Raw genomic sequence first — 72,089 nt, forward strand, 5'->3', positions numbered from 1 at the left:
GAATGTAAATGAAATGCTACTAAGAAAGGAGCAGCCGAAAAATAAAGATACTAAACTAAATGGTACAGCAGTTTTACTTTAAACCCATTCTTTACTGCTAATACAATAACAGAAGCATCCAAGAGTAATTTGGGCCATTAACTCTTTGCAATGTGATATCAACTCTTCACTGAAACCAGGTATTTCTGTAGGCAATGATGGTCAAGTAACATCAAATACTGAAGGAACACCAAAGCATAGGGTAACTACATTATCAATTGTGACTTTCTAAATATATTCTCAAGATACTGACACTGCTTTATGCTATACAAGTTGCTTTTTTCAAAAGTAACAGAAAATTTGACATAAGGAGGCCTTAGTCACCAACAGATTTTTGGTTGAAAACAAAAGAAGCGTTACTCCGTTGTTGAAAAAAATAAACGTAAAGCACAATCAAGATATTGAATGCATCACTCTGCAGGCTATCACTGTTCATCAACTCATTAATGGAAGCAGGACAGGCTATTAAACAATTCTGATATCAGTTCTTAAGACATAAAAAAAGGGGAAGCACATAAGCAGCTCAAGGGATGTAAAGTTCCATTCCTCTGACAATATAAAATAAAAGATTATATTTTGTAACAGATCTAAGAAATTATTTATTGTTTCAGCAGAGGATCCTGGGGTTGTTGGGGCAGGGTGGGGGTTGGGAGATTGTTTTGCTCCTTCCTCTCAGACATACTGTGCATGTATGACAGAGTAGAAACAGCCAGGAAGAAAAAGAAAAACCAAGGCACATCCCCAAAACACTATAGTTTCTACAAAGAGGAAATTTACAATCCTTTACTCATTCCAGTCAAACTTCCAAGGCATTGCAGATGTACTGCTTCATGTGGCTTACTTCAAAATAAAATAATCTTGAATTGTGAATCATTTAGTGCTACTTACTTGTGCAACCTATAAGATGTCTGGCACTTGAAACTGCCCACGACTATAATAATCAATTGGAGGATGCAGCCAATCACATTTCCCCCATGACAGTTTCCAAGGTAACCAACAAAGATACTGACATGGGCTGCATGCAGTGCAAAAATGCACAAAAACACTGCTACATTGCCCTTTCTTTCAATACTTTGGATTATATATTATAAAATGCTAAAAATCCCCTAAATTAGTATTGACAAAGCCAGTAGCAAAAAGGCCAAAGCAGAATTAAAAGACAGTGATGATGAAATTCTGTCTGCAGTGATTCAGGAAGACTACAGAGACTTCTTGAAGCTCTGCTTTTCATCAGCTACATCAGCTACCAGTTTCCCTGGTCAGCCACAGAAAATGAGAACTGCAGCTCATTAACACGATTAGGATACCTTCTCTGTTTTGTTCCTGTAGATACTTTGCTTAATTGATATTTGTTTGTGAACTTCCTTCATTATGAGATAGTATGACACACTGCTTTTTATACAGATTTATGCTAGAGCTTTTAGTTCTCAGCCCCCAAGAAAACCCCTCCAGACAAAAAAAGATCAATAGTACTTCTATATAAAGGAGTCATCAAACTACTCATTAGAAAAACCTCTCCTCCCACCTTTCATTTCTTACCACATCCTGTCAATCAAAGTAGAATATGCAGGGAGGGGAAATGTTGGGATTTTTGTTTGGTTTTGCCCTGCCTTCATGCTCACACCAGAATTTCAGGCCCTAGTTTCTTTTAATTAAAATATCTGAAAAAAATCATGATCTGGGCAAAATGAATTTTGGAGCCAAATTGAGCTTCTGTTACTTAAAGGCTTAAAATTGGGATTTAGGAACACATGGATTCTGTGAAAATAGAACCAAGCATTGGGACTTTTTCAACAGCTATTATTAAGGATAAATAGCTTACACTTGATAATTGGCTCTGGTACATGAATATTTTACTGAGAAGCACCTTGGTACAGCTTCTCTAATCCTGAAGCTTTCCTGATCAGTTTGTCAGTCACATTTCTCCAGAATAGACATCACTTTCCCCAGAATCAAATACAATCCTGAGGCTTGGTTTTTCTTGTGAATTCATCAAAACCCAAATCTTTGATCTCCAGAAAAACACATTCTGCATCAGGAAAAAGATGCTTTTCCTCAACCAAGAAAGCCCCAAAAACCAAACCAACCAACCCCACACCAAAATGAACAAAAAAACAAGCCAGAAAATCCCTGCCAGTCCACACACAAACACACACAACAGACTTCAGTCACTGGAATTAATTCCTCTCTACTCTCTGATTATTATGAAGGCAAATACTTCATGAAGGTATTCAATTGTTTTTTGTTTTATAAAGTGTAGAATGACACAAGCTGTTTGATGATGTTTGTGTAACTGATTCCTCAAGTTCACAGATTGGTCTGAGTAGTTTGAAATGTATTAGAAATTCAAATGATTTGAGTAATTTTAGCCAAACTGGTTAGATTATTAAATTTAAAAACTGTGCAATAATTGCTAAATAATTTTAAATGCAATATTACTTTTTGATTGCTGAAAAATTTAACACTAGCACTCTCTAATATAACCAAATATATAGGCATTAGTGTAGCTCTGAAGCTGGCAATCAAGTCTTAATTTTAATTACATGCATTTCCTTTTAAATCTTGCTGTAAGATAAAATGGTTTCAGAACATAACCCTAATTCATTTATGTTGTACAACCTTTTTTAAAAAAGGGGCCCAGTGAAATCAACTTCCTATGTTGTTTAATAAACAGCTTTGTAAATAAAAGGAAGGCCAAAGTTTGAAAGCAATGTGTAGGCAATGAGACTGCAATAATCTTTGTTTGCACATGCAGACAGGATAACAACATCCTCAGCCATCTGTCGGCAGAAATACCAGCTTTTATTCTTCAGCTCTGAAAATAGAGTTTTTAAACTGTACCCTGAAACTTCACAGAATACAATAAAAAGTAAGATTTATTTTTATTGTCCCCACACTATGTAGTAGCAAACAATAACATTTCTTGGATATATAAAGATGCAATGCTCCTAGCTTGTCCATTGGTACATTTCCCCATCCATTCTGACTGCACTGGGTGGGAGAAACAATGTGTTTATTAAAAATTTGTATGAGAACAGATTGACCCAAATGTCTGTTACAAAAATAGATTATATTAGTTAAAATGAAGTGTGTTTCTTCCATGAAATCAGCAGCAGCCTTATGAAAATTTCAGCTCTTATATATTCATTCTGATGCGGGATAAGTCAAATTCTTTTTCAATTCTGAAAAATAAACACATTAGAAATACTTTGCTTTGTACTGTGAGCACAGAATATAATTCTCCTAGAAATACTGTTCTTGCAATCAGTTTCAAAGCTGAGTTTTATTCATCACTTTTGGTAGACTACCAAAATGAATCAGTTTCAGACAGTCCTTCAAAGTCATTCATAATTAAAATTAGCAGATAGACATTTGCCATGATCAATGGTTATCTCTGGTAGAGCAGTCTAGAGCTCCTTATGTCTGGTCAAATCATCCCCAGAATGAAAGCACAGCAGCTTATTCTTGTAGATTTAGGATGTTGTATAGTTGCACTGTAGATTTCAAAGACTAGGACAAATCTCTTGCCCTAAAAACCACTACAGTGCTTGAATTTTATCCTGTAAGTTAGAAGGAAGCCAGGAACCCCTGCATATCAGATACCAGAGCATTTAAGTGTATGAAGACATTAAACCTGCAATGTGTTGCAATCTGTCCTATCAAAGAAGTCCAACTTGCTGGATTTCACCATATTTTTCATTACCATTTTTTATCTAGGTTTTTATCTAAGTGCATCTCTGTCAGGGCACATAGGAGAGACCAATGTCTACTTTAGTCTGAATAAGTTACTGCTATTTCACTTTTGTCCAGAGTTTTCTAATAGTTAGCTAACACTAGAGCTCTAAGATGTTGGTTAGATAACATTTATTATAGGGTTGGGTGTCAATTTATTAATAATGATCTCCAGAATGTTTCACAGTCCCACAGAATCATTTGCAAATTGTCAATCAATTCATGTTAAAAAAGAAATACAGCAGAGAAAGAAACAACAAAAATAAACCAGGAACCTCTTTGCGGCCTAAGCATCCAAGAGCAGCTGATGAGTTAATAAGGTCACTTACTATCACTATATATCATCCATAAGCTATTGCTCTCAGTAGACCCTCTTTCACACATGGTTTGTAATTGCTAAAACATTTGCAAGTCTATGTGCAAATTATCAATACATTATTATTTCTTCTGGCAAAGTATTTTACAAGCCATAATTATTTAACCACCTTCTGGTTTATACATGTGTATGCAGGAGAAATGTTACTGGCCTATTTAAAAACCACTAAGTGCTGTGTTTTATGTGTTCACCCTTTACATTTTCCAGTTAATTTACCTACATCACCAGAGTTACCTCTTACTTCTTTCATTTCCTGAATAGATTATCCCAAAACCTTTTGGGAAGCATCCAATTATTTATCAGACATAGTCACCTGCTGTCAAATTTATGTCCTACCTTTGCACTAATAAACAGGATTTTCTTACTGAAATGCAGGTACCAACTAGCCATGGATATTGTTCTGTATTTTATATGAAGTTATATCTTTAAACATCCTTAATGATTATTAGTAAGGAAAGCTCCCCAGCCTGAAAGCTTAAAGTATTAATGTTAGGGCTCTAAGTTTCTGGGTTTTATATGAATTGGTTCATTACAAGAATAGGTGTTTAAAAAATGAATAAGTAGTATTGGCCCGAGACCATACCAGCACCCCTACCAACCTTATCTACATTTTTAATAGTGAAGATTGTATTTATTATGAATCCAGGCATATACAGTACACAGGTTTAGCGTTATAGGAAGCACCTTGAACACTGTTCCATGCATTCTGTTAAATAATATTAATGAAAACAAATGGTGGCATCAATTAAGGCTAGAAAGAAAAACACTGTCCACTCTCCCCATCTGTGTTGTGGCATGCCATCATAACAGATGACTATATATGAAGATGTGCTTCCCATTGTGTTTGTTACATGAGTAATCTGTTAAATAAATCCATAAAATTATTTGGATACTTGTTTTAGAATAAAAACATTGCAGTGGGGGCTTTACTCATCCCTAGTCCCTACTACTGTGTAAGCTTAAAAGTAGAAAAGCTTAATATATATTGAAAAGAAAAAGAACACACCAAACACAAATGTATGTCTCCCATTCTGTAGGAGTTTGTTATTTAGCAGATTCTGTTCCTACAAGGAAATAGCTATACTTACTTAGATTTATGATTATTTAATTTTAGAAAATATTAGAATTGGTATTCAGCCAGTAATATTTAATAGTCCAATTTCTGAAAGAAAAAAAAATACTAGAGAAAAAGGAAATCTGATGAAAGCACTGTAGTTGTGGTAACATTTCTTACAAAATTAATTATGTTAGTGAAAAGTAATATGCACAGATGTTTCTACCAGGCCATACTGACTAAATGTCACAAATAATTTTAATATCCCATTGAACAACCATTTCCAAGGTTGAAATTCATGTTAATTTGAGGACTAGCCTTAAAAACATGATTTTCTTCCAGTAGCAGAAAACAGAAGTCTGCCTATAGCTTTAACAGATTTCCAACTGTCTTTGGGCCAGATATTTAAAGTGCCTAAAGATGTAGAAGATATGTATGGGATTTATAGAAGTGACTAAGTGAAATTCAGTGGGAAGTAGATACTGCTGTATAAATTGCCTTTAAATAATTCTGTTAAACATCTGACTGTATCGTCAAAGCACCTAAATAGATCTTTAGTAAATGCTTCTTGTCGTCTTCAGCTTTGCTGGACAACATGCTTAGCTGTTAAAGATATTTTTTTTGCTCAGCAATCACACCAACTCTGAGATGTTAAGAAGCAATGGGTTATTTAGAAATATTATTCAAAGTAACTAAAAAGTAGAGTCTTGCAACCCAGAAGTCATATTCCATTGAAGCCTCTCAAATTCAAAACCAGAATACTGCCAAATTTTTCTACATAGCCTTCATTTTACAAAATGAAGTCTTTATTTAGTTTCACTGCTTTAAAAATAAAATGCCTTTCCAATGATTTGGTTACACTTATTTTGTCTTCACTTTTTTGGGTGGTCATGTTATACCAAATGATGTCCCCAGGGGGGAGAAATAAATAAGAAGAAGAGGTGGAAGTATCATAAACACACATCTGAGAGAGCAATTTACTTCTGGATTTCTTTATTCAGATTCAATTTACAAACCAACAGGAAAGTTATTTTGTTATCATTGGACCTGGGTTATTCGAGAGAAGAATATTTGTCATTGGGATCTGTCCTGGGAGAGGATGGGACACATATGAGAAAGGCTTCTGCATCCCTGCCTCCCTCCCTGCTTTGGGGGCCAGATTCTCATCCCTCCCCTCTTTACTCACTGCAAAATCTTCTTCAGATCATAAAGTGACACTTAAAATAGGAAAAAAGTCAGGCTGTGTGCTCCTACCAGACAGATTTAATGCAACAGAAGAAAGAATTTTTCAGCTGTATCTTCCACCTTGTGCTCCATGACTGAGCTGAGACCAATTATATGGGACTTTCTAGCTCCAAGCATGGAAATCCTCAGAACTGGGACAAAACCAGCGAAACAGCATCCTCCTGTACATGGTCACTCAGAGCAACACTTCATACTCAAATGGTGTAAAGAAAATAATCAAGTGTGTTTACCCAGAAGGACTTGAAAGATAGGTGAAAGACATGAGCTGTGATTAACAAGCGAACTAATATTTAGTCACCTGTCCAAGTCTTGATAAAAGAGATCATATTTGCTATCAGGAGTTGAAATTAAAAGTGAAAGGCAGCAAAAAACTGTTGAGAACTCAGTACAGTGGATTCTTAAGTGACTTCTTAAAAAAAAAATTTAAAAGATGTTTTGGTTTTATAAAGGAAGCTTATTAAAATTCATACCAGCTGAGTACTGTATTTCTCATGTATGGCTTTCCCTTCCAAGGGTTTTCTTATTCCTACTTGAATGGAGAGAAGAAATTTCTAATGCTCTCTGAAAATCCAAGAGAAAATGTTAACTATTCAAAGTTGGGTTCTGGTCCTACACATTCCCCAGAAAAGCCTCACTTAGATTCCACTTGTCTTTCTCCATAGATGCTCCTGGTAGCCATGAATGTAATTTCTCCTTCCAAATAAGTTGCTGCCCATCATCTGACAAAAGAATCATTTTATGGATCTAAGGACATGTTTGCAGGTTTTGCCCACTGCCAGGGAGTGGTGATTCTACTACAGCTTATAAACACAAATGTGATGAAGTTTTGCTATTACTGCTGAACTTCTGCTGTCAAGTTTTTCCATGATCAGGAAAAAGATATGTGCTTTAAAAATTGAAGTAATTAGAATGTTTTAAATAAAAGATGTTAAAACAATATCTTGTTCTCCAGAGTACTGAAAGTCTCCACATATTCACATCGTTTATCTAGTGATACAAGCAGTGGTTATTCATCTTAAAATACCTTGTAATGATATAATTGTGCTAGAATTTAGTAAATCTCTGCATAATGCTCATCTTGAGTGTATTAATGAGCTTCATTAGTCACTTGACACTTTGAGCATCTTACAGACATGCTCTTTTCTGGTCATACCACAGAGAAAATGACTCTTCTCGTTGCATCTGGACACTTTTGAGCTACCACAACCTACAGAAGGGAAGGATGGCAATGCATCAACAGCCCAGTTGATTGGTACAATAATTGGAATTGTAGTATGGTAGTTCTGAAACACTGACTTTTTACTTTTTTTTATTTTTAACATTTAAAGTCATAAATAAAATGGCAGGAAAACTGTGTATGAAACCTCTGTAGCTTAATTTACTTGAATTATAAAAAGTGAAAAAACAAACCAGTAGGGGAAGCCTTACCTTATTTTTACTAAGCACCAAATTTAGAGATTTTGAAATTATCAGGAGAATCAAATTGACATCTTGAGAAAAATATGATAGAGTTGAGAATTCCAATTCAATTATTGTAGGGGTAGTTTTTCCTTGAATTATGTTTTAGTTTTCAGTTTGAACATTTCACAGCAGAAGACAATTTTGTTAATTCTGGTGATTCTATTACTGAGTTCCAAAATAAAACAAATACTAACATCCAATGCTTGCTCACTTACCTGAGTCAGTTCCCTCATAGTGGGATAATTGTTCTTTTAGAAATGTGGGGAAGAAAGATTTGTAAGGAGAATTTGCTTAACTTGCAAAGGCTCCTGAATTCTAAGTCTTCTCACATAATGGAGGTCTTCTTTAAATAAAGAGAAGTTATTCTGAATTATCAGGTCTCCTGCCCCATTAACACAGTTTTAGAATTTAAAAATCTCTCTCATTTACCTCAAGAATGAATTTTCAGCACCTAAACTGTATTTTCTGACAAAACTGTCAAATTCATCACTTGCAAGAACTAAAAAAAACTCCATAATCTTGGGGTATTGAAGCTGAGAAAAATCAATTAACTTAAAAACACACAGGTATGTTCACCTGTATTGAACATAACACCTGTGAGTGTGCTGAAAGTAATAACTATCCTTACAGGGAATGATGTACATGTTACAGATGTAATTGCACACATCAAACATTAAAAACATACCAAAAAGGCCAAACATTTTTATTGTAGTCCACCTGAAAACTTCTTTTTAGTTTTAATCATAGTCTCATGCACCATCAGAGCTATTCCAAAAGATCTGATTTTCTTCCTCCATTATCTCTGGCATTATTCAGGAAATTTAGGTATTGTATGCCCTAATAATCATCCAAATAACTGACAAAACTAGGTCAAAACAAGAACACGTTAACCTACCCCCCCAATTCTTTTGGTAAAGTTGTACTGAAAAAGACAAGGAGGTACCTGAAAGGATTGTAAGTTAAATCATTATCATGTATCTCTACTGTAGATCAACTTATGATTTTACCCAACTGCACTTAAGCTTAGTCTTGAATGTTTCATTAAATTGGATTATTTATTTGTGCTATGGTTCTGGAAAAAAAAATTAAAGACTCATTGGAAAAAAAATGTAATAATGGAGAATAGACAATAAGGTTCAGTAGAAGACAAAATATGAGAAAAACTAAACTTTTTTTAGAGTATTAAAACATTGCTAGCAAGGTAATCACAAAATTGAGACTTTTCTTGCTGCATGAAATGACGATATTTAGGAATTATGCAAAGATTCAGATTTAGGTAGGGCAGGTTTTGCAGAGTTGGAGAAAATTACTACACTTGCCTGTAGTATACACATATAAATTAATACAATCTGCATTTCAGTTGGTTATGTAACATCCAACTTAGCTGATTGTTAAAATAAACTGAAAAACTCAGCAGAAGGCAATGAAAGACCAATATAATTTTCTTCATATCTTATATATTTTTATATCATTGTTACTGACTTTGGATCAAAATTAACAAATTCTGATATAATAAATGCACATCCAAACTTGATTTTGATCATCATTCAGCATAGTTCAGATAGAAGAAAGCACATAAATAGTAGCCTGATCTTCATCTTGAAGTAAGCAACAAAATTTTCAGACTGCTAATATTAAAAAAAAATAAAAAATCAGAATTGGTCCTCCTAATGAAAGTTACATAACCATGTTCAGATAAAGGAAAAATAAGCTGGGAAGTTCAAACAAGAGCTGAGTAAATGGCTGGATGGATTCACATGCAGCTGTGTACTTAGCTTTTTCTCACATAAAATATTCTATCAAAATATGTCATGGAGTAAAGGCTGGGCACAAAGATATTCTTCTTGAATTGTTCTCTACACTCAGTCAAACTGGGATTCTCATGTACCACAAAAAAGCCAACTTAGCACCAGCAGCTTTTCTGACAGGAATTTCTAGTGCCTCCAGAACAGCTGATCACCAATAATCATGCAAATCTCGACCTATGAGATAAAGATGTCAAACCTCACTTTCTTCTGCACCTACAAAATAGGAATTCATCAGATTGTGGATAATGAAACAAAAGAACACAACCAAAATTTGCAAATGAAAGTATACAGTGGACATAAAAAGTAAATTAACTTTGATAAGGGTATGGAAAATAATAAACATTTTATTAGGACAATTTTTAAGCACTAATGCCTCCAATTTAGGGAATTTATGAGTGAAATTCTACAATATTTGCTGCTGTAGTCATAACCAAACTGCTAAACCTTTAGACCCCTATTGCAATAAAGTTTATGTGAAATATTTAATAAGTGCACATTTATACTAATACAATTAATTAATGCTTTGAATCAAAACCAATTAATAAAAATCAGTGGTCATTAAGAGTTAAAATTAATAGATTTCATTTTGAATGTTACTCACCATAAGATTGTGCATATAAATTATAGGACAAAGGAAGCTGAAAATAGGATTTTTTTTCAATAATTTGAATTAAACCAATACAGTCTTTATGCAAATTATCTTAATTGGCTCTAGCAAACATTTGATCTTGTGCATAACATGAAAGCTTAGCTGTTTGATAAGGCAGTGTCAAAGGCTGGGTAACCACCCATCAGTGCAGCCATCGTGCAGTGCTACCTCCAGCAGATGGAGACAGGAAAACAAACGAGATGGATGCAGCAAGCAAGTGCTGGTCAACTTCTGAGAGCTGACATTGTGCTGTTAGGGACCCACATTTGTCAGAGACACAGAAAAACCCATGTTTTCTTTTATTACTGCTGTTTCCAAGAATGCTTTCTACCCATCAGGTACTTGGGGTACATTTAGTAAGAATATTTTTGAAACTGCACTGTGGCCTAACTGAAATGATTATACCCCACTCTTCCTTCTCCTTTCCCATTTCCCTCTGTAATTTCACATTCTCTGCTAAACTCTGTCACACAGACTGTTATTATTTCCTGTTTTTCACTGAGTCAAATGCTGACTGCGTTGTGTTTTTTATATTTCTTCTTCCTTAAGTCTACCATTAAGAATGCACTGGATTAAATTTAATGTAGAATATATATATATATATATATAATATAAACATAATCCAGAATTCCTGGTTTTGATGAACATCACGAAGGCATGGTAGTGAACTGCTCTTTGCAGAGAACAACCCAGGTCCTATATATTTCCTAGACAAAACACAATATTACCATTTCATCAGTTGAGAAATTATACACAACAGTTTTCATCCACTGATCACCAGTTTCACACATAGATCTCAAGGCATTTAAAATAGAACCAGTATCCTTCTTCCCATCCAGCCAAGCACTCAGACTTCAGAAAGCTGAATTTATGTTAAGAATTTAAGGCCACTGTGACCTAACACTGTGAGATAAACAGCATCTATATCTAATTTTCTACAACTATAGCATTTGCATAGGGAAACCATGTTAAAAATTCAATTAGGAATACCATTTATGTTGCAAAGAAACGGCTGACATGTCAAAATTAAAATAAGCATTTAATTTTTTTTTTGAAATGCAGTAAATATTTTTGTGAGAAATGGAGAAAATGCAGCTATGCAAGTTGGGGATAATAAATTGTAAGGATACATTACAGAAAAGGAAAAAAAAAAAAAGAAATCAGTATCTTCACAGAAGCCAGCATGCAAAAAGGAGGACACTGATCCAGAAATAATTATACTGGGAAATAGGATAAAGAAGATAAAAATAGCTGTCATTAAACTGTTATTTTTCTTCCAGTTGTCCTATAATATAATGGCTTTTGTCCACTGCCTAAACTGTTTTGTCTCTTATATATTACATGTATTAGCACATATATGAAAAGATGCCACAGCTGAATAAGACTCTATGATTACATGGTTCTATATAAAAATATTACCTACTATATACCAGAACTAATAAACACAATACTGCAAAGATAGTGGAGGAAATAGAAACCATTTAGGTGAAGAAAATATGTATTTTCAGATGGATTTAGTTTTAAATTGATGGGCTTTTTCACTATTATCAAGTTTGAATGAGGCTATGGAAAGCAAAATTATCAATGGTGAAGCAGGAGATGAATGTACTGGGAACAGAGGGGCACAATCCCATGAAACCATAGGTTTGATAGCAGGCATTGTAATAAATCTGATGAACTGCAGCCTTGTTTGATTGGAAAATCCACTGTCCATGCCTATGCTGTAACCACTCCCTGTGCAAACGAATACTGTACAGTCTCAGATAAAAGCACATGGGGTTTTTGGTTGTTGTTAATAGTCATAACCATTATATTGGTCTTGCTGTGAGAGGCACAACACAACTGCTGACTTGAACTGTCTTTGCTCAAGGTCCTGAAGCACAACCCAACTCTTTCAGGTGCTCTGTGCCCAAGGTCTAGTGCTTCTCTGCACAGAGCAGTTCACTCCCATGCCTTCGTGATGTTCATCAAAACCAGGAATTCTGGATTATATTTCTCCTCCCTTAAGTCTGTCAATAAGAATGCACTGGATTAAATTTCATGCTCCAAATCAGATTTCCCAAGCTTGGTCTGCATTTCTTTATTTGCAAGGGTCTTGATGATGATCGTCAAAGTTATGGTGCTGTGAAAGATTAACTAGCCAAATATCTTGGAAAATGTAGCCTGTCTTTGTAAATCTCCTGAGGTATTTTACAGTCAATTTTTTTGCTTACTTATCTGTAAATATTTTAGACTATCAAATGGATGCGCTAAAATATTAATTTCTCATAATGCTAAAATTTCTGCTCAATCTTACGTTGCAAATAAACCACCATATATTTATATGCAAGGTTCTACATTTGTTTTCTAACAGAAGTCGTTAGGCCTCTTAGAGAACACAACAGTTTTAGTGACTTTGCTGTGTACATTTGTAAAAATTGTCCTTAAATGCCTGTTACAAACTGGTTCAAACACAGAAGAGAGAGGAAAATGAAGTTTCTGTGAATGAAACAGATCAGACCCAGAAAGGTTTGAAAAATATCCAAAAAACGTGATTAAAACCAAGCAGGGTTAGATGCTGATGCCGAAAAATATTGATATATTTTATTTAATAGTAAAAGAGGCAAAGAGATAGAAAAAGAGTTGTGAGGGGGGACAGGGAGAGTGACAGGGGTTAGGTAGGAGTGTTTCACCCTTCCAGGGGTCCCAACAACCTCTTGTGCTTTGCCTCCATCTGGTCTGGGTGGTGAGAGCTCCCCTCCACCCATCACCACCTCCATGAAAGAAGGTGTAGAATCCAATGTATTTGTACATGTTTGGGCCAGGTGGGAATGCCCAGGTGCCTCCCTTGCAGGGGCCAGTTTGACACTGTCCCTTGCAACACTGAGCATCTGTTGCATCATCTCTGGTGCAGGGTCTGGGACCCCTTTGGGGGGGCCTTTGATGGGCCATGACACCCCCTGTGCTGTCCTTCACAAGGATGCTAGGACTGAGTAAAGTAAAAAGTCCATTCAATACTATTATTATTAATATGCAGGTTGGGTGAGTACTAAGGTAGAAAGAGAGAAAAATGTGCTAACTCGACAGGGAAAATGTGTGACAAATGTAATTTGTATTGGTTTTAATGCAAAATTTATTGTTGTTGTATTTCCTGGCATTAAAACAAGAAATTTCAGAATAAAATATTTTTGTAATATTTTTTTACTAATACAGAGCACTATATGGACATCTTTCTGCTTTCTATAACACAAACATCTAATCTTTTCTAATAACTTCAGGCAACTGTTGGGAATGAACCCAATTAAGAGACACTTAAGTGGCTTATCTCTATCCAATCAGTCAACAAGAGGGAAAGACTCAGATGTCAGATGGGGTATTGCATGCAAGCATTTCAAATACTCTCCAATATGGAAAGTAAAAGAAATTTCAATACTGTGAAATCAAGGAAAATAAAAAAAAAACCCTAAGGATTATCAAATAATACACAAGTAACACTTTCAGAAAGCTTGCTCCTTTCTCCTCGTTTTTTCTCCCCTGAGATGATAAAGAAGCAGGGGCAAGCCCAACAGTAATAATTACAGGAAAATTATTTGCCACAATTAAACATTTTCTTTTCAAATATTTATCTTAACAGATCTTGTAGAAATGGTGCTCTACAGTATGCAATATTTAAAAGCTGGTCTAACTTGTGACTGCCAAACAACTTACAAGAGGCTCTTGCTTTCTGTTTGAGTACCCAGCTAATGGCACATTCCTGAATGCACAGAAATACAAGCACATGACTTTGGAACTTATGCACTTAAATTATGTATTTAAATTATATAACAGTTTTTGAGAGAATATATAAAACAGAGACAAATATAGATGAAATAATTTTGCTCAAGTGCTTAGGTGAGTATCTACAGGGAAGTGGTATAAATACAATCTCTGATCACAGTCAAGGAGTGTGAGCTGGAAGGGATGGTAGTGGTTATCAACATACTCCACAGTCACTCCAGAGTGAAATATTAATATATTTAGTATAATAAATTATATATTTAAGGCATTCTGGACCTAACACGTTAATTTTGTTCAGAGCCCCTACAATAGATTAACACTTCTACATTACTTTGTTAGTTAACATACAACCCAAAAATCAGTGAACTGTGAGATTCCAAGAGACACGGATTCTCTAGACACTTAGACGTCATCCAGGCAATGCAGGAGTTTAAGTGACTCTGAGTAAGAGACCAACAAGCTGCACACACACCCCCTTTTTTTTAAGTCTTGTGTAAAAGCACACAAACAAAACCCACTGAAGATTAAATCAGAAGTTAATTTTTTAGCTTCCTTTGGGTTTAAAATTAGTTAAAGGGTTGCAATCATATTTTTGGAAGAAAAATAATGTAGAAAAATATCCATATCTCAGGAGTAAGTCTATGAGAAAGTTACCTTTACCCAAAACTTATGTGAAAACAAATTAAATTTAACCCTAAATATCTGCAATAAAACAAACCTCATTAGTTTTGCCAACTATTTTGGCAAAGTCTTATTAAACACACATCTGAAAGTTGGTTTGTTCCTTTTGGCTAATTTCTAAATGTGGGTTCCTAAAGATGTGCTCAAGGAAAGAATACTAACCAGCACATTACAATCACTTAAATAATTTGTCTAATTTATGTATCTTGTGCAGCTATGCAAATATTTATCCAGACAGCTTTATCTTGATATCAAAGATATTGAATGTGTCTATGCTCTCTCTGTACACTCTTGCCAGTCCACTACCTACATGGCTGAATAGAAACCCATTTAACTACTACCACACAACCAAGACAAAAACAGCATAGATTTACTGGGCTTTTTCACACCCATTTGAACTCAGCATTGTCTCCAGGCAATGTAAAAAAGGACTGACTTCCAAAAAAGCAAAAATCTTGAGACTTAAGAATCTGTGTTCACTGATTCTTCAAATATGAAGGCTATCAGGCTAGAAACCATCTCTCTCTCATCAAAGAGTTCCCACTCCGTGATGAGAAAGCATTGTAGCCATTATTAAAATGATGTAATCCCAGGCATTACTATTAACACTGCTGAATTCACTAAGCCTCACACCAAGTCAGGTGCAGGGAGCCTGCAGCTCCCAGGACCTCCCACCCCAGGTGCTGTTGCTAAAGAAGGATTTCCTTCTCACTTGGAGCTTGTACCTTACACCTGTTCCAGAAACTTATCCAAACAATCAGAGAATCAATGTGTTCTGGGTTGACAGTGACATAAGGAGAACTTGTTTCTGCTAGATTAGGACTTGGACATTTGCCAATACAGTCAGGACAGCAAAGTTTATGCAAGATCCAGAAGAACAGACAATATGGAGTAGAACCTGTTTCTCCCCTACTGTAAACGTCTATCCTCAGATATTCTGACAAATTAATATTAAGCCTCATTCTTTAGTTGTGAACGGCTCTGTAAAGATTTTTTAAATTGAAATAATAATGGTTGGTTACTACTGAGTACAATTCACATAACCTAGTGAATGAGGTTTTTGCTTTCTGCAAACTGTTGGTTTAACCCAGCCCTATAGAGACAGGACAACTGAGAGGTGCTTTAAAAGATTTTATTCCATTATCAGTCTCATAGAAGGATGAGACATTTAAGATGTGACATTCAATGCCATCACATCAGAAGCCAACTTATTTCCTGGTTACAACACCTTATAAATGTTTTTCAACCTATTAGTGTTTGCCACATAATGCTGCTAATACTTCTAACACCTATTCTTTAACACCTATTATTTTACCCCACTTGGTCTTGCTACAATGCATCTTTCACAGTTCAGATTCTCCAAAGTATCTGGTCTGCTTGCAAGGCCATCGTTTGAAACTTGTTTCCAGATCAATCTCTCTCATCTTCTCTATTCCATGGCCTAGCTAGGTCACCACACATTATCTCAGACTTTACATACAAATACACAAAACTATACAAGCTTTCAGTCAGACCCTGAGAATCCTCTACAATTCCATTTCTCACGGAGAACATCCTCTTTTAGAACAACTCTGTCTTTGAAATACTTCTGAAACACCATAAGAAAACTGGTAATTTTTTCTACAGAAATGATCTGGAGAGCCAACAAAGCTTCAAAGGTTCACTGATGGAATGATCACTCTACCATCCACTCTGCTGTTGGTGATATTGCATAAAAAACAGGTGACTGAGTCACACAGAGGCACATGATGACACAGGCTGTTAGGTAGTATTGCTGTCACTCCCTGATTCCTTCCCTGTGCAGCTCAGAATAGGAATCAGTTGCTGCCGTCTTGTCTGTTTGTATTGAGACATGATTTGAATGGCACGTGGCAAAAGTGCGAGCAAATGAAACTTTATCGCCAGGGGCAGATATAGAAATGTCCACAAAAGCCCAGCCCCCACAGGGTGAATACTGTTTTATAAGTTTGGTAAATTAGCATAATTGACAAAAATTACCAATTAGGAGCACCAGTGGTGACGCAATTCCCCCCAGTTAAAGCCCCTTTTACATCACCCCCCTCAAATAGGACTGAACTTTGTTGATGAAAATGTGTCTAAAAGAGCTGTTTTTCAACATTGGTTTCTAAGGAAAACCAAGGTAGTTCTATCTTGGAGAGCTAAGGGCAAAGAAAAGCACTTGGAAAACTAGTTATGAATGCAATAACAGGCTACAGAGCTTCAAATACATGTGTAAAGATTATAGAGAATATATAAAAGAAAAAAAACCAAAAATCATTAGGCATCATTTCAAGTGCTGGGGCAAAGGAGGATTACAGAGTTTATTCCTATGTGGTTCCTACCAGGTTTGTTTTGTGTACAGCAAAGAAGGAACCTAAGTCCTTCAGTTTGGTTTAGGTTGTTTGTAGATGCCTCAATATGCATCTAGAGAGAGCCCTCAGCTTTCACAGAATGATTCATGGATACCTCACATTTCCCAGAAATATTTAATTCCTATGATGACAGAAATCCTAAGAAAAACAAGTAACCACACAATACTTGTATCGATTTGTACACACAATGTCAGCCAGTTCCATCTGTACTTTGAAATGCCATTTATATATCTGCACGGTAGGTGGAATGAGTACTAACAACTGAACAGCAGTCTGTCCCATATCCTTCAAAAATGCTTAATGAAAAATTTGTTTCATTTTCTGCCCAGCAGATCTGCCAAAAGCAAGCTTCTTTCCATTACTGAAGTGTTTATGCTAGACTGCACATTGAATAATGTCTAAGAATCAGCCTGAGATTTGAAATATTATGGTTTCTATCTGTTTGGACCTTTGACTTCTCTGGTCACAAAAGCAAACTCAGGTTCAGTCTCCTATGCATACAGGCTCAAATGTTTAAGCATTTAATATGAAAAATAAGAATGTACATCTGTATATATGCAGAGGCATAAATTTCTATGTATCAATTAGAAAATTTTTCAGTGTGGTTGAGCTTTGTACAGGACAAGTAAGACAGAATCATCTTTTCCTCAGTGTGTTCCCTCAGCTCTGAGAGCTGCTCTCTCCTGTTCCAGCTCCTGGCGTTACAAGGTACCAAAAATGCAATTTGTGAGCAGATGACTCATCCACACTTGGAATTATCTGTGGCAGGGTGGGGTGAGTGACACAGGTAACAATATGCACATACATTCTCCCTGAAGGTTTTGGAAGGCAGAGGAAACATTTGAAAGGGTAAACAGAGCAAGCACTGTCCTTTGACAGCAAGATGAGCATGAAGGAATAGCAATCTGGCCAGCATTCCATTTACACACAACTGTACAATGTTAAAACTATCTTCCTTATATCTCTGCTGTATATTCCCTGTAAAAGTAATTAATTCTCTGGGAAATAAAGCTAATAAAAAGAAAAGCCAACAAAACCTTGAAATACAAGCTTTTTTCACAAAGTAAAGACAGCTTTAAAATAAAGTTTCCTTATGACCCTTGAGTTAATTTATAATCACATCCACAGCATAAAATCTTATTTCTTCTTATGCAGTCTATAGATGCTGAACAAAAATAAATGGGAGACACATTTCTCTGTCAAGGGCTGAACAGATAGCAGGTATCAGATTAACTGCAAATATGAGAGAATCAATTGCAATCTTGTAAGCCTTTGTGCCAAATTTGTCATCTTTTAAGTTCCTAGTTGCCACAGAAACTTCAGTCAGACTATTTTCATTTCAAAACACCTCAATATCAAGAAGAAAACAAGCACATTTCTCAAGAAGTTCTCAGCTGTTGAAAAAGATCTAGTTTTCAGCAATTGTACTTCCAAATGAATCAGAAATTTCATTTTTCATTTCAGTGCTAATGACACCCTACAGGGTGATAAAATTAGCACCTGGAAAGTGTAATCTTGCCACCACACTTCTCAATTTGCCATTCACTTTTTTCCAAGTCTGTTGTTCAGTTTCCAACAGTTTACATTTTCTAAACAAATTTCCAAATTGTTAGTTTAATTAAAAGCCCAAAGCACATGTTGCTGACAAGCTTTTTATAACATTTTCATTATTCTCATGAAAGCTTTGTCTACCAAGAAACATCTCTTCCTGTCTCCATGACTATTCCTTTTTAAAGTGAGCTCAGTTCACTTATAAAATTCGAATTTCCAACTGATTTTCTCAAGACTGGTTTGATAACCAGAATTTGTTGGTTTGATCTTCTCTGATAGAGAAATTTGTACAACTGATAGACCTGGAGCTCTGGCATTATGCACAACCCACCTATGTGGATTATGTCACATTGCTGCCCATGACAAAAGGGAAAGTGACTCAGTGATAGAGGTATCCTGTATTTTTAATTACATCAATGAATTGTCTTCATTTTGTAGCATCACAGCCTCTCTTAAACACAAAACTTGAGCACAGAACCCCAGTGTCGGTTTTAATCTAGTTTTTTTCCTGAATAAACACATGATTTTTCTAGTTTTATGCAATTTTTTCCATTTCTTGATAATTAATATATTTTCTTAGAAGCTGGTAATGAAAATGAGCTTTATGCAATAAAAATATTATGAAAACAACTAATTTGTTTTGGTGTATTTATTTGTCCCTCTGTATTACCATGGAAAGAAAATGGACCCAGTTAATTTGTTTATAGCGTAGCTAAATGACATAGGTGTTACATCATTCCCTGGTTTTTTTTTTGAGAAGTAATAAAGTCACAGAAAAAGCTGGAGCAGCAGGAACTTTTTTTCCTTTAGGGCTGACTACATTAACACACTTGCTGAAGGAAGGGACAGTAATGATCCAGTCAGTACTTACCAGGACAAAATTAGTAATGATATAACTGCAGTGGTTTAAAAGTAAAGAGCTCCAGTTCCAAAGAAAGTCCTGGTAATACCTTGGTTTAAAGTCTGAGTGAAATCCGTGTGTGTAACCCTCCAAAACAGCTAAGTATTAAAAAAAAAAAAAAAAGAAAGAAAAAAGAAAAAACCACCCCCGCCAAAAAAAACCCGAAACAAACAAGCCAAAAAACCCCAACTAACCAAAAAACCAAAACAACCCAACAAAAACCCCAAACAAAATAAGAAAAACAAACAAACAAATCTAGAAATCTGAACCGTATCCAACTTTTAGTGTTCAATGTCCAGATCTGAACGTTTAGGTACTGGAGATCTCTGTACAATTCTGAAGAACTGATCAACAGGAAAACTGTTGAGAAAGGTTAAAACTCCCAGTAAATTGTAAACTGTAGGGTTCCCCCCCTCCCCGCCAAAGTTCTAATGATGTAGAAGCTGCATAATAATCTCCATGTGAACCATAAACATAATAAAAGCTGAGGCCATTTCTAACATAATCTCTATCAGCAAGATGCCAGAGCTTTTCCAGATTTCCTAACGGGTCCCTGCTAATTCCATGCCAAAACTAGCAGTGGATTTCTTCCTTTTAATCTCCCCTAATGCCTTATTCGATTATTGTCACTGCTCTCCGACCGCGCATCGTCCCTTCAAACCCTAATTCCCCCCCTGGAACAGTCAGATGAGGCTGAACGGCGGTGGCGAATCCAAGGGACACGCACGGCCGCGGACACCCCGCACGTCCCCACCCCGGGCAGAGGCCGGCCCAGGGCCGCGGGGCCGGGCCTGAGCCAGCCGGGCTCTCCCAGAACCTCACCCGGCCGAGCCCCGGGGCACAGGGGAAGGATGAGCACCGACACCGGCTCCAGCTGACGGGTCTGAGGGCTCCTGAGCGTCCCCGCACACACCTGCGGCATGGCTCTGCTGCTCGCCTGGACGTGTGTCGCTGTGAGGTGAGTGAGACCCCGGCACCACGCCGACCCCCGAGGGCTGTCCGCAGCCCGGAGGAGCGGGCGAGGGGCTCTTCCCTCCCCGCGCTGGCCGGGGCCTCGCCAGGCGCGACTTCGGCCTCGGCACTGAGGGGGCCTCGCCTCTCCCCGCAGCCTGGGGACGGCGCTGGGGGACCAAGGCGACGGGGCGGACCTCTATTCGGAAAACATCACTCGGATCCTCGACAAGTTGTTGGACGGCTACGACAACAGGCTCCGACCGGGATTTGGAGGTATCGGGGAAGCCCCGTCCCCTCGGGGAGCCGGCGGGTGGGGAAGGGCGAACGGCGGCGCTTCGGCTGCCCCGGGCAGGAGCGGCTCGTCCCGCATCCGTGACAGGAGGGAGGCGGTGGAGCCCCAAAAGCTGCGGCAAAGCAGCAAAGCTGTCCCTGCCCCGCAGCCCCCGGGTCTTGCCCTCGAACAGGGCAGCCCCGCTCCTCTCCCAGCCCCTCTCCGTGTCCCGCAGGCGCCGTGACAGAAGTCAAGACCGACATCTACGTGACCAGTTTCGGGCCGGTGTCCGACGTGGAGATGGTAAGGGACCCGCTCGCCGCCCCTGCTCTGTTTTCCTGGGATTCATTACGCTGGCATCTGAGTTGACCGTCATTAAAGCAGATTACGAGGCTTAATCTCTTTGACAATCTCTAGGGCCCAGCAGAGCAGTTTGGCCAGAGCTGCATACAGCTATTTCCCGGCCGCGCCAGCCGGGGCTAGACACACACAGCCTCAAGGGAGGGCCAGGGCCATAGGAGATGCCTCTTTAACCTTACGAAGAAGATGTTGAGCAGCCGTGTCCCAGCACAGCTTTGCGGAACGCTGCCTTGTAGGAGGCAGCCGAGTGAGCAGCGGCAGGGAATTGGTGCCATCGCTGACCCAGCTGCCTCGGCTCATGCTGGGTGACCCCAAACTCAGGCAGCCGCAGACTTGGGTGAACTCTGGCAACTACAGCAGTAACCCCCAGGAATATATGAAGTCACGGAAGTGAGGATGGCATTGCGGCTCCCTTTCTAGATATTGACTCGGGCTGCTATTTTTGCCCTTGTGCACGCCTCTAACACCAGCTCACCTCAGCCTGAAGTTCAGTTTCCAGGCTGAGAACTGGGGCTCCAAGTACTACCAAAGCTTTCCCCTGCTCTTAGTCAGTCAGTCTAAGAGAGATGGCATAACCTTGCATTCTTACAAAATTTGCCCTGACAGGTTTAGCTGTTGCCTAAGCAACTTCTGCAGAGGGCCCTTTTATAAAAACTTGTGAAAATATTACTAAGAATTATTGGAAAAAAGTCCCATCAATTAATATTAACTTGACACCATAATCCTACTGTGTTGTGACTCAGATCAGTCCTTTGTGAATATCCAAAGGAAGCTGCAGAAGAGTCACTGAGCATGTCTTTTTGTTTCTGGCAATTAAACACTGATAGTTTGGTCTTGCACTTTGAAAGCTAGGCATTTATATTTCCTTAGACCTCAGTCACTTTGAATTAAATTATTACCTATAAGAGTACAATGAGGGTTGTTTATTTCCTTATTCATGTCAAATTTTCTGTTCACTGATTCATTTGTAACTATTCTTTAATGGATGACTTATTTTAGTAACTACTTAATGATAATAGGATTGAGTGTTTAAGCATTAAATGAAATGCTACTGACGTGTGTTGGTTGTGTCATGGAGTTATTGTCCCCACAGCCACTTGGGACTGCAGACCCTTATGCAGAAGTCAACCCTATTTATTTTCCATAGGAATACACAATGGATGTCTTCTTTCGTCAGACGTGGACTGATGAGAGGTTGAAGTTTAGTGGGCCAACTGAAATTTTGAGACTGAACAATTTAATGGTCAGTAAAATTTGGACACCAGACACATTTTTTAGAAATGGAAAAAAATCAATTGCTCACAATATGACAACTCCTAACAAACTTTTCAGAATTATGCAGAATGGAACTATTCTTTACACAATGAGGTGAGAGCTTTTTCTTCTGCTTTTGGTTGACCTGTATTTTTGATTCTATCAGCATTTTCCTATATACCATATTTTTTCATTATCTACAACTATGTATTCTAGACTAACCATTAATGCTGATTGTCCTATGCGGTTGGTGAACTTCCCAATGGATGGACATGCTTGTCCACTGAAATTTGGAAGCTGTAAGTTTTTCTGTCTCTTTCAGTTTGTTCAAGTAACACATTTGGTCAGAAGTTCAGAAGAACCTAAGATATCAGTGACATAGCTGAAATTTTAAGTTGTATTTTTATACTAGAATTCTACTTCTTTCTCTGAGACTCAGACCATTCATATGGACAGGGATTTATTCACTGAAGGGTGACTGTTGAAGCATGTTTTATTGTTTATTACTTTTACACTTCTGGTAGTCAAAGTTGGTCCTTCAAAAAATCATAAAACCTCTGCTACATTAACTGTATTACTTGTAATTTTGAAAATATGTAGTCTGTGGTAATCAATTTTGAAAATATTTAGTTGAGCTGTGGGTATCAATGGTTATGGTTTATCGCAAATTAAGAAGCGAAAGCTATTTCCTCTCAGGTCCCACCTCAGCCATTCTCTTATTGTTGTTTTTTTTAAAAGATTTTTTCATTAATGAGGTTATGAACTTAGTAGAGTAGGATGCATGTTGCTGTGGGCATTTGAACTATAAACGGGATTATTCTACTTATTTTTTCAATTGCTTATAAAATAAATAAGTAGTAATGGTAATTTTCCCCTCTGTTACTCAGATGCTTATCCAAAAAGTGAAATAATTTATACTTGGAAAAAAGGACCATTGCATTCAGTAGAAGTACCACAGGAGTCTTCCAGTCTTCTCCAGTATGACCTCATAGGACAAACTGTATCTAGTGAAACAATTAAATCTAACACAGGTAAGATGGAGCCATGTGGAAACTACTGGTGTTGTGGAACATCTTGATAATAAATTACAGGGTATTTTTTTGTCATATAGAATGAAATTAATTATCTTTTGCCATTTTAAAAAGTAAAACCCTTGGACAGACTCTAACATTGTCTCTTTTCAATACAGTCTCATCAAACACAGAATTTTTCATGAGATTAAAAATTACTACTGCCACTCCACCCCAGTAAAAACATTACATAAAATGAATATTATTCTGCTTTGTTTCCATAAGGTCACTTTACCTTTTTTTAAGCAGCTTATTTTTATTATGCACTAGGAGGTCTGTGATTTCATCAGAACATATTATGTTTGGTTTAAGCCAATAACGTTCACTCACATGTTGCCAAAATAATGCTGACATACTTGTCTCTTGACAGGTGAATATGTAATCATGACAGTTTATTTCCACTTGCAAAGGAAGATGGGCTACTTCATGATACAGATATACACTCCTTGCATTATGACAGTCATTCTTTCTCAGGTGTCTTTCTGGATTAACAAGGAGTCTGTTCCAGCCAGGACAGTTTTTGGTATGCTGCATTAAGGTTTTTGAACAGCTCAGCATCACATCTATCATAATTCATTCATTCATTCATTCATTCATTCATTCATTCATTCATTCATTCATTCATTCCTTTATTCTTTTCATTACTTGTTTGTTTTAGGTGAATATTCACTCCAGCTGCTCTATTTCCATCTGCAAAGGAAAATAGGCTACTATCTCATTCAGACATACATTCCATGCATCATGACTGTGGTCTTGTCTCAGGTTGTGTTTTGGATCAACAAAGAATCTGTTCCAGCAAGAACCGTGGCTGGTATTTGTGTTTTCCTTTTTGTCATTCATTTCATTCACTGTATTGAATTCATTGTATCAATCGGATACTGTAATCCAGGGAGGATTACGAAAGGCAGCTAGTAGGTTTCAATAAGCAAAAGTAAATACTGAAGTGGAACCAGATGATAGTTAATTTGCCTGTGAGGGTCAAAATTCTTGACTCAGAATTTCTGGTTAGCCAGACTTGTTTATTGTGATTTTCAATATATTTTTGTGTGCAGGAAGGGACAATTTCAAAGTAAATATCAACCTCTTCATTTTTTAAATCGGATTCTTTTCCTGTGGATTATTGTCTTGTGAAATCAATATGAGTCAAAGCTTTAAAAGTTAAAAAAATCACATGGGATGGAGTTATCTGATGTAAGGTACCTCCTCATCTAACACTAATTTTGGAGTGCTCTCTTCTCCTTGGCTACAAAGAAATCTAAACAACTAACAAGAGCTTTAAATGGATAAAAATCAGTGAGATGAATAATATCCCTAGCACAGGCTGAAGTTATGAGAAAGATGTATCCATACTGCATGGCAGGGCCTTTTTTTTCTTTCCAGTGATTTGAATTAACACTCTCAAAGCTTTGAGTCTCCTGGTTCATACATATATATGAGGTTTATATTCCAGATATGATGCTACCTGATTTGGCCTCATGTTGCATCTCTGGACTGTAGAGTTGCATCCTCTACATTTTGAGAAAACATATTTGCAACACAGTGGGCATGGAAGGTAACTGTACATGCTTGAAGAGATGTGCAAGTAGGTCTGTAGCTGATTTGGTCATATATAAACACCCCAAACACTGGAATAACAGCTCTTAGGAGTTGTACTGAAGAGTAACATGGACCTGAGAAAGCATTTTATGGAAAGAGTAAAATAAACACCTTTCTGTATTGTGGAAAATAGTGAAGTTAGCATTTTAAAAGAATATTTCAATCCTTATTCCATTTGTATTTCTGACAGGGCAGTCTGAATTTCTAGTCCTGACTCATTCAAAATCCTATGGATTCTGAATACCTTAATCTAAGGAAAAGGGCAAATTCCTTGTGACTAAAAAAGACTTCAGGTCTTTTTCAGTGAAAAATAAAAGTTTTAAAATGGAGAAGGTTTAAATTGCATCATGTTGCAAATACTTGAATTATAATTTTCTGCTGTTACATTTAAGTCCCAAAACTGAGTTTGAGAGAAGAGGAATTAATAGTAGAAAAATAACAATGTGCCTAAACCAGTATTCAGCACAAAATAATTTAAGGACTTTGTTTACCTCCAAAATGGATGCCAGTTATCAGATTTCAGTGTTTGCACTATTTTACATATTCTTCAAAATTTACCAAGAAGTGTTCAAAGTGTAAAGACAAGGGTAAACAATCAGCAGTTACACAGTTTACCAACTGTAATTTGGTATTCAGTTTGATGAAGTAGCTTTCCACAGTGTAGAGCATTTCATCAATATTCACTCCACACTGAGAGAATTTTTATCTGTATCTGTAATAGAATAGGATATCTATTCCTAATTTAAATTCCTGCTGCAGTAAGTTTTTATTCAGACACAGAATATATCAATTTTATTACTAACTAGCACATGGACTGATTCTAATCCAATCACACATCATTTCAAAAAAAGTTCATTCTGGACCTTTGAAATTGAAATACATCTCAGTATAGTTGTATTCATATTATGAGTCTGGCAGATTTGGGAGAAGTAGAGATCCTACGTCTTTCTATACCATCTCCTATTTGTATTTCATTAAAACATGTTAAATAATGACATTGGGATGTAGTTAACCTATGACAGCTGGCAAGTCACATCATGTGAAAGAGTTGCAGAGAAACTGAAAATAATGTCACCCTCTCTGGATGCTGCAATATGCTATGACACTGCATCCTTTCCTCTGAGCACCACTCATAGCATATTGCTTCATCAACTCAACATGACCATTAAAATATGACATTACTTCTTTTACTTCACCACCTACCCTTTCCCAATAGCAGAAAATAGGAGAAGAGAATATTCTCCACCTTGCTGTCTTTAAATACCAGCAGTTTTTGCATTCTAGCAGGCATAACTCTATAAGTAAATATGAGTCACAGAGGCTTGTATGTAAATGATTGAGTTCTTGCATTTTTTGCATGTATCAGGCAGCAGCAGGAAGTCGGTATATTTCCTACATTATTAATGCTGTACACTTCAACATAGAAAGAATAAATTCATGAATTCATGTGAAGAACACCATGGGGTCCATGAGCTACATGACCAGATTTACTCTGTGAAAATAGATAAGCAGCTCTAGAGAAGTAGCTTTTCTGTCCTTCCCTATTTGTAACTACAGGCGCTTTCAAATCAAGATACACTTAGTGAATCTTAAAAAATGTATCCAGTGATTAAAGACAACAGCTCAGGGGACCACAGCATTATTACTTGAAATGTTTGGATTGTGCTCTGACTGTTTTCAATGTAGAATTTGGCTGATTTAGTGAGCATTCTGTAAGCCATGATCTGCCTTATCCAACAGCAGGGGAAAGGAGAAAGGATGACTGTTGGGGACTGACAGTATGGGAATCCAGGTTTCTTGCAAACATTCCACTTATGAGCCCCACAAGGAAAATCTTCATATTTTTGAGCCTGGATTTTGTTACAGCCATGTTTATCACAATTCTAAGAAGCAGCACCACATAGAATGTTGTTACCCTGCCTTTCAGTCTGCTCAATGCATTAAAGAAGTTTTTGCAGACCTTTTAGATGCTGAATCCAATATACATGAGTTATTTCAGGATACAAAATGCTTTGAGTTTTGTTGGTTAGCTGGGATGTTGGATGACAGCTAAAATCAAAAAGGGTGTTGTGCTTTGGTTTTTTTTCATATATTTGAATTTAAGAGTAGCAGGGCTGAAGCAAAGTTTTAATGCCTCCTATTTCCTCTTCTTGTTTTCAAGGAATCACTACAGTTCTCACAATGACCACTTTAAGCATCAGTGCTCGCCATTCTCTGCCCAAGGTGTCCTATGCCACCGCCATGGATTGGTTCATAGCTGTGTGCTTTGCCTTTGTCTTCTCTGCACTTATTGAGTTTGCAGCTGTCAACTACTTCACCAATCTCCAGACTCAGAGAGCGATGAGGAAGGCAGCCAGGGCAGCAGCACTGGCAGCAGCACTATCAGCAGCAACTGTACCGGCAGAGGACGAGATTGTCTCGGTAATTGCTTGCTTTTCTGATAATAAGCATCATATAGGAACAGGCAGATGAAATAGTGAATGCAAAACAATATTAAAGTGATCTTAACCTGAAACAGATTATGTAACCAGATTGTGTCTGTTTATCAAAGACATTGTTCTGATTGAAGAAAATGAAAATACTTCATTTATTTTTACTGTTTATTTAAATTTGCAATATGATTTTCTGGAGAGGTGTTTATTTGGCAAGATATTTAAGGAAAGCCATTCAACTGTTGTCCTTGGTACTTCTCTTGAGCAATGCTATAGGCAGTGTGGTAAGGCAGCTGTGGTTCCCAGTAAGTCTGCAGAATTTGTGGGACAGTGTACAATGGAATGAACATGTGCATTGGCCAGATGATTATGGAATCACTGTAGTACAAGGGTACAGACCATACATGAGTCATCTGGAAGATGGGTAATTAGCCTTTACATAAACTTGGCATCTGTTACCTTTATGAAATCTGTGTTGGTGTAAGCTTGAGAAAAAAAAAGCCATAAATGAAGGATAGGTTTTAGTACACGTGAAAGACAGGAATTCATTCCAGTATCAAAAAAACTGTCAGAATTGCTTGCAAATTTTGCTCTGTAAATCTCATGCTAAATCATGAATGCTGTCTGACAACATATGTTAATGTATATATATCACTATGGCCTTCCTGTTTCAAAATCAGTTTTACTATCACCATGATTTCCACTTTTAGAGAAATAACTGGATTTGAATGACATTTTGGAAAACCTCTGAATCTATAATTGTGTAAGAAAGTCAATCTAAGAGATGCCCATATCAAGGCAACATCTTACCCACCATATAGTAATTTTTTCCACATTTGGTGATAAATAGCAGTTAAAGTTACAACATTTAAGTACTTTCAAACTATTAAAATCATAATTGATAAGTTTTTCTGACTCTTTTGGAAGACAAGCTATCAGAAAAACCCCCAAAAAGTTCACCTGGTTTTATATAGCATGAAGAAAATATTGATAGCTACTAGATCTTGAAGAGGAACAATGGCTTGGACCTGTACTTCACACACCTCCTTATTGAGTTAATCATAGGGTTTACTAGAAAGAAAAAAACAAAACAATTACTACTTTTGTTTTTATGAAGTCCCTGCTGAGCACTAGGAAAACAGTTAGACTGACTCTGCATGTCCTGCTGGTGCATTCACAGCCACTGCTGTCATCTTCTTCACATTCCCAGTCTCAGGAAAGCAACTGTTCCAAAAAATAATCTTCTGCTTCTGCCCAGATAAGCTAAGAACTTGTTCCTGAAGATAGGGCTCCTCCAGATATACATGGTCTACAAATCACAGCAGAACAAGCTGAGCACCAAATATAATATTTCTGTTGAACAAATGAATAAAAAAAGATAAAGAAGTTAAAAGACTCAAATTTCTTATCAAGGTCTTCAGCCATAAATAAACAAAGAGCAAAACTGAAGACACTTCCTCCTGTTTTGTAAATATTAGCTTGTTAGCATTTCCAAGTAAAAACCAGAAAAAAAAAAAAAAAGGCATCAAGGAATAAAATACATATCTAGGAAGCCCCCTGCAACAATCTGCTCAAGAAAATTACTGACATCTAGCTTACAGCATACAGATTTAGAAGAATGTTAAATCCCAAAACGTTCAGGTCCTAAAGTAAACTCGGTCTCTAAAACATCCCTCAACATCCACAAAATTCTACAGACCTGATCTTGCTCAAAGCAAGACAATCATTTTCAAGCTCTGTATGTTCACCACTTCTTTTCTCCCAGGAGAACTGCAGTAACAGAAAGATCAAACTCAGTGAGATCTTAAAAATGAAGGGTACTTAAAATTGAAGGCAAGATGATGTAGTAAAAAAGGCTTCTAGAAGAATTAGCTATTGGATTTAAAGGTTCCCTTCTGGAAGGGCATTCTGGGAAAAAGGGGTGATTATAGGATAACAGATTTTAAGAAGCTTTTCTTTTTTCATTCCTTTTTCCTTTTTTTTCCTTTGGTAGAGATAAGGAGGAAGGAGCTTTTGTACGTTGTCACATCAATAGATATAATGCAGTCAGTGATATAATTTCATATGAAGCAGACCTGAGATGTCTAATTTAAATTAGACAAATCACACACAGGCTGATTGCATGAATGTATGACCATTTCCTCAGGACTGTCATTCTCACTGAGCCTTCTATAGCTACATTACTGGACCTACAGCAGTTATTTTTAAGTAAGGCACACAGTGTACTCAATTTCTCTCTTAGTGTAGGTTTAGGAAGTCCTTCCTGAATTCCCAGTTTACTCTTTGTTTCCCTGTATTCCCCAACTTGTTCCAGTTGTTTGCCTCTAAATCCTTTCAACTCTTTTCCTTCTGGATTTTTTTTTTTATTGCTAACAGTGCCCAATTCTTATTTTTTACCTCTATGATAATTTATCTTGCTCTCCTGTTCTTTTTGTCTCTTCTCCTCATTTTCTCTGCCTCTCTTCTAAAACTTCCAAGTCACTAGAAATAAAAGCTTAAGAGAATCCATACCTTACACATTATTTTTAGAAGTCTACTTTATTTGATTTTAAAAACATTTTTTCTTCTCCATACCCTGTACTTTGGTGCCTTTTCTAATCTATAGATTTTTTTTTCTTTTTAATTTATTTTAACTCTTTTAGTTAGCATAGTAAAATTTTCCATCTATTTTGTGGTTGTAATATTTTTATGTGTGATTTTTCAGTGCATAAAAGTTGTGATAATTTTAGGTATATGTATATATATAGGTGTATACATATACCTATATATAAGGTAGTAAACTGTGTCAAAAATGCTGTCTTTTGCATTTTTAGAAGTCAGCTGATATTTTTACATGAGGGCTTAAAGGTTTACTTGGTTTCAGATAGTCCGTTCATAAAACGAAAAGTCAAATGCACTTTGGAATTTTTATGGCTGTACAAATGCCAGTGGAACTCTGCTACCAGCAGTGACACTGAGAATAACACACAGACTACGTGTTTTTAATGATCTATTATTTTAACTTGCCTGAAGAGAGAATTAAGGATATCATGATGGGAATAACCTTAGGATGTCTGAACCAGTACTTTTTGTATGACAAGTAGACCCAGTACCGTATGAGAGAAGCCCAGGGAGTTTGGCATAAACGGGTTAGGTATAAACAAAAATAGAAAAGAGTTCCAAAACCAGTTAGAAACTTTTCCTGTGTAATTAAGGGCCTAAAATCAAGATGAACGTATCTACAGAATATATTCTTTCTTTTTTTTTTAGTTCTAGATTAAATGTTTCTTGAAAAAAAAAACAAATTTAAAATATTATCAAGCAACCTTCTTTCCTCTTCAATTTAGTTAATTTTATTTAAAATTTTGCTTTATTCAAATAAACTAAATTCTCTTAAGCAGGTTTTTATAATATAGCCAAAAACACTGTATTCTCAGAAAATAAATATGTCAGAAGATTAAATTCTGCTCTACTGTAGAATGAAAGTAGGAGAAAATGCTGCAGCCACTGAACTGTAGTGGATTCAGTAAGAGAGATGAGGCTGGGACCATGTGCTCAGCAGAGAGATGGGAGATCAGCAGGCCTGGGCTGACTCCAGGAAAGCCTCTCTGTTTACCTCAGGTAACTGAGGGCAGGATTTGGCTTGCTCTCTTCATCAGCTGCAGGCAATCCCTGTGTGAAGTACAAAACTATGGGTGTTCCACTGCAGAACACGATGGCAACAAGCTGAGTATTCATCTGGACTCTGACATAAACCTGTTCTTACTCCTGTGGTGACCAAGCTGGTTTTAGCATGTCAAAACCAAACACCTTATACATACACATATACAACCATAATGGCATTTAGCTTTTAAATGCATTTCAAATGTGTATTTTCTACATCAGTTGCATTGTTTCCTCTTGATGGCTTTCTTTTCCTAGGAAGATCCAAGTCCTGGAAGTTGCAGGGGAAGGGAATTGCTGATAGTGTGTGGAGCACAACATTTGCAGTAATGCTGTGTGGGATGGTCAGGGAGTAACCCTGTGGATCAAAAGACATCCTTTCCATGTGAGAGGCTACATGTAAAAGAAGAGTTTACTGCCCAATAACAGCTTGATTATGGTTATGTTCTAAAAGACCTCATGTTTTAACAGAAATCAGCACAGAGCAGTGAAATACCACTGGGAGAGCTTCCTTCTCCCTCCAGTCTTGTTTCAAAACAAAAAGGATTCTTATTCACTTTTACAACCCTGGCCAGCTGCAGAGCAGCCATATGACACTGGTATAGAGGATTTAGTTTCCTATAATTATGTTGGAATGTATTGAATATATTTAATGAGTATCCTGGCATAACGGAGTACTTGTATCTGGATCATCAGCCACCCTTTAGGTATCATCCTAGAAACAGCTACATGCTTTAAAGTCTTTACTGAGAACATTGAGGCCTAATCCCAGTACTTTTTTTGCAGGAGGGTAGTGAGAACAAAATAAGGTAAATTTAATTATAGGGAAAAAACATATGGACAGACACTGACAGATTTAAGAGCCAAATGTGGCTTTGAAAACTTAAATCTGTTTAATGTAAAAATGTATTTTGACAGCAGAGAGGCTCTTTGCCAATTATATGTTCTTTCTGGCATGCTACAAATAACAAACATTAGGAAGAAACTCTGCCATAGCACATTCCCATTGAAGAGAGAATGACCAGGGTTCCAGTCTCTGCTCTCCTTACTGCATATCTGGTTTATATGACAGCAATTTTAATACAATGGGCATTGAGTAGTTTTCAGTTACGCTTCCTGACTATATAGATCTTTAGATTTTTCCATGCAAAATAAAACAGCTCTGAAGTAATAAGGTAACAGCCTCTTTCCCCTTATTCACCTTCACCTGGTGTTTAGGCTTTATTCTGAGAGAAGTAAATTTCAGTTCCTGGAGGTTAAGAAAGAATTTGAACATGATTTTACCATGCTCCAAGTGAGTAATTTAACCTAAGTGATTTAACCCTTTTACTAGGGTAGAAAATTATGAAAAAAAGTCTTCATGTTTTTCCTCAGTGTTTCTAGCAAAGGTAACTTAAAATTTCTAAAGAGATGCCTAAAACTAGGCCTATTAATAACTTCTAAACTATATTCAGCTTTTGATTATGCAGGACACTGTTTATAAACAATACACGTTATTTGTAATAGCCATTTTTTTAAATCAGATCCCACAGATGAGACATTCAAAGAAGTTTTCAAATTAGGGTTTATAATGAATCTCTGCCATAGAGGGATACTGAAACTGCACAGAGCTGTATTGTATGAGGTTCCTTAGTACATGGCCAAAAGATGATACACACTGTAATGAATTTGCCTGCTGGAAAGTGCTGCATATGGATTATTCAGTAGCTGGGGAGAGTTTTCACAGATCACCCTGGTGGATGTAGGGGCTAAACCATGTTTAACACCCCCATTTTGGAGATAAGTCACTATCATGTGCTGTTATGTCTGTGATGGTTGAAATTACTCAAACTGTATCTACTAATGAGCAGAAGCAAAAAACGTTACATATTCAATTAGGCATTCTGTCTTTTACAGATGCTGAGTTCTGGTTCTAGGTTGGTTTGTGTGTGTGTTTTAGGAAAGTTCAGTGTCATTAAACAAAAAAAACTATGAAGAAAAGAAGAAACAACACATTATTTTTACCTAAACTTTTAGAGTTTATTCTCATGAACCTCTTTTTACAGCATTGCTAGCAAGAAAAGGAGATGTGAGTAAAAGAGAGATAAGGAAGGACATAGAGATATTCATTTGTTTAAAGTTATCCAGTATCTGGGTTGCATATATAAGAATTACTTATAAACTGATAGTGAGAACATGCATTTGCAGTACAAAGCAACAGAGAAGAGAATTCTACAAATATGAATTACAGAAATCTCTTGAGGGAAAGAAACATAAGAACAAAGTGCATTCATAAATCACAGTTAGCATGCAGGAAAGCATAAGAAAGAGCAGACAAAGAATCCTGTTTACTCCAAGGTTATGTATGCCGTATATTTTCAGATCTGGAAGGCAAGAAATTTGGTGAGAGCCTCCTGAGATATTCTGAGTATAAGCAAATTCTGGTGTTACTAAGGAGAACTGTGAGAGAGCAGAGCTTTATACACAGGATGAGAGTGCTTTGTGAGCTTTCCAGGGGATGAGATAGCTTGGCTGCAAAAGCTTAATAAGAAGTCAGACTATACCTTACTGTCTACATACCAGTGTTTGTCTAGTCCAGTGTGATGGTGTCTCACATTAAACAACGAACTGGCAATCTGTTCTGTGTCACTGCCTACTCATACAGAGTTGCAAGTTTAATTGCCTGATGGGACTAACATTCCAGATGAGTGAAAGAGCACTTCTCTGAATCAAGGTTCAGTAACTTAAGAAAATCCATTATTTCCTTACGACACAGTGTGCCATGCCTCAGGCTTCTTGTTCTCGCTACTTGTAAAACAGTCCTTACTTGAGTGATTGGCTTTGTGAGCTATGCAAAATAGGCTATTCATTTCCATTTTCTTTTGTTAACATTTCATGATGTTATTGTATGTAATCTTTGTCAAAAGAAGAAGTTAAATCTACATATAATGGACAAATCACTGTACCTGCATTTTTTGTTAAGAGTTAGCATTCAGAACAACTGGAGTAAGAAATTATATGGTCTCCTCACTGCCTCCCCTTTTTGGTTTAGCAGTGAATTCCAATGAAAAATATGAGTTGTGGTTCTGGGGCAGCAGTCTGGTCTATAAACAACTCCCATGCTGAGAAACATCCTCATTACACATCTGAGATAAATTTGGACTTAGATTTCCGTATCCTGAGTAGGGATTTAGAAGAAAATAGACTTAACCCTGAGTTCGCTGTTATGGGGACACAGGACTGTTAAAGAGAGTGTAAATAACTTAGTCAGGGTTTTTCTTGAGATGAAATCAAAGTGAGATAATCCTCATGCTTTAGCAATCTTCCTTCTATATAAATAAGATTTAATAAATATAAATAAAATGACTAGGATTACACTTTTACAAGTGCCTATTCAGATTATCACAAAGGTTTTACTACCTCCACATTCTAAATATATATATTCTAAATATTCAGTACTAAATGTCATCCAAGGACCATACACTACATCTTTTCTACTTACTATTAACTTTGTCACCTCAGCACTGTAATTTCTGATTGATGCTCAAATAATCCAGAATAGAATTTGACCTACCTTGTACCAGAATATTGTAGATAAAAAGGGCTAAGATTCACCTAACACTTGTATTTTTAGGAACCACATAGTGTCCACAAAATGTCATTATTCCACAGTAAATTGAAGAGCAAGATACCTTATAGCTTGCACAGTTCTGTTGAAAGCAGGGCATGCAGGCAAAGTAGAACAGAGCCTGAGTGAAAGCAGGAAGGCAGGCTCAGCCAGCCAGTCTGTTTATAGATTATTATGATTAGGGCAAGTGGACATGGATAACCCTCTTTCTGTTTCTATGACACATCTGTAGATCATCCTCCATTTAAATCTGTCTGTTGATTGCTGTGTTACTGGAAAATACAAAACTAAACATCTGTGTTCCAGATAGGCACAGAGCAGGAATGCTGTTTAATACCCATTCAGAACATGACACCAGTCATACAATGTATAGAAGGCAAACTGGAAGTAGTGATTGGTTTTAGGGGAAGAAAAAGGGCAATAGGTAAAGGAAATACATACAGAAAAAGTGCTGTTTCCCTTTGGAAGTAGATGATATTCTCTTCACCTTTTATTTAGACTAAAATCAGCTGTGAGGAATCCATCTCACCCTAATTTTAATTGGATACCAGTCCATTAATTCGTGAACAGAACTTGGCATCCTGTTGTAGAAATGTCACTTGTTCTGATTCTTGGACAGTAACAATGACTTCTGTAAGGATAATTCCTGTTACAACTATTTTAAGTCAGGTGATACCAGTTCTGCTAGGTTAGTCTGTTATAAAGAAATCATGGCCCAAGAAGTATGGACAATGTATAGCAGAAAACACTTCCTTTCCTTTTAGTGACTCAGTCATTTCTCTGATTGACTAAAATCTGTTCCCATGCTTAGAAATCCTGCAAGATAAATCCCAAAAATGCTGACAGCACACTGCATTTAAGTGAATAGTTGTCATTAAATTACTCCCAGTGAATGACTTTGGAAATTGACTATTTAATAGAATTTTTCTACCTTAGAAACATTCCAATGTTAGTCTCCCATTTTACTATAGACCTATGTGCTGTTATGTTGCAACTTACTTACGTTGTCCAAGACTTCCCTCATGTGCTGCAGTCAATTGGTCATCTCATTCTGCTGACCAAAAAAGCTTTGTATTCAAATCCAAGAACATCTGTGTATATTGTGTGATTTTGTGCACAAGATTTTTCATCTGGGAAATGAGTTTTATGGACAAAGTTTTAGTCTTAAGCTCCATATTAACAGAACGTGACAGCACTTCGTCTCAAAACAAACAACAAAGTCACTCTCAGCATCCTTCTGTATTTTCTCAGGCATTAGATGAGTCTTATAGCTGCTGCTATGCATCCACTAATGGTCATCCTGGGATATGGCAGTAGCAGCAAGGTTTTTGAATATTTCCTCCTATTTGACACTACTGTGAAAGTGGATAATCAATATCCATTAGAGCAGGCTTAGAGCCTGTGGCAGATCCTATTCCTAAGTCATTTCTGGAAAAAAGAACTCTATTAACTTCTACTCTTGTGAAAATAAAATAATGGCAATGTGGCCCCAAATAAAAGAGATGTACAAAATGAATATACATGTTAGCCTAGTAACTGAGAGGTAAACTCTACATGTCCCTGAGTTCTGGCTGAATTTTCATAAGAGTTTTAATTCAGCTTTCTGAAGAGTAATTGGATCTGGCTGCAAATACTGCACAAAATATGGGAGTAATTTGGTTTCATTTCACCATAAATGAAAATAAAAATAGTCCCATTACAGTTAAGTATATTTGTCTTCAGCTGTATGCATGAAAGTGCTGTGGGAATTATGAGATATATTTAAAAATGAAATTTTATCCTAGAAAAAACAATAGGACAATTTAGCATTCATGTCTTCAGCAGCTGTAAAGTTAGTCCATTACCTTTTGTGCAGCAGTTTTCTAGTTCTTGCATGGCTGTTTGACTCCATTCAGTGTTTACCAAGCTCATCAATGCATTCAGCCAGGGAAGACTGCACCTGAGCCAGCCTGTATTGATGTTTTGTTGAATCTTGATCCATATCTACACAAACTTCAATCATGCCAACCTACTGCAATTTAGACACACCATTACCTTCTATTCCTTTTAGCTCTATTTTTTCTTTTTCTCTCTTGGAGCTTCCACTTACCACAATGTTAAAAATATGAAAAGCACATATTCTCTCATGGATTTACAACAAAGCTTTAGGCCATAAAGATAAATAACCTTCTGTATAGATGCATTATTTTTGTGATTTTCTGAGACTGCACTATAGCAGAGAAGAAACAATAAAATCAGAAAGTTAAGTTAAAAGGTGGAAAGAAGCCTAAAGATCACAAAACCTAAGACTGTATCCAAATATCACCTTTTTTTCCTGTTCTTTTTTCTTTCACAGCATTCTGACTCCAACTCTAACCTGAAGAAGCGAGTAAACTCCATAGCATCTCAGGCAGAGCAATCTCCTGAACCCAGCATAATATCAAATACTGCATCCCAGTGTCAACCACTGTCTGTTCCTCCACCAGCCCCACCACAACCACCAGCTATTGGAGGTGCAAGTAAAATAGACCAGTATTCCAGGATCCTCTTTCCAGTGGCTTTTGCAGGATTCAACCTGGTGTACTGGGTTGTTTATCTTTCAAAAGACACTATGGAGGTGAGTAGTGAGTTTTCTGAATACTCATCTATAATATGTAATGTTTACTTGACCAGCATTATTTCAATTGGTCATTTACTGTTGCAACTCAGTTCATCAGTCCTTTCTGAGTAATACATTTGTTTGAATGCTTTCTGGAAAAAATCAGCTGTAGCACTCTGTACAATCCAGAAAGGTGTTTGAGGAGGGGAAATGTAAACTTCTCTCCAAACCATGCTGCACTGAGCAGAAAATGCTCTGTAAGACAGCACAGGATGTCATTTTTAGCAAACTAACTGATCTTAAATCTTCTATTTCCTAACCTGTTACAAGGAATGGGAGAAATATCAGTTGAAGCAAAGAAGTGAAAGAGATAACTTTAATATCCTAAGGGTTTCTCAGTGAGCTAGTACTATAAGTCTCCCCAAAAAGTTTGTTATGTAGTATAAAGGATTAATAACTGCAGTATAAAGTTTGTGAATCAAGTATCCCTAGTTTTGTACATTTCAATACATTTTCCTGTTTTTTTCATATAACTGTATTGTTTTATGCAGATAAAGCTGAAAAATCTTTGCTTAAGTTTGTTGGAATCAGGCAGAGGGTGATTACATCTTTAGATATCCATGAGGTCATGGATACGTGAAGAGACATGTGCCCTGCAAATTGAGCATGTCTAGAATAATCAGTCAGTAATCAGTCATTAAACTTATAAGTCTTTAATGCTTTAAATCTCTATTTTTCTCCCCTTTTTGCCTAAATAAAGTTAATGGTGTCCTATTTCCTTGGTAAAAAATATATTCATTTGCCTCGTTGCTATAGAGTTTTGGATCTCACTGTACATTGCAGTCAGTATGATTGGTACATTTAGTTTATTTAGGACAGCTAGAGAGATAATGATGGTATTTAGATAGCACCAAATGCACAAAGTCCCTACATCAATAAAAACAGAGGCTGGAAATCTGTTATGAATGGGGATCAGGTTCTACCTTTATTTCCTAGATTAAAGGTAAAGCAGGCTGAGGGAAATCTTGTGGGCAGCCAAGAGATGTTGCAGTTCTGAGGAAACAAGACAGTGCTGATGAGCTGATTGGTGGCACCTCCCTCTGCTAGAGGGCAGCTGCTCTACCAGACTCCCATTTCTGGTACCAGAATGATGTGGAAAATGCTGTCTCTCAGAGATGGAGTGTGCTGCCAGGCAGCTTCTATGGAATTGTGAGGGCAGGAAGGTAGGAGACATTGTCTCTTACAAATGTTCCTGCAGATGTCTCTCAAGAGGTCACAGCTGCCAGCTCCTGGCCATTCCAACCCTGCCCAGTGCTAAATTTAGCATTTGTGCCAGAGTTACTGATCTTGCTGTTAAATATTGACTATGTGTGCAAATTAGTTATCTCAGTCAGAGAAGGGAGGTATGGAAAATGCTCATGTGTGATCATGACAACTTCTGTTTGTGTGTAGCTTGCCAAGACTCCAGTGATTTCACTAAACCATTCACATTTTGGTTCTAGAAATATTTTGAACATACTTGCCATTTCCCTTGGTAGTGACGAAATATTTGCACTAAACATTGTATATTAATAATAACATTAGAACCAGGCTTTTAAAATACTTTCAAAGTCTAGGACTAAGTGCTGACTGTAAATATTTTTAAATGCTACTGTGCAAGCTCACAAACATACTCAAAAGCTCAGAAATTATGTTACATAGTAGCATTACAGAATGACAGAAACCCAGCAGCAAGACTTAAAAAAGAGAACAGTATTGACAGCTGGGGTGTTTTGAATTATGAAAAATATAAACAGTTGTGTAATTTTTGACCAAGCTCTTCTTCCCAAATTACAGTTTCCGATTTGTGTACTCAGTTATAACTAGTAATAATTGTGATATATACTGCTAGGTTTCTAATTCAAATGTTGTTTTACCAGTTGATACTTTTAACAACCAGGATTCTTTTTGCTTTAAAAATATATTAAAAATATGTAAGCTTTACATTTCAAAGAGAGGAGATACAAAAGTTAGGTGAACAAAGCATGGTGAGCTTCAAGGGCAGCTAAACTTAATTTTTGGCTCCCCCAGGCCCAATAGATTTAATGTTTTTACAGTATTATTCAATTTTAAAAAGTGTATTTTGTGCATTATTAGAGATATAATAGCTTTTTAAAGTTACTTTTTTGAGTTCATGGGACTTTTTTTAAAAGAAAAAGAAAGAGGAAAATATCTAATTGATTAATTGAAATAAACAAATTTCCAGTACACCAGTTCTTGTAGTGCAGCTTTCTAGGATTTTTGTTAGTGCAGTTTGGAGAGCAGAACATCATTCACCAATTCATGTGCTTAAACTGAAGAGCTATTTACTTTCTTTGGAGGTACACAGAGAATAAATCAGGCCTGTCATGAACCTGTTTGTAAAAGCAGATTGTTAGCACTGGAATCAAAGGTCATTTTCATTTTCAACTCCTATCATTATTTTCTGGCCAGACTCTTCCTTTGGCTTTGAAGGAAGAGCAAGAACAGTTTTTTTACTTCATGTTCTGGACTCAGAGCCTCAGCTGGGATGAGAAGCCTTATAAGTGTAATGACACAGAGTTGGATGGAATTGGGAGCTCTTTTCTAAGCTGTTTGTTACTAGTTTGGTACAATACTAAGCAATTTTCTTATGGCTTAAATAATGGACCATATGTTACAGAAATGAAAAGGTCATTTTTGTGTATTGCAGCTCGTAAGATTTATGAGAACTTTGGGGACTGAGTACTTTTCAAAGTTCTCCTTGGATAACTTTTTCTTCCCCTTTCATTTAATAATTTTCAGGTTAATCACCTTTACTATACATGTAAACTAAATACTCTAAAGAGTATGTAAATTACACAGACATTTTTTATTTGAAGTTTGTATAAAGAAGAAGATGTTTTTAATAAAATGTACACCTTAAAACATTTGAATGTTATCATCATAGACTGGTTAGGATTGGAGGGGATCTTGAAGATCATAGAATTCCACACTCCTCCCATGGCAGGGACACTTTCCACTAGATCAGGTTGCTCCAAGTCCAGTACAATCTGATCCTGAAAACTTCCAGGGGTGAAGCATCCACAGGTTCACTGAGTAAACTGTGCTAGAGCCTCACCACCCTCACAGGGAGGGCAGGCAGGACTGGACAGGCAGCAGAAGTATCTTAGACTGAACTCTGTATTTATACTTCTATATGTGCCACATCAATTCAAGCTTTGCAAACCAGGAAGCTTAGTAGCAAACTTTCATTGCAAGAATAATATTTTTCTATATTTGAAATCAAAACAGCACCATTCTCCAAAGAAAAAAATGAAAAAAAAAAAATGCAGTTAAAATTAAGTAGTTCTGAATGCTTTTTATGCATGGATGGGGACAGCATTAATCTTCTGGTCTTAATATTTTAATAAAGGGCTCAATTCACCATTGCAACAAGTGGGAAAACATTCTTATTCAATAGCAGTCATTCACTGTGCAACTTGATACATAAGATATTTCAGTGTAAATGGGTTTGCACTGGGGAGTAGCAATAGCATTGCAGAACGAAAATTGTATTGCTCAAAACAAAGAAGCTAAATTAGTGAAGTTCTGTGTCTGCATTTTGTTAGACTGCATATTGATAGAAGTTAATATAACCAAAGGACTACAGAATGTATAAAATAACAGGTTTTTAGACCACAGAAAATGCTGTAAGATACTTGTAAGATAAGCCCTTTTTTCTCTCAACAGGTTTTATAAGTTAATGCTGACAGGCGCTAACTATAGCTATTATATAACTATAGCTAGTATATAGAAAAAAATAATAATCAGAGTTACTCTAAGAGGACTTACTCCCTGTCTATAAGGTCAATTAAATCAGGTGGAAGGTTTGAAGATGTGGCATCCCCATGATTTATACATGGGTGATGGAAAAGGCACATTTCTATGGTTCATGTTCTTCTGTAGGGTACAGTAATATCTGCCATCCATGAGAAGCTCTCCACAGTAATGAACAGAACACATTTGTCCAAATTAGATAAGTAGAAAAGTTCTTGAAAGAAGAGCAAACCTTCCTGGTAAATGAGGAAAAAGATATTCTAGCTTTTTATTTTGTCATACAGCATATTTTGGCTTTGTTGTCTGTTTTAAATCTCCCTGAGTCCTTGAGCTGAATACTAATTTATGACAATGACCTTGGTAGGTGAATAGCACACTTAGTCTATTTTCAAATTTGCTTGATTTAGAGTGCAAACAGTCTCCTTGTAAAGAGCTGCAAGTACTACCTTTGCCATATAACTCACAGTGCATGCCTACCACATCTTACACAACTTGTTTCTAAATTTATCTATCTTATTTTTTATATGTAACATTATATTATTGTTTCTCATGTAATAAAGCATGGAATGATGGAGTGAATCAACCTAGATAAGGAGATGATGTTAAAATTTCTATGATAAATTCAGAAAAAGAAGCAGAGGCCAGCTTTTATATTTGGGAGCACAGGAAGATACAAAGTCACTGAATGGACCAGATTTGCTGAGTCCTGGATGTTATTTGGATGCAGAGAACATAGCAGGATGGCTGGAGAAGATTTACATAAGTCAAAGATGCTAATGATGTCAGGTGGGAGGAAAAAAGAACAGAGGAAGGAATGAACAGGAAAAGTATTTAGCTTCATTACATTGATATTATAAGGCTTGTAGTGCATATCATTATATCATTTTTTAGTTTAAACACTGGAGAAATAAAGTTTAGGAGGAACAGTTATTGCCATACATAGTTAAAAACAGAGCTTTGATGATCCAGGTAATGAGCATCAAATTCTAAGAGGATTTTCCTTGTAATGCAGTTCTATTTTGAGTCTGCTGAGGGAGTTAGAAATCATGTGGGTTTGTTGGTTAACTCAATTGTTGTTAACAATGGTTAACAACCCACTGCTTAAAGCTCTCTAAACTTCTCTTCCAGTTTTTTGAACCTTTGGCAATGCATTTTCAAAATGACCCTCAGCCCAACTGAAGAACATCCCAGGATTTCAAGGAAATCACTCAAGGTCACAGAGGATTGCAGAGACTTCAAAAGATTTGTCTGTCCAGAGGTGCTCTCAGTTTTCAGATGGAATATTTATATAGGACATTACCTGGATGCAAATTCTGGACAAATCAAGGGCTGCAAACTGCTTAGAGTTCTAATTAATATTTTGTCAAGATTTCTTACAATGATTCTACTACAAAAGTTCTTGTTAAATTACTTGTCTAATTGTCAAAGGAAAGAATATTTATTTGTTCTAAAACATTTGTAAACAATTGAATATTTATATTTATATGAAACATCAATAAAAGGGTTTGGGTTTTTTTAATAGAATAAGGATTGCTAAACTCAGCTGTTTCTGAAATGGTATAACTTGGCATAGTTTCACTGAAAATTTAGGAGTTGTACTGTTTTCCAGCACTTGAAACTGACCTAAAATAATGTTGGATGTGAAAAAGAGCTGTAATTCTGTCATGCTTTAACCCTTTCATATAAAAGATAAGGGATTAGTTCTTAAAAATTTTTAATTAAATTTTCATCTTTGAGATGACACTTAAAAATAATGAGATACAAGAGAAAAAATAAATACAAGCTATTTTTTGTGTGCTTTAGCTGGTAGGTTAACACAGTGCACCTTTCTTTGTTGAAAGTCACCATTGAAGTACAAGCAGACTAATAACAAGCAATTTCTCAGCAGGATCTAGAAATGGAGGACTGGAATTTCAGGGAGTTTTCAAGGTCTAAAGCTGAATAGACAGAAAAATGCAGCTACCTTCAGCTTGCATTTCCCAGAAGGGAACTTCCTGGAAGCAGGCCTTGATAACTAGTTAAGGAACAGCTTTTTATCAGCTGATTCTACTGAATTGCCTGTAGCAAACTCCCTAGAAATGGTTTCTAGAGCCAAAGTACTGCCAGCACCTTCAGAGTTTAAAGGTAATAATATTTTGATACTCTCACCACAGTTACTGGTTCTTCTCAAGAATGTAATTAGGAAACATATGCCTAATCAAATCAAAACCAAGACTAAATTATTGCAGGTGTAATGGACATTGGGAGGAGTCAGAAGCACACAAGTTTTATGTGAAGCCAAATGAAAATTAAGGATCTCATCCTATCTTGAAATTATAATGTGATAAAATTAACCAGAAACATGAAATAATGCACAGATTCAGGATATTCAGGGTCTTTTGCTTTGTCTTCACAAATACCTTAATCCCTGTGAGAAAATACTTACAGGCTGACTGATTGATTCCAGTAAGTTATCAACTCTTTTATTGGTACTAGAACCATTTTAACTATTTGAAGGCCTTGCCCCAGCTGTTTTCCTCCTCCTATTTCAAGAGCTTTTACTAGTGTGGCAGCTGGAATGATCATGGGAAATCCTTTCTGTACACCCTGTGCTCTAACTCTCAAGGGCTTAAATGGAATAGTTTAAGGATTCAACTCCATAATAAATATTGTTTATACAGAGATGTCACATGTGCAATTTGCTTTTTTCTGACTGTCTGCAGGCTGGCACACTTGGATGTATTTGTAAGTGCATGGAATTCTTTCTTCATTTTGCTTTAAAACTAAAATTGAGAAAAAAATTCCTATTTTCAGCCTTTATATGCTGTTATAAGAAAACATTAAACTATGTATACTGGGCAAGTATTTTATAATTTATAAATACATTTTATTTTGAAAGAAAGCAAATTATGCTGTAGGGACACAATTTTTTTTTTTTAGTAACTATACCCATTCTTGTTTCACTGACTAATTTCTATTTTGAGTACATTAATATCTGTAAAAGTTTACAGAGTATTTTAAAACTGGTTTATGCATAAAATGAAAATCTTTAAAAGCTATGGTAAAAACTAAAGGAGCTAAATTTTGTATCTGGTCTTTGCTTAAAAGAAATCTAAATATTAATTTTACAGCAGATGCAGGGAGTTACTACAAAGTGACTATTTCCTTGAAATGTAGTATTTTGACGTATAAAATGGTGGTAACTTCCTGATTAGGAAGCTGTATCAGCATCTTAAAATTGTTTTAGTAGCTCTTGGTATTTGAGTAGCTCTTGGTATTTAACAACACATTTCAACATGAGCAGAAAGACTGCTTTTTTTTCCAAAGAGCTTTTCATGTGGATATGACAGAGAAGGGTTGGTTCTCCTCAGCTTTTTAAACCATAGGAAGAGAATGTGTATTTTTCCTGTTACATACTTTATAGACACACAGGTGTAATCATTAATGTTAACAATGTCAAGTTATATCTTAGAATAAATGTAATTACTTACAATTAATGTCACTTCTTAACAATCCTGGTTATGGTCAAACACTAATCAACCAAGCAAGACAGTAAAAGGGCAGATAAATAGAAAAAGGTGTTATATATATATATATGTGTATATATTTCTGTATGCATATATACATATGTATTTCTGTAGAAAATATAAATAATAAATAAATAATACTATAATAAATAATATCTATTTCTCTCCTTATCACAACTTAAAAGGAAATTAAGGGATGTGGGTTTCTTCCATTATTTTTGACTGTACTGCAATAAGAAGAGCAGGAGCTGAAGTTGCTCCTGCTGAGCAGAAGCGAAGTTGTTCCTGTGTGTGAAGCAGGGCACTGTGGGGAGAGGATGTGCAATTTCATTGAGCTACTACACTCTGATGCACATTATTCAACACCAGCTTACCTTTCTGTGGGTCTTGGTAGAAAGGATATTCTGGTTTTAGCCCACACAAAGTGACCAAATTCAGTTTTAGCATGTTCTGCTTGATCAGAATTGCAAGAAACAGGATAACTATGAACGAAATTACAGAATTATTTCACAGTAAATTAGAACCTTCAATTACATAGAAATCTTTATCATTCTTGATCTGGGCTCTACTCCCATTATTTTTTTTTTTCATAATTTCTAAGCCAAATGAGAACCCAGCAGTTTTAAGACATAGAAACTCTGCAATGGCACACTAGATCAGCCTTGAGATCACACACTCCTATGTTCAAAGGGTACTGCCCAGTATTTTGATATGTTGATGCTACCTGCCAGGTAACAAACTCAAGGCCATTCTCTTATATGCAAATAAAATTCAGAGGTGACTTTGTCATTGCTTAGTTCATTACATTCTTGTTTCTCTTCCAGTTCATGACAAGAGCAGCATTCCTCATTTGCCTTCTCTAATTAATTCATTCTTGCAGAATTTTCCTCTAATTGGTAATCAATCAAAGCCTTTCAACTCTCTGCATAAATGATGTCTGTCACCTGGCTTTATGGAGAAATTTGTGAAGGAAAAAGCCCTTATCCACAGTCAGAATGGGTAGGGACTTTAGAAGTAAACAGTTGTGTTCTGCATCACTACTTCAATAAAATCATCCCTCAGCTAGTGCTGGAGTGGTGCTTGTTTACAAAGAATAAAGCTCTGCAGCTCATTTCCAGGCAGCAGTTTGATGAAACCCATAGCAACTCAGAAAAGTATATTGGAAATAGAAGTTGGTGACAAAGCACAAATGAGACTCAGCCATGCTTTGAGATGAAAGTCATAAACCAGAAAGTTTTATCAAGAGAAATGAAGGAATACAAAGAAACCAAATCATCTCCGCAATTGTAAAGTAGGAAACAGAATTCCATACCTATTCAGAGTCCTACAAAAACAAACAAAAACCAAAACCCTCATAGCTGCAGGAATTTAAAAGCTAGAAATGTCACAGAAACACACAGTCTTTAAAAGAAGCTCTATATAGAGTGGACCTACTTGTACCTCTCTTCTAAATACAAAAATTTTATTGCAGAAATTCAGTTTTTATGTTTGAAATCTGTTCATTAACAGCTCATTTTAGAGTAGTCACAGGAGTATTATTGTGTGCTTGTAATAAATTAAAGCCAATAGGTAAATGTGCTGTACTCAGGACCAATAAAGAGCAAACAAAGCTAAGTGATCTTATAATGCCAGCTGCACTAGAAGTTAAGATCCACATGACTCCAACAGCCTGCCTTTATTTTAAGCTTGCAAAGTAATTTATTCACTCACAACATATCATTCCTTTGTGGGCTGATTGTGGAGTCACAAATTTTATAAGTGAACACCTTAATCTTCTGAAATCACCAGGAAAATATCCAGGTCAGTGATGTGCAAGCTAAGACTTTCTCCCTGCAGTTCCATTTGAAGGTGCAGCAATCTCAAAACATCTCCCTTGACACCCCTGCAAGGAAAAAATAATTTCTGGAGTTAATAATGGGAAAAGAGACATTGGAAACTGTTCTGATTTTAGTTCTAAAATGAGAAGGCAAAACTGGATTTTCTTATTCTATATTTCTTCAAAGGAGAGTTTGCTCATTAAGTTTAGTCAAATAAATGTCCTTTGTGGTGGTCTCCAAAAAAGGAGCACTGACAATTACAGACAAATTAAAGCTTACATTTACCATTCAAGCCATATTCCTTTCATTCCACTAACATTTCCTCAAAGGCTGAGAAGATGAAAAAGGTGTTGGCACGATTACAGAGAAAAGGAGCAAAGAACCATTTGTTTCTGGTGTTGAAGGACAGGGAGCCTTCTAGTTCCATCACATCTCTGGAACAGCAGAAATGCAATAACACTTGGATTTGAGTGCAGTGCAAGCACGTGCTGCTAAGTGTTCTTTCACTGACATGCCACTGTCCATGGAAGCCAAAATGTCACATGAGAATTAGCATTAACAAAGGCAAGCAGAAAGCACTCAAGTCAGCACAACTCTGCTTGACATTGTTTTCAAAGAAAAATGTTTCATCCTAGAGATAGTAAAAAATTTCCTCTGAAATTGTCGGGGTAATTTTCCTGTCAGTTCTCATTTTATTCTGCATTTTTTTCTATGCAGTTTAGTGAAAACTGGATTAGTTAGGTTAGGTCAGTCTATGGTCACCAGGAGTGACACCACAAATGTGTCACTCCCTCTGAAGCCATTCTTAATACAAATGCAGGTCCTTCTGTCTAGGAGGAATTCTGAGTAAGGTTTTTATTTCTGTGAAGTGCAGCCTGTCCCATGTGAAACCTGTTTGGATCTGCATGACAGGACTGCATGAAGGCTGCTGGATGGATTCTCCAGTAGGGGAAAGTTAAAAAAAAAGGCTGAGGATCAAACACACAGGAGAAGTGGTTCTTGAACTAGAAAGCTTAAATGTAGAACTGGACAGAAAAATGAGCCTGCCTTCCCTCCCTGTGAGATTTTGATCAGCACAGGTTAAATCAGAGCATTCAAGTTGTGATTTTATTAAAATCAAAACATTAGTTATTAAACTTACTTCTTTTGTTCATTTTAATGCTTTTGGCTAAAATTTTTTAGTGTTGGGTACAAACTGTATTGCCATCCCCACCACACCTTCCCTAAAGTTGCTGGATGATTTTTCACTAAAAGAAATCCTGAAAATGTTCTCTAGTGAACAAAAATTTTGTTTGTTGAAGAGACCAATTATCCATTGAAGAACAATATCACCAGAAATTCATCAGAATTTAATCACCTATAATTTATCCCAGAGACAAGAGAGTTGAAGAAGTAAAAAAGTGACATTGAAGGAACTTCTTTCCTAATGATGCTACAAAGATCACTTCATAGTAGAATTAGCGATAAAATGCAGAACACACATTCAGAATACTGTTCCTGGGATGGTATACATTACATTATGAAGAAATCCAGAGGGCTGGAACTCCTTTAATTTGAGACAGCAGTTCCTGGAGTCTCAATACCCAATGCCAGCCCCATGTAGCAGAGCCAGTGTAAAAATGCAGTGGCCTCCAGAGGAACAGCCCACACAGACCGAGAGGAGCATGGCACCTGTCCCAGACCTTGCCAAGATCCAGACAAAATACAGCCAAGGGTATCAAGAGACTTTCAAAAAGACACAAACTGGATGAACAAAGCACCACCAATGTGCCAGCAATGTAATCTGCTCAATCTAAGGGTAAGAGGAGGAAGTGTGGAGAGTTATGCACAACAGTGAGGAATTATGACCTTATTCCAGAGAATGGTTATTGCCTGATTTAGGCAGCTGAAGGTCTTCTGTTCCAGACACTCCCTCATTACTGGTGATGAGCTACTGCTAGCTGGGACAAGCTGGGACTGTGACCCTCTCATAACTGTGAAATCAAGCAGCCTCAGCTAGTTCAATCATCAAAATACCTGGCTGAGTCTGCCAAAAAGGTTTGTATTTTGTCTTAGAAGGTGTCCAGGAATGTTTCAGTCCTGTGAAACCAACTGGCTCACAGATTCCTTGGTTGTTGTAGTTCACAGCAGGTTTTGGTTTTGTTTGTTTGTTTTCCAATCCATTTCAATAAAAATGATGAAAAGAACAGCAAACTCCATTGTAACTCATTGAGGTGTATGGGTTAGGTATTGCTGTGGCTTTTGTGACAAGGCTGTACCAACACCTACAATTATCCACTCAAGGCCATGGTAGTCAGTCTCAGCTTTCCTTCCTCATTTCTGCCAAGTGTGGTTCCCACAATCTCATTCTCATTATCTCAAACAACACTCAAGAATTCTATTCCAAAATATGAAGACTTTCATAATGCCAAAACCCCAAATTTGCTTTATACAACTACTTCATCTCTTTTTTAACATTATATTCTTTGTACATATGTCTGACTAATACAAATCACTGCTTTCTGACATTTTTGTCAACTGCTGAATACATTATTCATGAATGTTTATTTATTTCTGCTGAACCAGCTCTAGAAATAGTGAAATAATATCCACTAAGTGTGAATATTATTTAGTGTGCCTTTGATTCTTCTAAACCAAATAATTTGGGGTGTGTTATTTTTTAATCCAATGTGCTATATTCATTTTAAGGACAGTAAACTCTGGTTAGATTTTCATAAATGACTTCCCACAAGGAAGCTGGACTAGCACATCTCCTGATAGCTGTTTAAAAAACAGAAAGAAAGTATTGCAGAATACAATACCAGCTATGTAGCTAAGGGCAGACAAGTGATCACCCTAAATCCCATGGTCCTTTTTGGGTACACAATTCAGTCAAATCATTATGTTATTCTATATGCTATAGACATATGATTTTGCAAAAACATGAAGGTACATATACTGGGACAGGCCAAGTGAAGAGCAATTTGAGATCTTAAACACACCTTTCATTACCTTCCACTAATTTAATGCCAATTCACATCCAAGGCTATTAACATGGTTTTAATAGTACATATTTGTCACATAAACAGTCTTTTATGCCCACCTTAGAGTGAAAGGTTTAAGAAAAGACAGGTTATCTCTTAAGTTTTATTTAACTATAGCACTATTTTCCATGAGTGAAGGGACATATGAGCCCTTAATTTTATATGGCACATACAATATGAAAAAATTAGCATAATATATTTAATCTCTATCACAATTTAACCCCTAAAACATGAATTACCTGCTGCTACAAACTGTAGAAAATAGCACCTCTGATACTGCCAGTGAATTTTTCTTCACTAGCACCAAACCCCCTCAGTTTTCATGTTCTTACAGTCCTTTAACTCCATCTCATAGCAAGTTCTAAATAGGAGAGAGGCAACTTAAAAGAGTGGAGATATTTCAAGTTTTCATTAAATAGGACAAGGCCACTTACAAATCCCAAAACTCCAAACAAGTGCCCATCCAATGGATATCTCTTTACAGAAAGAAAACCCTCTGTGAAAGTCCCTTCACAACTGCATCCAAATACAGATATTTGTAGTAACCCATATTAATTCACTGTTACAAAATCTTGTACAAGACTCCCATCAAATTGATGCTGTCCCTTTGTCTTAAAAATATTCTACAAATGACTCAAAGCTCCTTTTCCATAATAGTTTCTTCAAGAGTTCATTTCCCCCTTTCACTATTAAATGTTTTGATTAAAAGACTTATGAGGTCCCTGTAATTTATTGAACTTTTATTTAACTTGTAGACATGCATAAGTTCATCTGGTGTTTCAGTGTATGCAATTAAGTGCCCATAATGCTGGTTTATTGATTGAAATGCCAGGCTTTGCTGGAACCCAGACAGTATTTCAGGTCAATATCTTATTGAGTTGGTGCACATAATAGAATAATATTAGACTTGTATGTATGTGCCAGGTGAATGCACAGATTAATTAATCTCATGACAGAATAATTATGCAGAAAATGTAGAATTTAAATGTCTCCAGTCAGAACAATAGAACAGGCAAATATGCTGAGAGGCCTTTAAAACATCTCATCATGCAGCAGGTGGATTAGCAATTGCAATTAAACTCTCCAGTACTATTTGTCCAAATAGTATCTATGTAAAAAGTGCAGACTAACCTGTGTTGAACAGGTAGAAAAGAGAAGAGTTTGGAGGTGCTTTTCAAAAGAGAGGGAAAAATTTGAATGCCTAAAATCTTTTACTGAAAAAAAAACCCTACCTGATTGCTTACCAGATCGCCAGAAACATACTTGTAGATTTTAAATATACCAGGGCTATCTTGTTTTATTGCTGTGGATGTATGTTATGTAATGCAGGATATAAAAATGTAGTCAAGTACATCATGAAGCACTGATGAGTCAAAAGTTCAGCACTAAGACAGCATGTGATTTTCAAACTGGTTCAGCTCCCAGTCTGCTATCAAATCAGATTGAGATAAACTGGGACTAAATAACACCCATTAACTTTGCTTGGTCTCTTTAGGAGCAGTATTTTCTCTCTGGAAATATTTAGAGAATTTTTAAAATGGAGCTGTCACTTTTCTAGTGCTAAGAGCAAAATGGTTCACTTCAGAAAGTGCCTTGGGTAACTGTCTGGCTGCAAATGTCACTTTGAGGAAGGTCCAAGGAAACGTTTCTTTGAAGTATCTTTCATATAATTTTTATCTACTTGGCATCCATTTTGCACATTTGTTAACCCAACTACTTGATCCTTTAGATGCATTTGTCACTGTAGAGATCTCAGCTGTCTGCTGACAATAGAGCACCTACCAGCTATCAGCTCTTTAAACTGGGTTTATTATTCTAGTTATAATATTAGTACCATGACAGCTTAAAGCTGCACCTCATTACTAAGCAAAAACAGTTCTAGCAAGTAAACCCATCCAATTTAATAACAAAAAGGAAGTTTCTTTTCCTTCTAAACCTGTTAAATTGCTGTATAGGCTTTGTGGTGATGGGATACTTTCTAAGTCTAGACATATGTATAGTCAAGTCACTTAAATTGTGAAGCTTATGGGATACATGTTTTTCCTGCTTCTGTTTAAGTACACCTGAAATGTCCCTCCAGTGCTAATAAACTGACAAAAAATTAATTTCCTGCTGCCATTATCTTCTACCTTCCATTTCTTCATGTTTAAGCACAACTGACAGGTGGCACATTTCACCCCCAGTTTGGGGGCATAAGGATAATAAAAAAAGGGTATTTTCACAGTAATTTCTCAAGTTTTGCTTGAGTATAAGGCCAAGAAGAGGCAGGAAATGGGAGGAGGACGAGGGAATCATCACATACACAAAATGAAAACAAAGAAACAAATCCAACAAAAATCAAAAGCACCAAACTCAAACAGGTCAAATTCATGAAAGTCTGATAGCTGGCGTTAGAGAATAATAACCTCTTATTTTGCCATCTCATATAACGTTTCTGTAGAGTCACATTCCCTACCACTGCAGGAATGGAGCAGGCAATGAACTCCATAATCCTAAACTAACCATGAAGACCTCCTTGGCAACATTGTTCTGCTCTTTGGAATGAGGCAAAAAAAACGAGGGTACAAAATACAGTATGTCTGTCTATACAATCAGTCTGTATTCAACATTTCCAAGCCAAAGAAATGATGTTTGGGTAAACAGTTCTCAAGCAATTCAGTTTACTAAACTTTACAGGGTTTTGTGAAGAGAACAGAGTTCCTGCTTTAGGCTTGTTGGTCCTACATTTCCATCTCATTACTTCCCTGCAAATTGTGCAAAACTTGCAGTTGCCTACTAGCAGCCAAAAGCTGGTATCAAAGCTCTGCTTTAATTAACAGAAAACTGTACACAGAGCTCAGGGGCTTCACTCATTTTGTTAAACAGAGAAATTGACAGAGGTATTTATTATGGGAACTCATATATAAACATACCTTTCACAGAAATTTTCACTTTGTGGCCTTATTAAAAGTGTTCAGTACAACTCTTGGTAGCAAAGACGTGCAAAGCCTGAGGGGTGAGTGGAGAGCACTTCTCTGCTTGTTCCACTCAGCACTTCTGAGACCTAACCACTGAATTTTTCAAGGCTTGGAAGAAGCAGATTTATTTCATATGTGAATAAATAAATTTTTACATATAATGTAACATAGTCCACTTTCATGGTGTCCTTAAAATAGGGGATTTTCCATAGGCTTTAGCAATGTCAAGTCCCCTTCATTAAATGGAGCATTATGGAGCATGAGAGCTCCATATGGGAGTATTGGAAAAAAACCAGTTGTATAGCTCCCTGTCTTGTTTCCAAAAGTACAAGATAGAATTGTGAAAGTTTTCAAAACTAAATTTTGCATACCATTGAATTTCTTTTAATTAACCTTAAACTCTCATGATCGAATTTATTTCCACCTGATGCAGCTTTCGTTATGTAATTCTAAAAACCTGCATTTGGATTAAACATTTTTAAGATAAGACTATTAATGTGAATTCAATATTCCATGCAAGATTATGTATTAAATATAACAGTAATTTGAACATATTGCAATGACAGGTAGCATCAAACAGAGCAGCTACTGGTCATAGGACTTGTTCATCTTCAGTTAGGAATTTATTATAACAAAATAAAAGAGTTGTTTGTTTTGCAATTCAGATTCTGCTGGCTGTTTCAAAAGAAAATGGAAGCATTCTTTGATTTTTGGTCTCTACCTTTTTAATGGTTGTAGTCTTAGTATGGATTTACATACCCCCTGCTTCCCCCCAAGCCAATAAACTAATGTTTGTTCTATGCTTCTTGATTAAAATAAGAAAAAAAACAAACATTGTGTTGATGAACATCTGTTCAAGACAGTTAAATGCAGATTCATGTTTATTGTTTAATTTGCTGGGTGGGCTCGACATCACTGAATTCTCTCCCCATGGGAATTCTACACCTATTGATATTCAAACAGGCCTGCATTGTTCACCCCTCACCCACTCAGCACATCCAAATATTGACAATTTTTTCTACCACTGCCACACCTGTAGCTGCAATGAATAAGAATAAGCAATGTCCTTTGGAAAAAAGGCACTGAAAATGTCTATAAATAGGATGAAGAAATGCAAATTAGTATCCATTTTGGAAACAAGGGACTTTCTGAAATAAAACTTGAAAGATTTGAGTCCAAAGTGCCTGACAATTTTCTCTAATATCTTTAAAGAATGCTTAAAATAAGAGCCATCATTTCAAAATGTCCACATGATTTTGGTCTTGTCCAGTTTTACAACATGATTATTTTTAGTAATAGATTTTTTCAGAAGACTTTTCAAGATAAACTACTTAATTTTGCATCATTCCTGTGAGCTGAATGTGGTGGAAGTTTTGTTTGGTTTTCTGTTTGTGGGTTTTTGGGGGATTTTAAGCTTTTTTTAACTGATGAGGAAACAAAGATGGCAAGGCCACCAGCTCAATATCACAGTCAGCACCTATGCACTGGGAAATTCTAATTCTTAATAAATAGGTTAATGTTGTGTGTACATCTCAGATGACATAAAATATTCAAAATTACAGATCTCAATGCACTTTTCCAAGGTCTGGTGAGTCAAGACAGAAAAGAAATGAGAATTCATAACTTCCCTCCTCTGTGGCACATTTTATACTTACCAATAGACTCACAATAACCATCCAAGGAACTCTAAATGTTGTACCACTGCAAAGCAAAACATTCTGCAGAAAAGTAAAGTCCACCTGCTCTTCTTTTAGCTGGAATTTTCCAATCCTCTTTTGTGTATTCAGAAAAACTTGAATTCTGATTTTAAGTAGGCAATGGATAGCACTCACCTACCCTATAGGTGGATTTGCTCCAACATTCAAAGAAGTGAAGAGCTAACACAATTTTCACAGCCACAGTCCAGACTCTGGTACAGCAGTGTGGACCCAATTTTCATCCCAAAGAACACCAGTTAAATAGTGAAGTTTCCAGTAAATGCACTAAACAGTATTGAGGACGTTCCAATTTCTTTTCTGATGCAGTCAAAATCTCACATATGACCTTGAGAAGTTCATTATTTCTCTGGAATTTACATCTGGGGAATCCTCACAGTAATGATTTCTGTCTCTTCTATATACACTGTAAACTCTTCAAATCAGGGTCTGTGCCTTCTTACATGTTTATTTCACTAAAAATTCCCGATTAGCACCAACCCATCTTTGCTCTCTGAGTTCCCATAATATATAAATATACTAAGAATTATTTGAGTATTCTAAGTCATGCAAGTCAATGTCAGGAGACATTTTATCTCATTAAAGAGAATGTCAGGAGTCTCTTCATCCCACTTATTCTTCAATTGGTGAACATTCATCCACCTCACTGTGGGTAGAAACACCTCTCACTTTCAGAAGATATGATATTTTTATGCACACACTTATATGCAGCTGTTATTAAGAACGCAGTCACATCATTTTTTATTCTAATAGTGGGAGTACATAATCAGTTCAAGTGCTTCACTAGTAAGGAGAATTCAAGACAAATTATGTCATAGATAATTACTATTAATAGAAAATATGCCTCAAGGAGAATGGAGTTATAAGATAAACATCACTGAAGTGCTTAGTAGCTCAGGAGTGGGTAAAAGAAAGGAGAATGACTTGCTCTGGGATTCCTTCACCCTGTAGGAGTTGAAAGGATATTTTTTTAGAATCCTTTCTTTTTCTAGCCACATAAATGCAGATTTCCTTTAGCAGGCAGGAGGAACTCCAGAAGTGCCATCTTGGAGCAGTGCAGTATTTGGAGATGTCCCAGCTCCTCAGCCAAAGCAAAGACTCTCTCACACTCCTGCCTCAAGGGCCCATAGTGGAGCTCCTCACAGCAGCACTGCTAGAAACAGGAATTACTCATCAAAAACAAGATTTCATGTATATGACCTGGCTGCTCTAATTTGAATTTGCATAGAGGTGACATATTTTGCGAGTTGAGGTAAGCTGTATGCCCTGTCCTGGATGAAATGTTCCCAAGCTTGTTCCTCTTCTCTTCTTCTGAAATTTCTTATTAATTTTCTGTTCTTCCTTTCACCTCCATCCCAAAAGCTGGACAGGGTGTGTAAGGTAGTTTAACAGCAGGGAGACGACCCCTGTGGAATATTGCCCTGCACAAGGCTGCTGGAAGCTGAGGAGCACGTAGGCAGCAGGAACATGAGAGCTGACATTAACACTGCCTTCTCTGTGTTTTATGAGTGAAAAACAGTCTCCATGGGAGTTACACAAATCACAATACATATATCTGCCTGTCTGAGTCTCTGACACATTACATGTGACTTCCCAGACACAGATCTGTGGGTTTTTTATCAGCACAAGCTCACAGATACACAACTCCCCCGTTGGACTGCACAGCAGTGCCAAGTTTGGCACAGTTTGATCCCACTCTGTGTAAAGATGTCTCGGGACATCTGTGAACTCAAGTGGGAGACAATGATGGTCCTCCTGCCAGCTGGCTGAGGGACAGCAGGGATGTCAACTATGAAACATCTGCTCTTCTACCTGCAAGAGTTATGGTGGCAAAGCTGCTTTCTGACCAGTGGGGGAAGAGACAGATGTATATTTTCTAATTATGTAATTGCACTCTCCTGCTTATTTACCATTTGGGAAAGCAGAGAAAATTGGCACAACCAGAAGTTTTGCTTACTAAGGCACACATGGATTCAGCATCACGTACCAGAAACAATAGTCAAACAATTCTCAACCTCTAACCAAAGTAATGACAAGAGTTATGACACCAAGTAATTTGATGCAAAGAAACACAACAGTGGTGTAATATAGCAAAAAAAATGACATGAGGAAATATTTGAAGCCAAAGGCTAGATTCCATGATATATATAAATTTTTCCTTTATAAGTCACAGCAATCAGAAGGGGAATGATTTGCCTTTGAGACACTTCACACAAGAGCTAGTTCATGAATTCAGGAACCTATGGTGGCTTTATTTACTCATTGGAGGTGTGCCATAGTAGCCCTGTGGCCATCATTGGCCATCATTGGCTACCTGGATGGACATTTCAAAGTATTCTTCACAGCTCAGCAACTTGTGCCTGACAACACTGCAAGGTACACAGATAGGCACTCAAAGTAGAACCTGCAACAGCTTGTTTTGGTACTCAAATATTCTCCACCAAAATATAGTACATTAAGAACCCCTTATTACAGTTTTGGACTCTAAAATGCTTCATACAATATAAAGTATTTGTGTGAATACACAAACAAGTAAAGGTGTGACAACAAAGATGTAGGTAGCTTCAGCAAACCTTCTGAATTTTCATACTGCTTTCAGACTCACTGAGTGGCATCCTGAAATTCTCACCTGCTTGTTCCTAAAAGCTCTCATATGGAATAAAATGCTGTATCACACAGTAGTAAGTTAACTAAATTTAATCCTTTTTTTTTTTTTTTTTTTTTTTTTTAGAGCAGGTTTTCAAGTAAAGGAAAACCTTTAGGATGGAAGATTGGGAAAATAAAACACACAAGGAAAGCAAATAACTTTTTCTTCCAGCATTGTGGTGATAAGTAGCAGGCCAGAAACCTGAACAGTATGAACATGTACAGACAGTGAAAGGATCCCTGTTAAGAAAAGTGAGGTGGGAATCATCAGATAAGGACTTAATATTTCTGAATGACCACCCCCCGCCCCCCCTTAAACCAGGGGAATTTACAGGCAAATCCATCTTTGGAACTGTGATTGTCAAAAGCTCTCAGAAGCAGGTTTTCAAGCTCTCACTGTTGATATTTGGAGCTGTGTTGCCAAGGAAGAAGAGCTGACAATGAAGTGCTGTCATTAAAACCATACAACTTAACACTTCTTTCAGGAAACAAGCACCAATGTAACATAAAAATAGTCACAGATATTCAGGATTGCTTTGTTGTTGTTTTATTGTTGGCTTTTTTGTTGGCTTTCTTAAAGATGGGAATATCTCTTCCAAATCTGATGTTTGAAAAGTACTCTCATAAGGCTGGTTAAAATTAGAATGAATAGAACGAGAATAAACACAATTTCATATTTGTTGTCATCTGTTATTATTTTCAGCTCTCCATTTAACTGTGAATGATCATGAACAAAATTTATTTCTCTTACTAATGATACAGTCCTCTTACCCTTTCATGTGGATCACTCAGATTGAAACACACTAATGAGGTTTTCAGAGCTGAGCTCACATTTCCCATTTTCTTTGAGCATTGCTTCAGAAAGCACATTTGCTATTCATGGAAGTAGAAAAGATGAAGAAGCTTTAAAAATGAACCCAGGATAGGCCCAAGGGATGATCCTCAGGATGCACCAAGCAAGGATGTGGGGGTGGGATGACAGAGGAGGCAGTGTGAGCAACCTGCACCCTACAACATTCCAGCAGTACCTAATGTTCTGTTTCTCAAAGGTGTACAGCCTGAGTGCTGACTCATTAATTCATACAGAACTGGGGAGGTGATGAGCCATACAGGTCCATGCTCCACCAGAATAATTCAGTGTAAACCCAGCACTTCCAACAGGCTGGGAAGAAGAGAGACACCAGGAATGGGTAAGAAAGAGTCTCCAGAAGCTCATTTGTATGCAGCAGTAACAAAGCACTCTTGCTCAAACAAAAAATAAAACCAAAACCCAGAACACTTGCACAGATACATTTTTCCTCCATAATTGGTTTTTGCTCAAGACAAAGTAAAAGTTAGAATAATGACATTTTGTTTTCAGTAGTATCTTAAGACAGCAACAGTAGATGTATTAGTAACAAGAGGCTAAGCAAACTATACCTGAATGTTTTAGGTTGGGAAGCTTTTTCTACTCTTCTTTGTTTACTGGAAATACACTCAGAAACCTAGAATAGAGTGGTTAGAAATCAGGAAGCCTACAGAAACAGAAAAAAAAAAAGAGAGAATCATAAAATTACACAAAAAAGTATTAGAAGAATGTAGTTCTATAAAAGGGCAAAAATAAAAACGTGTGAATATTAACAGGAAGGCAGGAAGAAAAAAATGAATACTAAACATCATTCCAAACCCTTGAGAAGGTGATTTCAAAGGAAACAGGGAGATAAATGGATGACAACATGCATATTAATGAGTCCAAAGCAATTCTCAATTACAGTTCATTATCATTAACCATTTGAAAAGTAAAAAAGCAGATAAACAACTCAGCCTGCTTCAGCAGGAGTTGAAAATAGCCTGGCAAGAGGTGCTTCCCCCTCAGGAATTCTAAGTAAAGACAAAGAGTGTTTCTCTGGATGTAACACTTAGGATTCCATTCAGATAATAAGAAAAGACTTGAGGAAAGGGGAATTGAGTTGCATTATCCAGAAGACAACACACTAGTCATAATATTCTGAATCCTCTGTTAAATACATCCTCCCATGCTGGCTAGCAATAATATGCTATTCTCAGCACCAGGTTGCAGCGCAAGTCCCCTGACCTTTCCACTTTAACCTTTCTGTCTGTCACCCAGCCCAGGCACTCTGAAGTAATGCCCTGTCAGCAGCTCCCAGGGTCTGCTGATTGTTTTCCTGGTGCTCACTACTGTAGGAACCTTCCCTGAGGATTGCTGACTCAATACAATTCCCATGCAACTGCAGACATGCTGGGGATCTCAACACAGCACACACATTATAGGCTCAATGTCAAAAATTTCCTGCCTTCTAAGCATAAAATCACCTGCCTTGCTTAGATTAAGTTTTGGAAAGAACAAGGATATCAGAAGGGGGCAGGTTCTAGAAACTAAAAGAGCAAAGAGACTGGTAGAGAAACTTTGGGAGCCAAGGACTCATGTTGCTTGCTGTAAAAATACAGTGTGCTCTGTTTGTCACACTGAAGTTTTAGAAACTCCTTCTCCTCTCAGAGCCTGTGGCTGGCTGGTCTGGTAAGCCTGAGAAATCACAGCCTGCTTGGAATGAGTGTCAAGAGTTTGACAATTTGCAGAAACCTGGAAGGATTTTGGTGACCCTCTGGAGATGGAGATGAAAGGGAGCTCAGCAGCTTCTCAGCATCATCATCTACCAATAAAAAGAGGTTTTAATGTTGGTAGTGTGGCATGAAGCATTTCATTCACAGAGCAGATGAAGCACCTAAAGGAAGATTCTGGAGCACCCTCCTGCAAAACATTCAAGGGTTTGGCACCCGTGCAGAGATTCCCAGAGTGCTCCCTTGGAGTCAGCAGACAGGAGGGGTGTAACTGTTCCTCCCCAAGGAACCTGTCCCCCCTGCAGGCCCTGGCAAAGGTTTGTGCCTTGCTGATGCTGGGGGTGTCCCTGTGTGGCACAGAGGATCCAGCTCCACCTCCCCCAGCTGCGGACGGGCCCTCCTGCCATGGCACAAGCAGCAGCTCCCAGACAAAATTTCATTAATCTATTTTAATTTCATTAATAGTGGAATCTATTTTAGACCTATTTCATGCATATTCTAATCCTATTTAATCTGTATTCAAAATTGATTTTTTATATGCCAAAGCTTCATAAATAAACAATTTATAAGCTTTTATTCCACCAGACTTTCGACCACACAGAGACAGGAGTCTCATGAGTGACAATTTTTGTTTCCATCAGAATAGAGATGTATTTATGCCCCAACTGTCCCTAAAAAAGTCTATAAAAGCCTATAAAAAGTGACAAAAAAAGAGTGGGTAAGAGCTTGGCAAAGAAAGAGAAGTCTTGCAGTAATTTGGTGTGAAAACCAGAGAAGATCAATGCAGTACTTATTTTCATTCTTTTACTTACTAAATCTTATTTACAAACCTATAACTTTTGCTAAATTCTATGCATTCTTAGTATTTTTCCTCTTTTGATGTTGCAAAATCTACTGCTTTCATAGCTCCATTCTAGAAAAAATAGGAGGCCATTTTGCTAGCCTCTAAATTTTATAAGATTCTCATAATTGGAGCTTGAAAGAAATTCATATCCTGCCACTGGGTCCTCAGTACAATAATTAGTGATTCCCTTGATGTGAGAAACTTTCATTTTAACTTTGTAAAGTGAGTTGCTTTAAACTTTCATTACCATCCTGCATCTAGAATAGAGGGAATAAAGCATTTCTGCAACACTAGAATGTTACAATTTCCAGGAACATTTTATTTCTTAATCAAAAGCTGAGAGTTTGTGCAAACCATCAGAAATGGAAAAACTGTTTGGGTTTGTTTAATGGTGTTGTATGATAAAGTTACCAGACAAAGAATTTGTTTGGATGTTCCATTTCTTTGAACATTACAATGTGGTTCTTGATCTTCATGGTGAAATCAGGCAACAACTTGGGTCTGTACCATACACACTTCATAATCCCTTTTTTTACCAAAGCTGGTATTGTCCAGTCCTGGTCAGAATTTCAGAACAAGTGCTAAGACTTGAAACAAGGGAACAAATCTGTCATTTTGAAACCTCTTCTCTAATGAAATTAGCAGCTTTGATGCCCAGTTCTACACAAGTATTTCCAACACCTCTAAATGAGAATTATCTAAATTTCCAATTTTTAATAGAGTAAGCAGAAAACTACATATATGTAGTTGTTCAATGTTTATATTTGATCACTAAAATTTAGAAATTGTATCCTGATATTTTGAAAGCATTTGAATATTTTTTTAAAGAATTTTTTTTAAACTAATTACACAGCAGCTTCTGTGCAGTGCAAAAATCTGATTTTGTTTTACTTTATAATTTGATGTTGGAATACTCTGGGATGCTCTCCCATTAGAACAATTATGTCCCAAAGTAATTGAAATGTATGTGGTCAGTACAGGGTTTGGGAAAACAGAGCAGAAATAATTAATCTTGATAAAGAACTTAAACTGTAAGACTTGTCCATTTGTGCAGACATCCTTCAAACATTAAAACCAGAGTTAACCTGTTATAAGCTCTTTGATGAGAACGGCTCTAATGAAATTTCTTTTAACAATTAACAGTACCTCTTCTGAATTCAAATGTGCTTAAGCAGGCAGGGTTAGGGTAGAAATCAGGGAACAGAGAAGCACACAATTACAAGATCTATTCAAACAATATATTCATCTTCTAAAGTACCTCCCTATACACCAAGTCTGCATGTTCAGGTAGCAATTGATAAGAATGGTCTAAAATTACTTTCTGAAGCAGAAATTTCTACACAGAATTAAGAATTATCACCGTTTTATATTTGTTTTTTAAGTGACTTTCCACTTCAATTAGAGGAGACCTACCAGATTCACACAACTCACTGGCATCTCCCATATTTATGAAGTTTCATTCACTCCTCATTGCAGGTTTGGTTTTCATGACATCTGGCAAAAAGGTAATATAGAAAAATCACACAGCTCTTTACCAAGGCCTTTACAGAACCCTCAACAACAGCTACCATTCTCCTATAATTTGCTGTCTATGTGGCATTGGGAAAATAAAAAAAGGGGAAAAAAGCCATCCATAATTTATTTCATATTCAATTCTTTTCCCTGCAGCTTCGATTAACAAAGTTCACTATTGAAAGCATTTTCAGCTTGATTGCTCAATAATACAACCACACTGTATTTTTCATTTCAGAAGGCACTTCAATGTAACATTTACTATTGAAAATGTCTTGCCAACTATCAAGCCAACAAAAATTTCACCATTAATTTCAATAGGTATTAGCCTTCAAATTCATATTAAGAAATATATTTTGCTGATGTGCCAGTTAAGCAATATGATTAGGGAGGTATGTAACCCACTGATCATTTCAATGCACAGCTATTGCAATAAAACATTGGGTTTAACTAAAAGCTTTGATGTCATCAGCATCCATGAAAATGGAGCATAACAAATGTGTGAATGGGAGACCTCTCCAATTTGGAAGTTAATTTGCATGACATTATGACCTTGTTTGCATAGCAGAATATTAAAATATTCTTTTTAGCAAACACTGGCATTTTGAAAACCCAGGAAATGCCATGCTGAGATCTTAATAGGTTATTAGTTATATTTCAGCTTCTCCAAATTTTTTCCAGATGGGTGTAATAAAATAAAAGAAATCCTTATTATGAGAGAAAGGGCAGAATTTTTCCCTTTAAACATCCAGAATAATGTTAATATACATTAAGAGATCAGTATTAAACTATTGTCAGTCCTCCTTTTTAATATTGCACTGTATTTTAGAGTAATACACATGCTATCATTTTCTGTAAGAATCTCTATTGTTCAGGATAAAATTATTTCCTTTATAAAAAGCTGAATATTTTTAATTATAATATATATTAATGAATGAACAGAAGGAAATAAGGCATGAATACATTTCATCCATCAGCACAAAATCTTCAGCACTCAAGTAAGCAATGATGCCTTATTACCCTCAAAGACAACTGAAAGGAGAAATAAACTTGGCTCACAGCTCTAGCCCTTAGTTGCCACTTTGGCTGCTGCCCTGCCCTGCCCAGCTGCTGCCACCAGAGCAGGCAAAGAGGAGCCTGTGGCCAAGAAAAAGCTGATCTGTTCCCAGCTCCTAAGGATGGCAGCAGCTGATAACATTGCCAAATGGATCTCTCCAGCCTGTGTCCCATCTCCTGTCTGATGGTGACAGACTTCATTTCTCCAACAGGAAAGCAAAGAAAGACACAGCAGATATACAATTATGTTTAGTGTTTGAGGTAAATTGTATTTTGATGTACTGTCTTTGTTATTAATAGAATCTAAGCTCCAGAAATATTTTCAGAAAGTATCATAAATCTCATAAATCCTTCAGTTCTATACATAATGTCACTGCACATACATATATAACTTGTACTTGGGAGCTCATCAGCACATTCAGGATGTAAGACATTTTCCCTAAATGCCCAGCTTCCAGACTGGCTCTTTGGAAAGCATTCATTCAAAACATACTGAAAAGGGGAAAAAATAAGTTTTATGCTTAGGTTAAGCATTCCAAACCCTGCCTCAAAAAAAGTACATAAATATCTCAAAAGCAGGCAAAAGATTATCTAATGTCAGTCCACAGCTAGACTCCTATTTTCATACAGAGCTAACTGCTCCTTCAAAAAGAACCCAAGAACAGCCCTTGCTTGCTGGAAAATGGTACTTAAATAACACTGTTCTTTTCAAGAATTTATAGGTGTAGAATATTCTAACTGATGTTGTTGTTTTTCTATTTATTCTTTTGCTTCTATTCTCTCCAACATGTTATCATGCTGAAAGTGACAAGTGCTACAAACCACGGTATGATTCTGTGATTACCAGAAGTACAACTGGGAGATCAGAGACAGGTGGAGTCTAAAAGCCTGGGGGTCATTCCTAGTCCTTGGATTGCAGGGGGATGCAGAGTCCCTGGCAGGCACACACAGCCCAGGCCCAAGGGCAGGTTTAGCCCAACCCCATTTACAAAGGATTCACACATGGCTCAGACATGCAGGACACCAAGGGAGTATAGGATCTCTGACACCAGACTTATATATCCAACTTATATCCCATGAGATTCTCCAGATACACAGTCATTTCATCTGCAGAACAAATATTATCTGTCTTCAGGGAAGGGGATGAGCATTTCACTCAGAAATGCAGAGGACAGAAATTGGAAGGAAGATCTAAAGGTCTTGGAAAGCAGAGGCTCTGACAGTGGGAGGATGGGGGCCCTAACCACAGTCAGGGTGCTGACAGAGCCACAGGGCCATGCACCAATCTCTGTTTCCCTTGTACTTATTTTCCCTTTCTTTTTTTAAATTTTTTTTCTTTTCTGCTGTGTTGTTCTTTCCCTGTGTTTTTTGCCATTGCAGCTTTCTAGACTGTTTGGACATTGTCGAACTGCCAAGTGCCAAATCTATTTGAGATCTCCCCTTCCCTGTGGAAGGACAGAGCCTAGGCTGTTCTAGGCCAATCCACTGACCTTGATGTCAGGAAGACCACCTTGTGCTGTCTGGAAAAAGTAAAGAAAATGAATTCTGAAGTGACTTCATTTTCCTAAGACCGACAGAGCCACAGAATCCTCAGGTCCATGTAGGACACGGAGCTGTTGTTCAAAGGAAAAAAAAAACCCTTTTATTCTTTATGGGCATAGAGAGAAGTTCTGAAATTTTTGGAGAAGTGTTCAGCTCTGGCTGACAGCATGTGCCAGCAGGTCTGAGTTTATGTAAGAAATGTGATAAATCCAAACCTCAGCTCTTCACAGCACACAGGCAATGCCTTTGAGGACTGCTGGGTGCATAGCAGGAGTGAGCTGACGCTGGAGAGCCCTGGCTGAATCTGAGCAGAACAGGAGGTGTGATTCACAGCATATCTGAAACTCTGGTCTTTCCCCATGGTCTCAGGAGCATTTGATACTTCATCTTTGCTGTGTGCCTGCTGCATGCAGCACAGGGGGCTGGAGGAGTGGCTGGGAGGGACCCAGTTCTTGCCATGGTCTGGGGACAACAGATAACATCAGCTTAGTGGTTGTCGTGTTCTGCAGTTCAGGCATGGGACACCTGATCCAGCCAAGCAAATGTTGTTCAACTGCTGCTGTACTTCAAGTGGTACTGAAAAGGTACCAGTAACGCATATGCTGCTTTCTGACTTCTGCAGCAATATCTGGAAGAAAATAGTAAGACCTTTTTTGTGATTTTTAATGGAAGAAGACAGTTCAGCTTGAAAAGGAGCGACTAGACCAAATTTATTCCAAAGACAATTTGAATAGAAGCTACAGAATTTGAAGGTAAACTACAGAAAGGTCACTTAGTAAATTTTCAAGATTTGGGTACTTCATAAAGCCTCTGAGGTCTTGTAGATTACTGACCCAGCTACTTTCAGAGAAAAACACATTCTGATTGAATGTATGTTGAAAAGATATCTTGAGCAGAGTGCAATATTATCCTCTTTTATCAGTGACCTGGGAATGGAGTCTTGGCTGCTGCTTCCTGCAATACTACTGAAAGCATTGTGAAAATGGGACATTTTTGGGACAAAGTAGATGGGCCATGAGGGCAGACAAGACCTGAAGCAGTTTGTGTTTGGTTAGCAGGTATGGCCAGCATGCTTGGCTCAGTAATGTTCTAGACACAACCCAGGAACTTTATGAAAAAAACAGCTGGTTTTTGTTGGTTGGGATTTTTTTGTTTTTTGTTTGTTTTTTTATTAGAAGGAAATGAAATACTGAAATCACAACTTCCACAGAACTACAGAAATAATTTGAAAATTTTTGGCTGCATGAATCTGTTACTGGCAAAGTCAGTCACACATACAGACATGTATGTAGATTTAGCTTCATGCAGAAATATAATGTCATGCATTTAGAAGGAGAGAGGAGAGATTACTATTTCCTCTCAGAAAGAAAAACTACAGCAATTTCTTTCTATTTTGACGATTTTCTGCAAACAGTATAATTGAGACTGTTAGCAATGAAAGAATATGTCTTTTCTTTAGCAGCAGATGAAGGAGTCTACTTGACAGGAGTTTGTTTTAGAGAACAAAATATGAATATCCTTATTTTTACCATAGAGACATTTAGTTCCTTCTGCTGGGCAATCCAGTTATCCACTTACCCAGTCCTACAAGTAATCCTAGATCTTTCTGGGATATGTTTTTTTACAGCAAGAAGCCAAAGACTTAAGGGTTTTGGCAGAAAAAATGACAATTTCAGATTTATTTGGTCTATACTCATTCAGTACTGTTGTTAACCAGTCACATCACTTTAGTCTTTTCTTTGAGTAACATATATGATTTTATCAATGCATGGTATGCCATGCCCATTTGCAGGGTAGGTTTTTTCCTCTTTTCCTAAGGGAAAGAGTCCACTTACTTTTCTTTGACCTTTCATTCCTTTATTTCAGATGGTACAGAGGTGCATTTTTCCAAAAACATTCCACCAGAGGAAACCTTTAATGAGATGAACACTACTGCATCAAGAGCTTGTGAACACAACTCAGCCAGAAGTGGTGTGTGGGGACCAAACTGGTTCTACACTGTCTCCTGTTGTGACTTAGGAACCCTTCTTAACAAGGGAAGCTCTACAAATTTGGGATAGTTTAGGTTTTAATTCAGACACCCTTGTGAAACACCCATTTTTACCTCACTTTGAAGGGTTCTTGGGCCTGGGAGAAGCAGGAGCTTCTTCTGAGCATCAGTCACTTGGCTTGAGCAGGTGCATCTGGCTTCAGACATGAATTATGCCCGTGGTTAGATAACACATCTGAAACTCAGAGGCTCTGCTGCCTTGAGACGGCCATTCCCCCTTCCCCCAAGCTTATATATAGCAAGAATATTTGTGTGTTCTGAATCATTATTTTTCTTTGAAACATCTAAAAATACTGTTGCTGGAGGAAGCCAGCCATTTGAACTATGTATATTTAGTCTTCTCCAGCTGCTGGAAATGCTGATAGGATTTGAATTTATCAGAAATTTGGTTTAGGCTGCAGGTTTTTTTCTTAGCAACAGTTGCTATGCAAATTATTTAGAGAGTTTCTGCTGCAATTGATGCTGGATAGAAATTTGGAATATCAGATTCTTAAAAATCTTTACTGCAAGACACCAAGTTCTTAACCTTACAATGTGCTGAAATTTGACAGCTATTTCAACACAATCACTTGTCCTTCCTTACTGCTCCTCAGCCATGAAATCTTAACATTTTCTTGATAATACATAGAAAAATTAGTTTCTAATCTTCACAGAATTTCAGGAGAAAGCAGTCAAACAGAGATGAAATTATCTTTTTCTTTACTCTTTGTCACCACATACAAGTCTGTCCTTTGTAAAGGGGAAAACAGTATTCCTGCCTAGTAACAGTGCCAGACTCTTGAGGGAAAAATGGGGAAAAAACCCAGAACTCCCATCTAGCATCCAGTCTATTAAAATCTTTGTGAAGTTTGGTTCAATCTTGCATTCATTGTACAGAGACATAAATCAAGTCATGACTAGGTTGAATCACAGAACTGCACAATGAGAGTAGGAATAAGATAATCCCAAATTTCCAATGCTCAATGCAAAAAGGAATAATTCCTGTCTGTAATAAGGAAATCCTGATCATCTTTCTTGGGTCATCTTTTGGAGGTGTTAATTTCTCTTATCTGCTACTATGCATTTATACAAAAGCATTGTCCATAATGTTCTCTTGTTCTGCCAAGGGTGCCAGTGGGGGAACTGATGTAATGTTACCACTGCCATTTAGAAGGAGATATTAGATATGGGCTGAGTTCTAATCATATTTCAGTCCAGTTTAAAAACAAGGATTCAGTGTTTGAGGTTCTAGGTGAGTTAGAGCTATAATTCAATACTCAATCAAAACTTGTTTCAAAAACCCCATGATGGTAATACAAGAACTTTTAATTACTCAGAGATTTTGTGTTCAGTCTAGAACAAGAAAATTAACCACTAATATGTTGAGCTCATACACATAAGCATGTTTCTAGAGCTACATGTCTCAACAACGTTGCCTTAAGCTAGGAAAAGGATGATCTAAAGACTTTTCAGCTCCCTGAGAAATTTTTTATGACAAACATGATTCCTTTGCTCATTCTGCTTAAATAGAGGGGCAGGGCAGACCATGATAGTGACCTATTGATATTTCCTGAATCATGAACACATGAGATGTCAGAACTGCAGGTTTGTAGTTATGTTTTGCATATTGCTACACTGATCAGCTTAGAGGAAACCTCTTGGATTCAGTTGGACTCAGTGGCAAGTCCAAGCTGCACCCAGAGGTACAACTAAAATGACTAAGGTGAGGAGATGTTAGGAGAAAAACTAACCCTGTAAAAGCTAACTAGGTGGTGAAGAGTCACAAATTTACAGAGATATTAAAAAACTCTACAGAAGTTGCACTACTTGGAAAATTTTCCCCTAAGTTCTAGTTCTGTACCTCTGTTGGTTGCACTGATATTGTATAACTGGGAAGTTTGAGCTCAGTCTCTACATGCCCTTCTGTAATCCCTGATTACTTCTGCAAATGTCACACTAATTAGACAGATTCTTATTGCCAGAGACTTGTGCATTTCTGTTTTGTGTAAACAATCAATGAACAAGGAGTCCTCTTCCAAGGGCATGACAGGCAAATACATTATGTAATAGCTTACAATAAAGAAGTGGAAAGTGTAACACTTGGGATCTTCTAAACTCTCCAGCTAAAAATGGTGTATCAGCAAAAAAAATGACATTTGTTATTGTGAAGAGAAAAATCTAGATTTCAATTATTGTGTTAAGCAGCATGCAGTAGAAGCAAATTCACAGTTTAGTTACTGCTGTCCTTACTGTCATAAACCATTGTGGCTCAGCAGATGTGCTGCACACTCACCCTGTGTGTCAGCTGGGGAAGGTGGGCTTTTGGAAGACTTGACAATGAGCATCACAGAAGACTTTTGTATAGGTAGTTCAGGGAGAGGGAAGGGGGTAACATCTATTGTAGTAACTTCTTTGTAATCCATGAGCAATGAATTTGCTCACTGTACTGAACTAAGAGACAAAATTATTTTTCTTTTTTTTATTAAGTTCTATTGCCATCATCTCTGAGCATTACAAAATCTTCATCTGACTTTATTCACCAAAACATTTGCTCCTATGGCAGAAAGGTGCAGTGGTACACCTGGGGTGAGCACCTTTTCTTTGGCAGGGCTCATTGCACCTTGTGTGGGACGTGCTGTAAGCAGCTCCATTTCACCAGGGGGTTTGGACTCCTTTAAGGACACAGAGGAGAAGCAGCTTTGCTCTGGGTACAACTAGTCCCACAGTGGGGCAATTGTCTGAACCAGCAGACAAAAATTATATCCTAGAAATGTGAGGAAGTCTAGCTGGGCAGCTCAGACACAAGTACATATTTAGTAGGGAGTTAAAATGAGGTAAGGAAAAATTCCCTACCATTCCATCTTCAATCTAGCACATACCTGAAGCCATAATGTATGGAAGAAATTATCAGACAGATCAAAAATTAGTATTTTAATAACTGTTTTTGAACACTGAGTATCATCAGACAGGTTCCTTTATTCTGCTAATTCCTAATATCAGGGTAGAAGGCTTCCTTCTGTCTCAAGAATTGTCTGTTCTATTATAGCTTTAGCTGTTAATACATTTCTGATAATTTGTTTCTCCCAGGAATAAGCACAGTTCTTTGAAGCATTTTTGTGCATTTTAGGTAAGTCATGCTTCACAGTCAGTCACAAAATAGGGCCTTTCACTAATGGGTTCATTGGATGGGTCACCAAGAAAGAAAAAAATAAAAGGACGAATATCCAGTTGCATTGCTAGGGATTAATCATGTTCTCTGAGTGAAGAGTAAAGAAAATTACTCTCTGTTTCTTGTCTGGAGGAAACTGTGCTCATTTAGGACAGGTAAAAAGAATTAGATGAGTTTGGCCATTGAATTTAAAGTACTGGTCTTATGTACAATATGTATTGTATGCTACAGAAAACCAATTTTATCTTCAGGATCATTTCTAGAAGGACAATATAAAAATAATGAAAAACCTACAAGTATATGTTTAAAGTTATAATATGGTCTGGAAAGACTCAGGAAAGATAAGCCTAACTTCACATAAAGGTTTCAGCACAATAGACCATATTTATTCAAACATTTATTCATTTTTCATTTCTTGTAGGAATTAAAGTGAACTATTATCTTATAACTTATTATAAATGAACAAGTTAGATAAAATACTATATAGATCATACTTTATAGATCATTATCACATGACAAATTTAGTGTTCTAATGACTTTGCTGCTAGACTGTAGTTACTAAGATTCTTTGAGAGATTTGAAAGCTAAAATTGATTTTCCACCATAAAAGACTCTTGTTCCATTCTCTTCGCAACCCATTGCTTAGATATCTCCTATTTTGTCTTTTTATGTAGCCTCAGCAACCCCAGCCTACGAAAACTAATTGCTTTGCTGTTTTTGAAATTGCTGTGAGCATTCCACTGTAGACAAGCTGTTTTTCTAAAGCAAACATATATGAGTTTCTGAGATAGAAAGGCTTCAATTGACATCAGAGGGCTTTAGAATTGCTTCTTACTGTTCACATAGTTTTTAACAAGGCTGAATTCCATTTGCAGGAATCATTAGTTCAAAATTCTTTACCAGACTACATTCACTTCATTTCAGTTGCTGTTTATTCTGAAATGATTTAACATTCAAAGAAAATGAAGGCCTGCTGCAATAAAAAGACAACTTCTTTCTGTTCCTCTCTGTGCCACTGCATGCAATAAATCCAGAGAAGACAGAACAGAATAAGAGCACAAATGATTTGAGCCACAGCCACTTTTCTGATATGTTTATTACTGACCACTATTCTTGTTATGCTGATTTAACTAACAGAGTTGTGGTATTTTGCATGTCTCACTTCACACCTCTTTCTGTACAAGTCAGATCAATTTTTCTGACCTTAATCTCATAGCTCAATAAAATGCCAAAGTCCTACACCCAGCTAAGGAAATAAATACATTCTCCAGTTAAAAGCTATTCTTTTATATTAATCTGTCCCTAGTGAGAATCCTTTCTTTATGATTTTCAACTGTCTAAGGTTGATTTGGGACAGTATTACATCAGATCTTCTCCAGCTTCCACAGTCTATTGAGCCAACCCTGACTGATATGGTCCTGACATGAGCTGCTATAAATTGAGTAGCAACTAAATCTTTTCCCAAATCTCCTAACAGAGTTCCTTTCTGCCAATGACAGGGCCGGCCAGTCGACCCTGAAAAGCCCAAAAATGCTACCACTCTGAATTTCACAAACTCAAGGCACAGGTTATGGAGGGGGTCAATCTCACATATTTTCCCTTTTTACAGGCACATTTTTTGGCAGCCATCAGCTGCTGAATTAGGTACAGACCTGAAGAAATCTTTAATTCCAAGATAAAATCACAATATATGTGAAAATCTAGAAAGAAAAAGAAATAAAATCATGTAGAACTTCTTTTATATTTGCTTTATTGGATTCCTACTAAAACATTCCCAGAGACCAGCACAAGCCCACAGAGTAGTGCATTTAATATTTTCAGTACTTTACAACCTACTGCCTAAATTATGAGCCAGACTTGGGGCATAAAGCAGAGAAGTTTCATATGCAAAGCAAAGAGGGAGCTGAGCACATCCACTTCCATCAGCATTCCTGCAGCACAAGCTTCAGTTACCTGGAAACAACTCTTGTGGTCATGCATAGCCCATTGTGGTGCTTAATGCAGCTATGAAAACATCAGTGCTGTCCTTTTCAGCTGGAATAAAGGATGTTGCTTGCAGGGCAGGAGAATATAAAATAGAAAATTAAGAGACCCTCAAAAAACTTGAGGTAGAATGAAAAAAAAAATCTTCTTTTTATCTTCAGTTTCTTTAAACAAAAACAGAGGAACTGCAAAAGGAAATCTGACTGATTTTTCAGTCTTCAGTAAAGGTATGTGTGAGAGACAGAAGAAATTCCTCTGAACTCTGTTTTCAGAAATTTTAAATGCAACAGTTCCTGCTATTTCTCTGCTCTTTAAACTGCTTTGTCACAAGAGGCTGTCCTGCACTTGATAAATTCTACTTTAATCAGCAGGTGCCTTAATTTATGACTCAGAAGAGTAAAAAAAATTGGTTAATCAGTCAAAAATGTATATAATCAAGTAAAGAAAAACTCATAGAAGCTCTGGGACACAGTATCTGGAGGCAATTAATAATTAACATTCCCATTTTCAAAGGGAAGTTTTATTC

At 36.9% G+C, this 72,089-nt stretch overlaps 1 protein-coding gene across 3 annotated transcripts; it reads left to right on the forward strand.

Annotated features, from left to right (window-relative positions):
• The first annotated feature begins 19,860 nt into the window (after positions 1-19,860).
• Positions 19,861-44,833, forward strand: GABRA6 (gamma-aminobutyric acid type A receptor subunit alpha6). 3 transcript variants are annotated; one of them, XM_015642296.1, is made up of 11 exons: positions 19,861-20,583; positions 20,734-20,852; positions 21,086-21,153; positions 22,358-22,578; positions 22,681-22,763; positions 23,352-23,495; positions 23,905-24,057; positions 24,193-24,345; positions 27,292-27,551; positions 37,147-37,407; positions 42,334-44,833. In XM_015642296.1, exons 1-11 carry the CDS (start codon positions 20,546-20,548, stop codon positions 42,382-42,384), a joined length of 1,551 nt encoding a protein of 516 aa, XP_015497782.1. In that variant the 5' UTR covers positions 19,861-20,545; the 3' UTR covers positions 42,385-44,833. The 3 variants fall into 3 exon arrangements, with proteins under 3 accessions (XP_015497782.1, XP_015497785.1, XP_015497783.1); XM_015642297.3 differs by lacking the exon at positions 23,905-24,057 and having other exon boundaries at positions 19,865-20,583; XM_015642299.2 differs by lacking the exons at positions 23,905-24,057; positions 24,193-24,345 and having other exon boundaries at positions 19,864-20,583.
• The last annotated feature ends 27,256 nt before the right edge of the window (positions 44,834-72,089 follow it).

This window comes from Parus major, chromosome 13 (assembly GCF_001522545.3).
Source record: "Parus major isolate Abel chromosome 13, Parus_major1.1, whole genome shotgun sequence".
Classification (NCBI taxonomy): Eukaryota; Metazoa; Chordata; class Aves; order Passeriformes; family Paridae; genus Parus; species Parus major.

Coding starts and splice junctions, on each gene's coding strand:
- GABRA6 (XM_015642296.1), top strand. CDS start 20,546: ATGGCTCTGCTGCTCGCCTGGACGTGTGTCGCTGTGAG. Junction 20,584..20,733: donor TGGACGTGTGTCGCTGTGAG/GTGAGTGAGACC, acceptor CTCTCCCCGCAG/CCTGGGGACGGCGCTGGGGG. Junction 22,764..23,351: donor TCCACTGAAATTTGGAAGCT/GTAAGTTTTTCT, acceptor TCTGTTACTCAG/ATGCTTATCCAAAAAGTGAA.